The sequence below is a fragment of the Ovis canadensis genome, chromosome 15 (genome assembly GCF_042477335.2).
Source record: "Ovis canadensis isolate MfBH-ARS-UI-01 breed Bighorn chromosome 15, ARS-UI_OviCan_v2, whole genome shotgun sequence".
Classification (NCBI taxonomy): Eukaryota; Metazoa; Chordata; class Mammalia; order Artiodactyla; family Bovidae; genus Ovis; species Ovis canadensis.
The window spans coordinates 60886704-60958792 of NC_091259.1; the positions used below are offsets into that span (position 1 = coordinate 60886704).

Below are 72089 nucleotides of genomic sequence, written 5' to 3' on the forward strand. Positions count from 1 at the left end.
GTCCTCCACTGAGAACAACTCATGGGAGTCTGTGCTAGTCTCAGCGCAGACCTGGATGCTGGACTCTAAAGAGTACCATCTGGGTACCATCTGCCTTTGGTCTATGACACTCCCCTAGTTGGAGGACTGCAAGGCACCTTTTCATGGCTGCAAAACAAGCTCTTCTCTCTGCCTCCATTGCCTCCTTCCCAGCATTTTCTTTTTGGCCAACTCCTCCTGATCTTTTAAAAGAGATCTCAACTCTTCTTTATAAAGTCTTCCTTGAAATCCCAGTCACAACGCTCTCATAGCGTCTTCCATCCAGCAGTTTCCTAGCAACCATCCCACTCTTCACAACTGTCTGTTTCGATTCCTCTCTCCTCTCCAGATAGGATTCCTCTAAATTGCAAATCATTTTTGTATCTCCAGCTCTGATTCAAAAAGTGTTAGGGAGGAGTGAGTGAGTGAGTGTGTAGATGGGACAGATGGGTGCAAGGGTTTATCCTGAAGGTCATCAGGGTCCTTCTCTCTATTAAACAGCTCATTTTTCTTTTGAGACTGAGACTCAGCACAGCACTCAGGATCTTTTAGTTTTGGCAAGTGGGATCTAGTTCTCTGACCACTCAGGCCCCCTGCATTGGGAGCACAGAGTCTTAGCTTCTGGACCACTAGGGAAGTCCCCCCTGAGGCAGTTCTGCAAAGATAAGGTAAACTAAATTTTTCCTTACCCATTATCTCATATCTAAGGCTTCTCTGGTGACTCAGATGGTAAAGAATCTCCCTGCAATGTAGGAGACCTGTGTTCAATCCCTGGGTTGGAAAGATCCCCTGGAGAAGGGAATGGCTACCTACTCCTGTACTCTTGCCTGGAGAATCCCATGGACAGAATGGTACCTGGAAGGCTACATTCCATGGGGTCACAAAGAGTCAGACACAACTGCGTGACTGACACATATCTCACACCCATTTCTGTCCCTCTCATGGCCACTGCCACCACCCTGGGCTAGATCATCTTCTGCCATCTAACGTTGAGATCATGGCAGTGGCATCTGACCTCTTTGCCCATTCTCTCCTCCCGTTCACCTTCTGCACAGCGTCAAAACAAAGTTTTGAAAACAAAATACCCTTCAGCAGTTCTTTGTTGAAAGGAGGGAATACCAAACTGTTTGGTCTGATCTGGTCCCAGTGATTTCTCCACTTGCTCTTGCTGTGCCCTGAGTCACCCCACACTTCCAGCCCAGCGTTGTTCCTGGTTCCCCCCTGTGCTTAGGTGCACAAGGCCCCTATATCCTCCCTTCCACCTAGCAAGGCATCAACCTACCTCTTAAGATTTTCCTCGAGGTCATCTCTGTGAAGGCTCTCTAACCTTCTCCCCAAGGAGAGCTGACCAGTCACTCCTGTGAGCCCCTCTTTCACTCCTTGTACTTTTAGCCTGTGACCCATAACACTCCATCTTTTCCTCCTGCTCACAGTGATCACCTTGAGGTCCAGGTCAGTGTTTTATTTGTTTCTGATTCCATGAGGCTTAGCATGGAGCTAACAAAGAGTTTTTAGGTTCTTAATAAATTCTCACAGTGATTGCAAGCACACACGACTGAATGAGCATTCTGGAGTATTAGAATTGTTTATTTGGCTGCGCCCTGCAGCATGCGGAATCTTAGTTTCCCTGCCAAAGATCGAACCCAAGTACCCTGCAGTGGAAGCAAGGACTCTCAGCTGCTGAACTGCCAGGGAAGTCCCTTGGAATATTTGCATTTTAACTGGGGTGGCTTCAAGGGAACAGTTACCCACTCCAGTATTCTGGCCTGGAGAATTCCATGGTCTGCATAGTCCATGGGGTCACAAAGAGTTGGACACGACTGAGTGACTTTCACTTTCACATCTATCTCCCAGGTGGCATCAGTAGCAAAGAACCCTCTTGCCGATGCAGGAGATGAAAGAGACACAGGTTTGACCCCTGGGTTGGGAAGATCCCCTGGAGAAGGGCATGGCAACCCACTCCAATATTTTTACCTGGAGAATCCCACGGACAGAGGTACCTGGAGGGCTACGGTCCATAGGGTCACAAAGAGTCTGACACAACTTAAGCAACTTAGCAAGCATACATATGTACAGAGGCCAGGATGTTCGTTTTTGTTTGTTGTTTGGTTGGTTTGCTCATTTGCCCAACATTGAAACCCCTTTCTTGTGTTTGGAGAATTGTCTACCATATGAATCTTGGATGGGGCAGACCTTATCTTCTTTACAGAAGTGATGAAGGCCAGATATTTGCTTTCCCAGTCCTTTCTTACAGCTAGAGTATGTATGCACATATGATTCAGACTCAGTCAATCAGGTACATTCTCCCAGAACTTAGAATAAGACATTTTTATTCCAAGTAAGCAGGGACAATGGAGAATTCATTTTGGTAGTGGTGGGGCAGTAGTTGTAACATCTAGGTTTGGGGGCAGCAAGATCAACAGTTGATAGTGGCCTCTGGGTCCAATATTCAGAGCAAGGGTAAGGGTGGCAGAGGTGTTCTTATTGAATTGCATCTGTAGCATGATCTGGGCTGAGGCTGTACCTGCCTTGGCTCCCTTTGTTTCTGCCAGTGTTTTAACAGCTTTGTTGTTGTTGTTCAATTGCCCAGTTGTGTCTGACTCTTCACCACCCCATGGACTACAGCACGCCAGACCTCCCTGCCCCTCATCATCTCCCAGAGTTTGCCCATGTTCATGTTCATTGCACCAGTGATGCCAGCCAGCAGTTTCATCCTCTGTTGCCCTCCGCTCCTTCTGCTTTCAATCTTTGCCAGCATCAGAGTCTTTTCCAATTCACTCATTTACATTATACAGTTCACATGTTAGTATATGCATGTGTGCGTGCTTGGTCACTTTAGTTGCGTCAGACTCTTTGTGACCACAGGGACTGTAGCCACCAGGCTCCTCTGTCCATGGAATTTTCCAGGCAAGAATACTGGGGTGGACTGCCATTCCCTTTTCCAGGGGACCTTCCTGACCCAGGGATCCAGCATTGTCTCCTGCAACTCCTGCACTGCAGGCGGATTCTTTACCACTGAGCCACCTGGGAAGCCCTAGTATATGCATAGGTATGTGCAATCATTGTCACAGTCAATTTTAGAATATTTCTATCTTCTCAAAAAGAAAAACTCTATACCCTTTAACTATCATTCCCCTTTCCCTTGTCCCTTCCCAGGGCACAGCAAATCCCTAATCAACTTTCTGTCTCCAGGTTTCCTTACTCTGGGCTTTCATACAAATCATATGGTATCTGGTCATCTGTAACTGGCTTACTTCGTTTAGCACAATGTTTTCAAGGTTCATCTGTGCTGTAGCATGTACCAGTACTTCATTCCATTTTACGGCTGAATATTATTCCAGCTGTATATATAACAGCTGAATATATAACAGCTTTTGTTATCCATTTAGTTGTTAATGGACATTTGGGTCTGTTCAAAATAAATAAGCCCAAAATGGAGTCACTTCTGCTAAACCTCACTAAGTGTTAATACCTAACCTGAATGCAGTTTCAGCCACTCCCAGGAGTGGAACTGTAAACTTGTCAGTCTGGAATTTCCCGTCAACACTAGTGAGGTAATAAGTGTGATAAGACTCCCCCTGTGCTGCTCACCTAGGGAAGGTAAGCTAGCCTGAAACAATTCTTTCTTTTCTTTTGCAAATAACTTCCTTGTCCTGTCTCTTTTTTAAAAAAAATTTTTCTACCTAAAAAGACCTTCCATTTTGTACAACTCCTTCGAGTACATCCTATCTAGTAAATACGCTATTTGCTGCTGGATTCATGAATCACTGCATGCATGCTCAATCGCTCAGTTGTGTCTGACTCTGACCCCATGAATTGTGGCTCACCAGGCTTCTCTGTCCATGGGATTCTCCAGGCAAGAATATTGAAGTGGGTTGCCATGCCCTCCTCCAGGGGATCTTCTCAACTGGGGTATCAAACCCCTCTCTGTTATGTCTCCTGCATTGGCAGAACAATTGAATAAAGCCAATTAGATCTTCAAGTTTACTCTGTTGATTTTTGTTTTTTTAAAGGTCTTTTCCATATTTTTGCCATTATGAATAATGCTGCTATAGATATTTGCTTTTTCTATGATCCAACAGATGTTGGCAATTTGATCTCTGTTTCCTCTGCCTTTTCTAAAACCAGCTTGAACATCCGGAAATTCCTGGTTCACGTACTATTGAAGCCTCCCTTGGAGAACTTTGAGCATTATTTCGCTAGCATATGAAATGAGTGCAATTGTGCGGTAGTTTGAACATTCTTTGGCATTGCCTTTCTTTGGGATTGGAATGAAAACTGACCTTTTCCAGTCCTATAGCCACAGCTGAGTTTTCCAAATTTGCTGGCATATTGAGTGCAGCACTTTCACAACATCATCTTTTAGGATTTAAAATAGCTCAACTGGAATTCCATCGCCTCCACCAGCTTTGTTCATAGTGATGCTTCCTAAGGCCCACTTGACTTCACATTGCAGGATGTCTGGCTCTAGGTGAGAGATCACACCATCATGGTTATCTGGGTCATGAAGATCTTTTTTGTATAGTTCTTCTGTGTATTCTTGCCACCTCTTAATGCCTTCTGCTTCTGTTAGGTCCATACTGTTTCTGTCCTTTATTGTGCCCATCTTTGCTATGTTTTTCTAGTAGTCATGTGTGGATGTGAGAGTTGGACTGTAAAGAAGATGAAGAATTGATGCTTTTGAAGTGTGGTGTTGGAGAAGACTCTTGAGAGTCCCTTGGCCTGCAAGGAGATCCAACCAGTCCATCCTAAAGGAAATCAGTCTTGAATATTCATTGAAAGGACTGATGCTGAAGCTGAAACTCCAATATTTTGGCCACCTGATGCTAAGAGCTGACTCATTTGAAAAGACCCTGATGCTGGGAAAGATTGAGGGCAGGAGGAGAAGGGGACGACAAGGGATGAGATGGTTGGATAGCATCACCAAGTCAATGGACATGGATTTGGGTGGACTCTGGGAGTTGGTGATGGACAGGTAGGCCTGGCGTGCTGTGGTTCATGGGGTCGCAAAGAGTTGGACAGGACTGAGCGACTGAACTAAACTTGCATGAAATATCCCCTTGGTATCTCTGATTTTCTTGAAGAAAACTTTAGTCTTTCCCATTCTATTGTTTTCCTCTATTTCTTTGCACTCATCACTGAGGAAGGCTTTTGTATCTCTCCTTGCTATTCTTTGGAACTCTGTATTCAGATGGGTATATCTTTCTTTTTCTCCTTTGTCTTTCACTTCTCTTCTTTTCTCAGCTATTTGTAAGGCCTCCTCAGACAACCATTTTGCCTTTTTGTGTTTCTTTTTCTTAGGGATGGTCTTGATCACTGCCTCCTGTACAATGTCATGAGAAATATCAATAACCTCAGATACGCAGATGACACCACCCTTATGGCAGAAAGTGAAGAGGAACTAAAAAACCTCTTGATGAAAGTGAAAAAGGAGAGTGAAAAAGCTGGCTTAAAACTCAACATTCAAAAAACAAAGATCATGGCATCCAGTCCCATCACTTCATGGCAAATAGATGCAGAAACAATGGAAACAGTGACAGGCTTTATTTTCTTGGGCTCCAAAATCACTGCAGATGGTGCTTGCAGCCATGAAATCAAAAGCCACTTGCTCCTTGGAAGAAAAGCTATGACCAACCTAGATGGCATATTAAAAAGCAGAGACATTACTTTGACAACAAAGGTCCATCTAGTCAAAGCTATGGTTTTTCCAGTAGTCATGTATGGATGTGAGAGTTGGACCATAAAGAAAGCTGAGAACCAAAGAATTGATGCTTTTGAACTGTGGTGTTGGAAAAGACCCGAGAGTCCCTTGGACAGCAAGAAGATCAAACCAGTCACTCTTAAAGGAAATGAGTCCTGAATATTCACTGGAAAGACTGAAGCTCCAATACTTTGACCACCTGATGTGAAGAACTGACTCACTGGAAAAGACCCTGATGCTAGGAAAGCTAAAAGGCAGGAGGGAAGGGGACGACAGAGGATGTGATGGTTGGATGGCATCACTGACTCAATGGACATGAGTTTGAGCAGGCTCCAGGAGCTGATGATGCACAGGGAAGCCTGGCGTGCTGCAGTCCATAGAGTCACAAATAGGCAGATAAGACCGAGCGACTAGACTAAACTGAACAGGAGAGCACAGGCTGGACAAAAGATGGCAGGTGGATGTTTGAGTTAATAAATAAAGCCTGAAACCCTATTTTTATATGAAATCCCTTTTTCTTTCAATTCAGGCAACTAAATCAGTTAAAGTTTGACCACAGAGTGTTTTCTGATTGATTGTTAAGGTCCTATCTTCCTTCTTATTTTTCCTGTGAAAAGGAGCACCAGCAGCTCCTGCTGGGAGATGACAAAGGAAGTGCTGACACTGCCATCTGCTGCTCAGTGATGGTACGTACCTGCCAGTCTTTGTCAGGCTTTGGATACTGCCTGCAGAACTGGTCGGATCCTTGTAGGCCCTTGGTTTTCTGAATGAGATGTCTTGAGGTCTTTCATTTCTTATCTGGAAGACATCTAGCCAGCTGCTGGGTAAAACCCACATGCAGAATCTGTCCTGTGGTGAGCATCAGTGACGTACTAGCACAGAGTCCAAAGTGTAGAAGTTTCAGGCAGAAGAGAAAGGATTGGAACAGGCCACACCATAGGAAGTTAAGCTTCAGAAAGGGGCACAGGTTAAGGTAAGAAAATGGAAAGAAAAGAGTGGATTTGAGAAACAGTGCAAACAAAAAACAGACCCGGATAGACATGGAGTTCAGAGAATGAAGATATGGGACCATCAATGCCTGCCAGTGATTTGTACTTTGTGTTACCAAACTAATCTTCATAAAACTTCAGTTTGGTCGTTCATTAACTTTGGCCTATTTTGGCTTTCACACTGAGACCAGCATGAAATCTGTCATCAGGTGAACAATGAATGATCCTCCCAACCACCAGTCAATCTCCACCACTGTCTATCATGAATCCTGGACTTGGTGGAGGTCACAAAGTCCTAGTGTCAGCCCTAGGTTCAGTCATTTTCTGGCCGTGTGATCTTGAAGAAAGTCACTAAACATCTGGGAGTTTAGTTTTCTAATCTTTAGTGACTCATCTGAACAATAGGTCCCTCTTAGGGAATTATGCTGAGCCCAGTAGCACATGAGGGAATGCCTGACGTCTATCATCTTATTGAATCTTTGCAACCTCAGGGGATGGGCATTACCATTACCCTCTTTATTCAGATGAGGACACTGAAGCTTGGAAAGATGGAGTAGCTTTCCCATGGCCACGCTGCTAGTAGATGGCAGAGCTAGAATTCAAACCCAGACTGCTTAGCTTCAAAGCTTTATTGTACTGAATATCTGTATCAGTTAGCATTGACATAAAATGACTCAACCTGAAACATCGTGTCTTAAATCTATGATCACTTTATTTAGCTCAGATGCTAAATAAATAAATAAATGGTGTTGGTTAGCTCAACGGATCTGTGCTAGGCTCCTCCTTGGATCTATAGTCCACTGGCGAATTGGATAGTCGCCTCACTCACATATATGGGGTACCTTCATTCTCCTCCAGCGTGGCCTCTTGTCCTCTAGCAGCCTAACCTAGGCTCATCCACATGGTGATCTCTGGACTCCTCATGAAATAAGAGAAGGGAAACCCCTATACTCAAGCATGTTTCTAGTCAAAGTGAATCACAAAAGCAAACCAGAGTCAGGGTGGGAGGATGCTTTCGAAAGGTATAGATAGAGAGAAGGGAGTAATTTCTGGCCCTTTTTACAGTCTGCTGATAGCTTAGTTGGTAAAGAATCCACCTGCAATGCAGGAGACCCCAGTTCGATTCCTGGGTCAGGAAGACCCACTGGAGAAGGGATAGGCTACCCATTCCAGTATTCTTGGGCTTCCCTTGTGGCTCAGCTGGTAAAGAATCTGCCTGCAAAGAGGGAGACCTGGGTTTGATCCCTGGGTTGGGAAGATCTCCTGGAGAAGGGAAAGGCTACCCACTCCAGTATTCTGGCCTGGAGAATTCCATGGACTGTATAGTCCATGGGCTCGCAGAGTTGGACACAGTTGAGCGACTTTCACTATCTTTCACAGTCATAGCTGCTAACCTATAATCTGTGACTATTGGAGAAAGTTGATCAAAGGAGATAAACGATGTAAATAAGCTTTGAAAACTTGTGTAAAGCACTGTCTAGATGAGCTGCTAAGACACTTCAGTCGTGTCCGACTCTGTGCGACCCCACAGACGGCAGCCCACCAGGCTCCCCTGTTCCTGGGATTCTCCAGGCAAGAACGCTGGAGTGGGTTGCCATTTCCTTCTCCAATGCATGAAAGTGGAAAGTGAAAACTGAAAGTGAAGTCGCTCAGTCGTGTCCGACTCTTAGCGACCCCATGGACTGTAGGCTACCAGGCTCCTCCATCCATGGGAGTTTCCAGGCAAGAGAGGTACTGTTAATTAGATTTTATTCCACTAGTATCTCAAACTCAATATGTCTGATTATTATCTCCATTTTACCACGAGGAAACAAAAGCCCAGAGAGGGTATCATGGATGTAAAGACTTACAGGTGAGAAATAGAATAGTATATGCAAGGACTTATGAGTAATCTATGGTGCTGAAGTAAAGGTAAGAAGCAATGAAGGATGAGAGGTGAGGTTGAAGAAGTAATAAACTTAAACTTGATCTTGAAAGCTCTTGGATCTACCCAAGAGAAATGAAAACATATGTTCATGTGAAGACCTGTATGCAAATTTTTTAGCAGGAGTTTTAGTACCACAACTGGAAGTAATTCAAATGTCCATCAACTGGTGAATACATAAACAAAATATGGTACATCCACTGGATACTACCGAGCACAAAAAGTAAAGAACGACTAATATTTACACTATTTTAAAAGAAGCTCAAACACGTTGTGCTACATGAAAGAAGCTATATTAGTTTGCTAGGGCTGCCATAAAAAAGTACCAGGCTGGGAGGGTTAAAAAATAGAAATTTATTTGTTCACAGTTCTGGAGGCTAGAAGTCCAAGATCGTGATGTCATCAGGGTTGACCTCTGAGGGCTCTCTTCTTTGCTTATAGATGGTCATCTTCTTCTTGGGTCTTCACATGGTCTTCTGTGTGCAGTGGATTGCCTGTCTTAGGTTCCTCTTCTAATATGGACACCAGGGATTAGGACCCACCCTAATGACCTCATTTTAACTTAATTATCTCTTTAAAGACCCTGTTGCCAGTTATAATGTGAGCTACTGAAGGCTAGGACTTTAACATATGAATTTATGGGGGGGACACACCTCAGTCCATAATAGAAACCCTACCCAGAAAACTACATATTTATGGTTCCATTTATATGAAATTTCTAGAAGAGAAAAAATTATAGAGATAGAAAGCAGACCCTTTGTTGCCTGATATTGGGGGTGAGAATAGGGACTGTTTGCGTAAGCAGGGAATGAGGGCACAAGAGCACTTCTGGGGGGCAATGGAAGTGTTCTAAAATTGGATTGTGGTTTTTTAAGCCGGGAACAACATCATCCGTTCTGTGTTTTAGAAATGTCATCCTGAAACTGGTGTTAAAGAGGGACCCAGATTGGGGTTGGGGGAAGGTTGAAACAGAGATCAGGCTAGAGAAGATGTGGATGAGCATGCATTTCCATTATACGATGAAAAACAACTTAAAAACAGAAGACTGATGATAAGGAAGGTCTGAAATAGGGCAGGTCCAGGGAGATCAGAAGGATGGAGGCATTTCCTCATGGGATAGGGAACAGGGAGATGAGGAGAGTCAGTTTGGGGAGAGTCTACCATCTGATTTTGTCTCTTACTCTATGAAGTCTTGGAAGAAATACTGAAAGGTAGAGTACATCATGAGAAACGCCAGGCTGGAAGAGGCACAAGCTGGAATCAAGATTGCCAGGAGAATTATCAATAACCTCAGATATGCAGATGACACCATCCTTATGGCAGAAAGTGAAGAGGAACTAAAAAGGCTCTTGAAGAAAGTGAAAGTGGAGAGTGAAAAATTTGGCTTAAAGCTCAACATTCAGAAAACGAAGATCATGGCATCTGGTCCCATCACTTCATGGAAAATAGATGGGGAAACAGTAGAAACAGTGTCAGACTTTATTTTTGGGGGCTCCAAAATCACTGCAGATGGTGATTGCAGCCATGAAATTAAAAGACACTTACTCCTTGGAAGAAAAGTTATGACCAACCTAGATAGTATATTCAAAAGCAGAAAAAGCAAGAGAGTTCCAGGAAAACATCTATTTCTGCTTTATTGACTATGCCAAAGCCTTTGACTGTGTGGATCACGATAAACTGTGGAAAATTCTGAAAGAGATGGGAATACCAGACCACCTAACCTGCCTCTTGAGAAATCTGTATGCAGGTCAGGAAGCAACAGTTAGAACTGGACATGGACCAACAGACTGGTTCCAAATAGGAAAAGGAGTACGTCAAGGCTGTATATTGTCACCCTGCTTATTTAACTTCTATGCAGAGTACATCATGAGAAACGCTGGACTGGAAGAAGCGCAAGCTGGAATCAAGATTGCTGGGAGAAATATCAATAACCTCAGATACGCAGATGACACCACCCTTATGGCAGAAAGTGAAGAGGAACTAAAAAGCCTCTTGATGAAAGTGAAAGAGGAGAGTGAAAAAGTTGGCTTAAAGCTCAACATTCAGAAAACGAAGATCATGGCATCTGGTCCCATCACTACATGGGAAATAGATGGGGAAACAGTAGAAACAGTGTCAGACTTTATTTTTTGGGGCTCCAAAATCACTGCAGATGGTGACTGCAGCCATGAAATTAAAAGATGCATACTCCTTGGAAGGAAAGTTATGACCAACCTAGATAGTATATTCAAAAGCAGAGACATTACTTTGCCAACTAAGGTCCTTCTAGTCAAGGCTATGGTTTTTCCTGTGGTCATGTATGGATGTGAGAGTTGGACTGTGAAGAAGGCTGAGCACCGAAGAATTGATGCTTTTGAACTGTGGTCTTGGAGGAGACTCTTGAGAGTCTCTTGGACTGCAGGGAGATCCAACCAGTCCATTCTGAAGGAGAGCAACCCTGGGATTTCTTTGGAAGGAATGATGCTAAAGCTGAAGCTCCAGTACTTTGGCCACCTCATGTGAAGAGTTGACTCATTGGAAAAGACTCTGATGCTGGGGGGGATGGGGGCAGGAGGAGAAGGTGACGACCGAGGATGAGATGGCTGGATGGCATCACCGATTCGATGGATGTAAGTTTGAGTGAACTCTGGGAGATGGTGATGGACAGGGAGGCCTGGCGTGCTGTGATTCATGGGGTTGCAGAGTCAGACATGACTGAGAAACTGAACTGAACTGAACTGAACTAAAGACACTTCAAATTAGTCAACTCAAAGTATATGGAGTGTTTACTAGATAAAATCCTGTCTATAAAGATTGTACATGTAGGAATGCATGGCGCCTCCCTTTGGAGTCTCCAGCAGCAGTGTTCTTTGCAAGTCTCAAGCCTGTTTAGGATATGGACTTGGTCCTGACTTTTGTCCACAAAAGGTCACCCCTTGTCCCCTCTTTCTGATCACTGGGACTTTGAAGGCAGCTGAATCTCCCCAGTTAATTTATCAATAATGCTCCCGCTGATAATAGACTATGTAACCATTTCAGAGGTGGATGGAAAGGAAAGACAAAACCTTCCACAATGTTCTGAAAATCAACAAGAGGGATTATAGACCAGAACAATGTTTAATTCAATTCCATTCATCCATCCATCTACTCATTCTGCCATTTAGTTATCAGTCAACAAATATTTGTTAAGGGCCTACGCTCTGCCAGCGATGGCCATGCTGGCTGCTGGGAATCCAGGGGGAAAAAGGCCTTTGGAAAAATTTCCATTCAATGGGAATTGAGGGTGTGTCACAAGCTCTCCTCCTGCAGATTCAGGCCTGCAGTTTCTGAGGCAAGCCTGCATGAGGATCTTCTACATAGAAAAGACTCCAGAAGGCCTATCTTACTTCCTTCCCAGACAAACACCCACCACCATCTCCCACCCCTGTTGCTCAGGCAGACTTGTTGTGAAAGTCATGATCCTCACCCCACTCTCCTCTCTGTTTCACGGAGTTAATTAGCCAGAGTTGTCTCTATGCTCTATCTTCAGTTCTTTTTCTCATTCTTCCTCACTTCTTGAATCACTGAAATCTGGCGCTTGTGCCTCTTTCACTCCTCTGCTCAATGTCACCAGGGAGTGTGTTAGTCGCCCAGTTGTGTCCAATTCTTTGTGACCCCATGACTGTAGCCTTCCAAGCTCCTCTGTCCATGGGATTTCCCAGATAAGAATACTGGAATGAGTTGCCATTTCCTTCTCCAGGGGATCTTCCTGACACAGGGATTGAACCTGGGTCTCTCTCACTGCAGGCAGATTCTTTACCATCTGAGCCACCAGCAAAGCCAGTGTCACCAGTCTAAGTGTGTGTGTTAGTTGCTCAGTTGTGTCTGACTCTTTGTGACCCCATGGACTGCCCAACAGGCTCTTCTGACCACGGAATTCTCCAGGCAAGAATACTAGAGTGGGTAGCCAATTCCATTCTCCAGGGGATCTTCCTGACCCAGGTCTCCCACATTGAAGGTGGATTCTTTACCATCTGAGCCACCAGGGAAGCCCATCAATCCCAAGTACAGATACTAACTGTTGATTTCATCATGTGCAGGCATGGCACAAGGGTTATGTATATATTATCTGGTTTATATTCTGGCCAAATAAAATTCTTTAATTTTCTCATTTGCACTTTCTCTCAGTCTTCATATCTCACAGTCAAATATATCACTATTAACATATAGATTTAGGTTCCAAGTCTAGGCAATTTTTATTACCATCTTTCTCATTCTCCACTCATCTAATTAATTAGTGGGTTTTCCTGACTCAAAAGGAAACCAAGTTTACTGGGTTCTCAATTTCTAGTACACTAGAAACTAATTTTTAAGCTGCTATGATCCCTCACTCAAAAATCTCCAAGAAAATGTAAGCTACATTTGGACAGGCTCCCTATGTTATTGATCACAGCTGTATCTGCAGAACAATGCCAGGCCCCTACTAGGCTTTTGCTGACCATATCCTGAATGAATGCATGTTGCAACAAACATTTGAAGTGGGTGCTATTACTGCTGCTACTGCTGCAAAGTCGTTTCAGCCATGTCCGACTCTGTGCGATCCCATAGATGGAAGCCAACCAGGCTCCCCGGTCCCTGGGATTCTCCAGGCAAGATTACTGGAGTGGGTTGCCATTTCCTTCTCCAATGCATGAAAGTGAAAGTGAAAGTGAAGTCGCTCAGTCGTGTCCGACTCTTAGTGACCCCATGGACTGCAGCCTACCAGGCTCTGCCGCCCATGGGATTTTCCAGGCAAGAGTACTGGAGTGGGGTGCCATCGCCTTCTCTGGCTATTACTATATCCATCTTACAGATGGGGAAACAAGCTTGCAGTGGTTAAGCAATTTACCTAAGTTCACACAACAAATATCAAAACCCCAACTCTAGTGCCAGCTCCATTATTCACTGTGCTGCCGTTCTGAAATACACAGCTTATACGGAAGGATTTTTTTTTAGCTGATGTTAGGAGAAATTTTATTTGAAATTCCCCAATTCTTGAGAATAGAGTTCACGTGCCCTTTAACGCAAACCTTGTAGGCACAGCATAGTTTGGCTTCTTCCTTCGTCTCATCTCTCCTCGTGTCCTTTTCTCCCAACATTTCAGCTATAATGAAAACTATTCTCTTCCCAGCAAACACCCCCTCTCTCATTCATTCTGGAAAACTTTCCCTAATCTCTCAATTCTGAGAGATTGTAACAGGCAGTACTTTATCCCAGCTGGCAGGACTTTTAATATTTATTTCTGTCTTTATTGTTCACTGCTGTGTCCTAGTGCCTAGGAAGTGGCTGGAAACAGGCTAGGTACCTAATTAATATTCATTGACTCAATGTGTGACAGGGCAAGATTATTTCATCAGTTTACAGGTGGGAAGACCGCGACTCCTAGAGAGGTGAGGTGTCTTGCAGTGTGTCAGCCACGAACTGGCAGAGCCTGGATTGACACTAAGGTTCTACAGTCAGCCGTTCCAGACCACGCCTGAGCCCCTTGTTCCTCCCTTCCGTCAGCTCCTGTTAGCTCCACCTACTTCAGCCTGCGCCGCCTCCGAGACTAGTTTGACCCTCGAGCGGCCGCCGTAGCGCGTCGCCTTCGTTGCCGTGGGAAACGACCCGGGACCTGGGAGGGAGAAAAGACGTTTCCCGCCGGCGGGAGCTGCGGTTGTGGCGGCTAGGGGAGCTCAGCTGCGGCGGAGCAGAACGCCGCGGCACCATGGCGGACCAGTTTTATCTGGAAAATATAGACGAGTTCGTCACGGACCAGAACAAGATCGTGAGGAGCTAGGACTGGGGAATGCGGGCGTGCGACGGGGGGTTCGGGCCCAGCGAGGGCGGCAGGGGCCTTGATCCCTCTGCGTGTTCCCGCATGGGGCTGGTCCAGTGGAGACTGTCCCCACTCCTGATGCCCCAGGCAGGGCGGGGACTCGCCGGGGAGGACTTCTGCCCCGCCGGCAGATCCAGGTTCCTCGGGTGGGCGTGCTGGGCTCTGCGCAGACCGAGGGCCACGGAGGTCGGGCGGGGAGGGAGGAGCCTTAGTTGATGTTGTTTCTAAGGTGTCTCTACACGTTTCTGGCAAGGTGGTTGGCGTTTGAAGTCTCAAGTTTACAGTTGAGGAAATTGTGTTTTGACCGGGTTAAGTAACAGGTTGTTTAATCCGACCGTCAGTTGGTTTCGTTTTCCTCGAAGTTTGTTATTGATTCAGGCTTGACCTGCCTTACAGGGTTGAAGTAAAGATCAAGTGAGACGATGGATGTGAGAGGGTTTCTCAAATCGTGATGATTGAGTGCCTACTGTGAGCTTTGGATATACATTATTGCGTTTACTTTTCTACAGTGACCCATAGAGGTCGGTGGGAGTAGCCTTAGAAAAGGTAGTTGAAGCAGAGGGGCCAAATAACTTGTGATTGAAGGAAGGTGAAGTCCCTCAGTCGTGTCCGACTCTGCGACCCCGTGGACTGTAGCCTACCAGGCTTCTCCGTCCATGGGATTCTCCAGGCAAGAATACTGGAGTGGGTTACCATTTCCTTCTCCAGGGGATCTTCCGGACCCAGGGATCGAACCTGGGCCTCCCGCATTGGAGGCAGACGCTTTAACCTCTGCGCCACCAGGGAAGATTAACTTGTGGTTAGTAAGGGATAATCCACGCAGGAGATGTAGGTTTGATCCTTGGGTTGGGAAGATCTCCTGGGAGAAGGGAATGGCAACCACTCCAGTATTTTTGCCTGGAGAATTCCATGGACAGAGGAGCCTACTGGGCTATAGTCCATGAGAGTCACAAAGAGTAGGATACGACTGGGAGACTAACACACACACACACACACACACACACACGGGATAATCAATTTTCCAGTCTATGTCTGTTCTGCTGTTGCTTTCCTCTACATCACACTGTCTTTGCCCAACCTGTGCTAAGTCTTCTAATTACTGGAAACTCAGCATTTCGAATCGGAAGGCTTTGAGGGGAGGGTGACAGGTTACAAGGAAGTGGCAAATGATAGTTCAAGGAAGAATGGAAGGAAGAGCAAAGCTTGAGGCCAGTAATTCCCAATCTAACCTCTGATAGAGTATTCATCCACGTCACTCATTCCCTGACCCCTGCACCACCTGTGCCCTTTAATATTTATGTGGCTGCAACTTTCTTCAGAAGTTTCTGAGTTGTACACTCCAAAGTAACTTAAGTTTCTGAGTGAGTTTGAGAATAGTTTTTGGTGGTGGCCCCATAAAAGGACAGAAATGTGAAAAGAAGGACCAGGGTGAAACAGGGAGTGTAAGGAAATTGAGAGCTTTTTCTTTGTATATTCAGCCTTTTTAGATTCTTGTATTAATCTGTGATGCAGACTTCTTTCTAAAATAAATGTCTGAGTCCTACCTGCCCAGATGGATGGTTCTTGGCAAAACTGGGGTGGCATTTAATGTAATTTATAAGGTGTAATCTCCTCAGAATCTTTAGGAGCCCTTTGGGCTGACCTACACTCTGCAGTCATCTAATAAAATTTTTTTTTAAAACTCCTTCTTGCAGGTAACATACAAATGGCTGAGCTATACACTAGGGGTTCATGTTAATCAGGCCAAACAGTAAGTACAATTTATCACTAACTTTAATCAGATTGGAACTTTTTGTTTTGTTTGTTTGTTTTCTTTTACTTTGTTGTTAGCTTTACAGAGAGTCTCTTGATTAGAACTCCACTCCCCACCCCCTCTTCCCCTACCCAGGGAAATGGGAACGCATAGTGTTTCTATTGCCTTTTGCTGCTTTTGTCTGTTAGTTAAGAGATGGGTGGACTTGTATACAAATGTGTGGTGATATGTTTATTGGATTTATTTGTAGCCTTGCCTTCTGGTTAATCACTTTGTTATTTCAAAAAACTTATTAAATGGGCTAGCCAGTTCTGTTTACATCTCATATTTCTATGTCTGTTATCTCAAACATCTTCTTTGCACTTTCACATGTGCTTCTTAGGCCCGTCTCTGGGTGTTATTGAACTACTTCCATAATGAGGTCAACAGGTGTTTGACGCAGGCTATATAACAGTATAAGACAGGGGAGAACACTTAAGAGAAACTAAAAAGGGAGAGTTTAGGATGACACAGATTATCACCCTTCTTGAATTTTGCCCTATCACCTTCCTTGCTGAAACTGGTAGTCCAGCTTGGAACCAAAATGGAAAAGGCAGGCTTTTGGATTAACTTCAAAATTTCTTCACCTGCAAATGTCCAGTGGGTAGGAATTGGTGAATAGACTGAGAGCACATATACTGAGTTAAATACTTATTTCATTTGCTTTATTCCTGATGGTGGTCTTATTTTTCCCTATTCCTTGAATCATAGGAACATTCTGTGAGTCTTAGAAAAATCCTTGATCTCTAGAATGGGTTGATTTGGCTTGCTTGTTTGACAGATTTAGGAGTTTATGGTAGATCACAGGTTTTTTTTATTCTTAATGACAGAAGCAAGGAGAAAAATCTCACATTCATAATAAAAATTACAACTAGAAATTCAGTCTTTATTTGTAATTGAAAGCCCCAGCCTCGTGTCCCTGTCTGGTGTACATACACGTGTCCACCCGCTCTCAGGTGCTTGCGCTTAGGCCACACCGGAACACCCGCTTCAGGGGGCTCCTGGGCCAGCTCTCCTGCCCAGGAAACTGAGGTAAACTAGCTGAGAGTTTGAAGCTGAGAGGAGGGTCTACTTTACATAAGGTATAGGTAGAAACTTGATTTCTAGACCCATGCCCTACTCCCCCACTCCAGTCCCAGCAGGTATTTGAGGTTCACGTCCCTCCTCAGCTCCTCAACACAACAGTTAAGTGTTTACAGAGCTTCTAGGAGTTTTATTTATTTTTGGCTGCGTTGGGTCCTCATTGCTGGCGCGTGGGCTTTCTCAGGTGGGAGCTACTCTCCCGTTGCAGTGCACAGGCTTCTCACTGCTGTGGCTTCTCTTGTTGTGGAGCCAGGGCTCTAGAGCATGAGGGCTTCGGTAGCTGTGACATACAGGCTAAATTGCTCCATAGCATGTGGGGTCTTCTCAAACCAGAGATCAAACCTGCCGGGGTCCAGCCCCGGTGGATCCAGGGTGATTCGAAGGTGGGGACGGAGTCGGCGTCTTTGGAAAAATACATATTTAATCACAGATATAGAGAGATTAGAAATGGATAGTGTAGTAGGAAGATTAGTGGAGAAAAGGAGGCTGAATAACTTGGATTACGTGGAATAGCATCCATGCTCCAGATGGGAATTCAGCCAGAAAAACGGGAGCAAGAAAGAAGCGACATGGGGGAATCAGTCTTTCCGGAAACTGATCCGATTTCTTTATTTTTGGGTTTGCTTATATACCTTTTGTTACACATAGGGATGAATACAGAGTCACGTGGGGGTCAGCAGTCCTGACCTTTGTCAAAATCAGGTGCTTCACATAAATGTATAAAAAAAAGGTCTTAGGGATATTACATCATCTTCTGGCCATGAGTGAGACCTGCTGACATTTTATGATCCTTTCTTTCTGATAACCAAAAAACTTATTTCTTCCAAGGGTGTTTTTTCTTAAACCAGGCACCATCCTCCAAATAAAGTTACATTCCTATAGGGTGAGGGTGTAGTGAGTTACAATCAAGAAAGGAATTTATTCAACCCAAGGTTATTAACATGATTAGTCTTAAAGGTTAATACTTATTTCTCCTATATGCTTAAAGGTTAATACTTATTTCTTCCTATATGCTAGTTATATTCATTATAAGGGTAGGGAACATGGAGATTTAGCAGCAAACATCAACCCAACAAATGAAAATCCTTTCACCAATGCTCCCCTTAAGATCTATTTAGTCTTAAGATATGATAAAGTTACATTTTTAGATAGCAAGGACACAGTGATTTATAACAAAGTACAGTGATCTATTACAAAAGAGAAAATTCATTAACTCAAAAAGTCTAGTATTACTAACATCAAACAACTATATTTCCTTTGCTATATTCCAAATACATTGATTAATATATTCTCAAGTGCCTAAGGATATGGAGGCCTGGCTGCAGTCATTGACTCAACAAGAAGAAAAAGTCCTATGCTAATTAAGACTCTCAAAATACTCCAAAACTCTCTGTGCTGTTTATGGTTAAGAGGTAGTAAACAATCATGTGCCTAGTGGCAGCAGTATGGATAATCCTGTTACACAAGCTAGTCTGTCAGCAGAGAGGTTTGACCTGAGACATTCTTGTCCCACCCAGAGCAGGGAATTAGCAGCAATTATTGACACAACAAATGAAGAACCCTTCACCAATATAATTCCCCACCAACACACTATACTAATAATTTCCAACTCCCCAAAAGATTTTGCCTTTAGTAAGTCTAAAACATCTCGTGCCTCTCAGGTTGGGAGGCTGTAAACAATCACATGTGGCCGGACAAACCTATACAGGTGGGCTAGATAACCTTCAGAGGAGTCCGTAAGCTGAAACACTCTTGTCATGCCCAAGAACCTTTATTGCCTTGGAGCTGCACGTTTACTCCTTCTCAGAGAGAAACGGTTATGGGGGAGAGCCCCCCGTAAAGTCAGAGGTGTAGGTGAGAGCATAAAACAGACTCTGGTTTTGGGGTTAGATGCTCGGGAACAGGGGGTTTCCTGAGGCTTGATCACGCCTTTGCATATGCCAAGCCTCCTTCCTCATGACCTTTGCCATGGGCGGAATTCCTCACGCTGGCCCCCGGCACACACCTGTGCCCCCTGCATTGGCAGATGGATTCTTAATCGCTAGACCACCAAGGAAGTCCCGTAGTTTTGACTGAGATGTTTATGCCTTCAAGACTTAAAACTCTTGGCTCAGGGCTAGGTTTATACTGATTTTGACTGTTTGAGATTACTCTTGCTAAGACTAGTCCAGGCCCAAACCTAGCAGGTTCAGGTAACTTTAGGACTGGATACCCGTGAGAATAATTGTTACAGTTATGAATGTTTAAATATGAAATGAGGTAACTATTACTACTAATATATAAGCCTATTGAGATTAAAGGTGCATATTGAGGACTGGAGATGATATAAATTGCCTGGAATTTTACTGTCAGTTCAGTTCAGTTGCTCAGTTGTGTCCGACTCTTTGCGACCCCATGAACCGCAGCACGCCAGGCCTCCCTGTCCATCACCAACTCTTGGAGTTCACCCAGACTGATGTGCATCGAGTCCGTGATGCCATCCAGCCATCTCATCCTCTGTCATCCCCTTCTCCTCCTGCCCCCACTCCTGCCCAGCATCAGGGTCTTTTCCAGTGAGTCAACTCTTCTCAGGAGGTGGAATTTTACTGTAGCTACCCTTATTTCCTATAATTTTTATGGAATTAATGCACACGTTCTAGCCCTTGCCTGTGTACCAACTTTATCCCATAACACTTTCTACCTCACTTATATTCTAGCCATATTTACCTTTCTGTTCCTTAGATATGCCAAGCCTGTTCTCACCCAAGGAAATTTGTGCCATTCTCTCTAGCTGGAATGCTCTTCTCACAGCTGTCCTCATGGTACACAGTTCAGCTCAAATTTCACACATTACTTCATGTAAGAGCTCTTTCCTAATCCTCTGTTCCTCTCTCTCTCTGTTAATTTTTTTTTCATAATTATTTTTGAAAAGCTTTCTTTAGATATATTTCATATATCGGATGGTTCACCTATTTAGACTGTACAACTCACTGGTTTTTAATGTATTTACAGAGTTGTGCAGTCAGCACTATAGTTAATTTGAAAAGGTTTTCATCACCCCAGAAAAGAAATGCTGTATCCATAGCAGTCCTTCATCATTCCTGCCCCCCAACCCCCCAGCATCAGGCAGCCACTAACACACTTTCTCTCTATAGATTTGCCTATCCTGGACATTTCATATAAATGGGATCATATAATAAGCAATCTTATGCGTCTGATTCCGTCCACTTAGCTTATCTCCAAGGTTGGTCTATGTTAAAGCATGTGTCAGTACTTCATTCCTTTTTGTGGTTGAATAATATCCCACTATATGGTGTAAGTCCTCTAGGGCTGCCATAACAGAATACTAACAAATGGACGGCTTGAAACAACAGAAATTTATTGTCTCAGTTCTGGAGGCTTAAAGTCCAAAATTAAGATGTTGGCCAGGCCATGCACCTTCTGAAACTTGTACGGAAAAATCCTTCCTTGCTTCGTCCTAGCTTCTGGTGGTTTGCATTCCTTGGTTTGTAGCTGTGTAATCCCACTGTCTGCCTTCATAGTCGCTTGGCATTCTTCCTGTGTGTCTGTCTCTTCACATAGCCATCTTATAAGGATACAGTTGTAGATGAGGAGCCCACCCTATTCCAGTATGATCTGTCTTAACTAATTACATCTGCAAAGGCCCTGTTTCCAAATCGGGTCATATGCTGAGGTACTGGTGGTTAGGACGTCAACATATCTCTTTTGGGGGACACAAATCAACCCATAACATATGGATATACAACACTTTATTTGTCCATTAATCAACAGATGGACATTTGGGTTGTTTCCACATTTGGGGCTTTAATGAATAATGCTACCGTGAACATTTGTGTACAAGTTTTTGTGTAGACATATGTTTTCAGTTCTCTTAGTATACACCTAAGATTGGAATTTCTGGGTCATATGTAACATTTTGAGGAGCTAAGGTGATTAACTGTTTTTCAGAGTGACTACACTGTTTTATAGTCCCACCAACAAGGTATGAGGTTCTACTTTCTCAACATTCTTATCAACTCTTTCTACCATCTGTCTTTTAATTTTAGCCATCCTAGTGAGTATGAAGTTTTATCATTATGTTTTTGATTTGCATTTCTGTTATGGCTAATGTTTTAGCTAATGGCACATGTTTTCCTGTGCTCATGGACCATACGTGTCATTGGAGAAATACATGTTCAGATCCTTTGCCCATTTTTTTCCACGGGTTTTTCTTTTGTCTTTACTATTATGGAATTGTGAGAGTTCTTTATGTAGTCAAGTCTGGATTTGTTTATTTATTTGACTGTGCTGAGTCTTAGTTGTAGCGTGAGGGATCCTTTTTGGTTGTGTCATGTGGAATGTTTTTAGTTGCAGCATGCGATCTCCTAGTTGTGGTATGCAAACTCTTAGTTGCTGCGTATGAGATTGAACTGTGGCCTCCTGCATTGGGAGTGCTGAGTCTTAGGCACTGGACTACCAGGGACGTCCCTCTACATATTCTAGAAACACTGTCCTCATCAGATAATGATTTCATCCATTCTGTGGGTTGTCTTTGCACTTCCTTGATGGTGTCCTGTGAAGCACAGAAGTTCTTATTATTGATAGTGTCTAATTTTTTTTCTTCTCTTGCTTGTGCTTCTTATATTGTATCTAAGGCATAGTCTAACCCAAGTAAATCATGAAGATTTAATTTTGTGTTTTCTTGTGAGAGTTCTGTGCCTTAGCTCTTAAATCAGTAATTATCACTTTAACATTTCTACATATTTTGTTCTTATTATACTTCCTCACAGTTAGAGTACACTGTAGTTTTCAAATTAGATGTTGGGTCAAGGTAACTTATAAATGAAGCCCTAAAATGTGTATAGGCATACCTTATATTATTGTACTCCTCCTTATTGCATTTTGCAGATACTACATTTCTTTCTTTCTTTCTTTTTTTTACACATTGAAGGTTTGTGGTAACCCTGAGTTGAGCAAATCTATGAGTGCCATTTTTCCAGTAGCGTTTGCCTATTTCTTGTCTCTGTGTCACATTTTGGTAATTCTCATCATGTTTCAAACCCTCCATCAGTGAGAAGATTATGACTTGCTAAAGGCTCAGAGGATGGCTAGCATTTTTAGCAACAAATTAAAAAAAAAATTAGTTACTTGGCCTCATTGGGTCCTAACCTGTGGCATATGGGCTCTTTCATTGTGGCGCTTGGACTCTCCAGTTGTGATGCGCAGGCTTAGTTACCCTGCAGCATGTGGAATCTTACTTACCTTACAAGGGATCGAGCATGTGCCTGTTGCATTGCAAGGCAGATTCTTAACCACTGGACCACCAGGGAAGTCCACAATAAATTATTTTTTAATTAAGGTGTATACATTGTTTTGTAGACATAATGGTGTTACACCCTTAATAGACTACAGTATAGTGTAAACATAGCTATTATATTCACTGGGAAACCAAAAATTTATTTGCTTTGCTTTATTTTGATATTCAGTTTATTGCAGTGGTCTGGAAGTGAACCTACAATATCTCTGGGGTATGCCTATAAATTATAACTATTTTTTCAGATATCATTTTGCATATAGTATAAGAAAAGGGCCCAACTTCATTCTTTTGCATGTGGATATATAGTATTCCAGCATTTCATAATTCTTATTTCCAGCTGACATTTTCTTACTTATTGTATGCCCTCCTCCCACTAGAATATAGACTCCATGAAGGCAGGGAACATGTTTATCAGGGTCATCACTGTTCCAGTTACTGTTGCTTTGTAACAAATTGCCCCCAGATTTAGCAACTTGAAATAACCGTTTTATTATGTTCATAGATTCTTCTGATTTGGAACTTGGGCAAGGTGCAATGAGAATGGTTGTCTCTGTTCCATAGTGTCTGGTGCCTCAGCTGAGAGGTGTCAGTGACTGAAGCCTGATCATGTGTAGGCATCTTTATTCTCATGTCTGGCAGTTGTTGCTGGCTGTCAGCTGGGACTTCAGCAGGAGCTATTGACCAGTCATTGTGTATGACCTGTTTATATGGCCTGGGCTTCTTAAGAGCATATTTTCAGGTAGTGAGGCTTCTTACCCAGCAATTCATGGCTGTAAAAACCCACGTCCCAGTGCAAGGCAGAAGCTGATTGCCTTTTCTTACTGGCCTCAGAAGTCAAGCAGTGTTGTGTCTGCTTCATTCTTTTGGTTACAATGAATCTCTAGCCTTCCCAGATTCAAGGGGAGAGGATGACTCCACCTGTCTTTGGGAGGATGAAGAAGAGCATGCAGAATGGGAGATGTTGTGGCAGCCGTCTTTGGAAAATACATCTGCCACAGTCATTGTATCTTCACACCTGGCTCATAATATTGTTGTTCAGTCACTAAGTCACGTCCAACTCTTTGCATCCCCATGGACTGCAGCACACCAGGCTCCTCTGTCCTCTACCATCTCCCGGAATTTGCTCAGGTCAGGTCCATTGGGTCAGTGATGCTATCTAACCATCTCATCATCTGCCACACCCTTTTCCTTTTGCCTTCCATCTTTCCCAGCTCATAATAGGTGCCAGTGAATATTTGTTGAGTGAGTTCTGGGCACTATGGTAGATATTTTCACAAATGTTTATTTCATGTAATCTTTATAACAATCTAATATAATGGGTGTTATCAGTCTCGTTTAACACGTGAGAAAACAGAGACTTAGCATGTCCTGGCATCCTTTTTTCTCTTATCTATAGTGAGAGCATTTAAATTATCACTGTTGGCACTGAGGGCAGTGACTGGGCATGGTTGTTACTGTTTTCCTGGATTCAATAAAGAAATATTTTTTTCAGGTTTTACTGTATTTTTAGCGTTATTCTAGGCTCTGTTATAAAACAGCAAACTTAACAGACAAGGTCTTTCCCATCATTGATTTAAGATAATTTCAGGCTCTAAAAATGCTGTGAAGGAATTAGATTAGGGAAGATAATATAGACTATACTCCTTATATATCTTAGGGAAAATTATGTGTGGAACTGATCAGAAGAGGTGAGAAGGTGTATAGTTAATCATGTGGGTAGGAAGTGTATCTTGTAGAAAGTCATATTTGTCATTCATATTTAAGAATATTTTGCATGTTTTGTTGCTGAGATGTTTGACATAATCAAATTAGATGAACATGTTTTAAAGATTCAAAAGACATGCAGAAAATTTTAAAGAGTTTGTGCAGTGTTGACCATCTTGTTAATGTAAAACAGAACTGGTTGATCTGGTGAGATGGGTACACAGAGGACAATGACTGTATTGATGCAAGCAAGACTATGAGTTGTTGATAAAAGACAGTGCATTTCGCCAGCAAGCTAAGAGTATCTTGGTATAGTCCCTGCCTACCGTTTCTTCTGCTAGTATGGTCCTAATTAGCATAAATAAACCAAAATGTTCATGACTCTGTGTTCCTCATCTTTTCTAACATAATTGCTGCATGGAAGGAAATACTAAAGAGAACAGGAGAAAGAAATCAATAAAAATGCTGATTTTTTTTCCCCTCTCAAGGTGTTTATAGTCTAATGGGGATGGCAGATATATAAACAATTAGAATACAGTGTGGTAAGTGCTATAATAACAGATGTGGGACAGTTCCTGTTAGAACCTAGAAGGCAAGGCTGCCCTGCTCGCTTAGCAGTGTTAGGGAAGGCTTCACATAGGAGATAATACCTGAGCTGCTGTCTTGATGAAGAAATTAGGTAGATGAGGTCTGAGCAGAAGGCAGAACGCAGGGCATATAGAAGAGCTAGGAGAACTTCAGAATGTTTCATAAGGCTGAAAATAGTGTGAGTATGGGAGAATGGTGAGAAATACAGGGGCCAGAAGAAGAAAAGTCGTACACGTCACTGATGGACCTGTGGCTCCTTAGGGGATAGGGCACTTTTGAAAACTTTTGAACAAAGAGTAATACTTCAGATAAGAATAACCAGCTACCTTTTCAACAGCACTTAATGGCTAATGGGCATCTCAGATTTAACATGCCCCAAAACATGGGAAGGACTGATGTTGAAGCTGAAACTCCAATACTTTGGCCACCTGATGCGAAGAGCTGACTCATTTGAAAAGACCCTGATGCTGGGAAAGATTGAGGGCAGGGGGAGAAGGGGACGACAGAGGATGAGATGGTTGTATGGCATCACCGACTCGATGGACGTGGGTTTGGGTGGATTCTGGGAGTTGGTGATACACAGGGAGGCCTGACGTGCTGCAATTCATGAAGTCACAAAGAGTCGAACACGACTGAGCGACTGAACTGAACTGAACTGGACTGAAAACTTAATTTCTAATTATTTTCCACCCACCCCCACTATCACCTCCTCCTGCTTTTCTCCATCTGAGTGAATGACAACTTCATTCTTTGAGTTGCTTAGTCCAGTCATCCTTGATTTCTGTTTCTCTCATACCTCACAATCAGTCCATCAGCAAATCCTGTTGTTTCTTCCTTTAAGATGTACCCAGAATTCATCCACTAATTACTACCACCCTAGTCTGAGCCACTGTCATCTCTAGCCTGAATTACTGCAGTAGCTTTGTAACTGGTCTTCCTGCTTCCCTTCCTTGTTCCTAAATAGTATATTCTCCACACAGCAGTCAGAAATCCTAAAAAGTGAGATCATGTTATTTGTGCTCTAAACCTTGTAATGACTTCCTTCCTAATGGGCCACAAAGCCCTACATGTCTTGCGCTTGGCTCTCTTCTTTCCTTCTTCCTTATTCAGCACACTCACCTTTTCTATTCCTTGCACCTTGCTTACATTCTTGCCTCAGAACCTTTGAATTTGTTGCTTTTTCTGCCTAGAACATTCTTCGCTGAGATATCCACATTGGTGGCTCTGTAACTTCCCACAGGGCTCTGTTCATGAGGCCTTCCCTAATCTTATATAAATAGCAAAACTTCTTAGACACTCTATTCTTCTAGTTTTTTTTTTCTCCCTGTAGATTTACTATCATCTAACTTCTTGTTTGCTTATTATTTGTCTCTCTTTTCTGCAGTACAAACTCTAAATGGGTAAGAACTTTGACTGCTTTGTTCACTATTCTGTCCCCAAGGCATAGAGCATGAAGTAGTCACCCAGTTAAGTTTTGTTGACAGGTGACTTGATTTGCATTTCTGAAACTTCACCTTGGCCGCTTTGTGGATAGTGAAGGGGAAGGGGGTGTGAGGAAGGCATTGACACTTGGAATTGAAATAGTCCAGTCAAGAGATTTGGAGGGCAGGGAGTCAAGGATTACTTGGGAGGTAAAACTGACAAGATTTGGCACCTCACCATACTGGGAGAAGTGAGGGATAATGACTCCCAGATTTCTGGCTTGGATGGTTTGAGCAGATGATGTTGTTGTTGGGAATAAATGAAGCCAGGGGGATGAATGAAATGGGTCAAGGAGAGTATGTCGTAAGGTGACCAGTCATCCTTGGTGTGCCCTGTTGGTTTTAGCACTAAAAGTCCATGTTAGGAAAGACCTCAGATCCAGGCAAACCAAGATGATTGGCCACTCTAATAGAGAGTGAAAAGGTAGCTGAAGACAACCCCAGCAGTACAGAGGAGGAGGAGAAGGTCAAGTCTGTGCAGGAAGTAGAGCAGAGCCAATTCAAGAGTGGCAGGAGGTGACTGAGGCATTGGATCAAGGAAGCTAAGAGAGTAGTCCACAGTGTAGGTTGAGTTTCTCTTGGAACTTTTGTTTCTCGCCATCCTTGGCAGAAGTATGACATATTCGAGAGGTTTGGTAAATGTTTCTTGAAATAAACAACACAAATGATGTCTCTTTCCTTGATGTTAAACTGTAAGTTATTGAGGGGAGTCAACTTCTGATGCTAATCAGATCGCAAGGATAAAAACAAATTTAGGGAATGTTACTAAAAGCAACATTATTTCTGTAGTGAATGTTTGACAGTCTTAGGTTAATGATTACTGGGCAGTGTGAGTAAACTGTTACTTTGTGGTTTTGAAACATTGATTCTGAATGATCCTAAAATTGGAATTTCAGAGCAGGACCCTTGTGATCATCTACAAGATGGTTCTTAATGTTTTGGCATTAATCCTTCTGCAAATCTGTTGAAAACCTTGAACTATCTCCACCCTCTCCCTGCCTCCTTCCCCTTGCAAAACACACATTTTGCTTAAAATATTGAGGGGTGAAGGATTATGGATCCCACGGTAAAAGAATTGCCAATCTCATACAGCCCTCTGTAATTATACCTCAAGATAAAAACAGGCCTAGAAAAACTATTTTGTCTAGGGTCACATGGCTAGATAGTGACTGAACTTATTCTTGATTGATTATTCTAGCCATTTTATGTCTTTACTTCTTTTAATGCAGGCTCAGTCTCACTTGACCGATTATTAGATATCTTTTATTTCAGTTGTTTGGTCACTGTGCTGGCTGTATACAAGTTGACCCCACCCTCTATGTTCCATTCATCTTTTTTTAATTCTTTGTCCATGAACAGAGCAAAAATATTCTGTATAATGTTTGATGGACTGTCAGATTTACTGTACCTGACTTTTAAGTCATGAATTAAGAGTGGGTGAGATAAACTTTTACTAATGACTTACTTGTGTATTTTGTTTGTAACAGGATGCTCTATGATTACGTTGAAAGGAAGCGAAAGGAAAATTCAGGAGCCCAACTGCATGTCACCTATTTAGTGTCTGGCAGTCTCATTCAGAATGGACATTCTGTAAGTTCTCAGAATCTTATAGTGAGTTTAAATGTGTTTGAGCTATTAATAGTGTTATGTAACATAACACAGGGCAAAAACAGCAAGATCCAGTATTATGGAAATTTTAAAAAGCTACTTGAAGACAGTGGTTATTTTGAATTTTTAGACTAAACCTAAAACTCTCAAGAAGTTTGGGTAATATCAAAACAGAGACTATTATCATCATTGTACAATTTCCTTAGGCAACAAGACATTCCAGACTGTTTCTGTTCCTCTTTCTTCCTTTTGAAGCTGTATTGAGGACAGTGGTGGTTAATTTCCAGCCTGTTGAGATGTCAAGCCACACAGGTGTTCAGCAAGTATAATTATTTTTTAAATGAACTTGATTTTAATTTGAGCTTTTACCCCAGAAGCTCTGCTGAAATAACTCCATTCCTTCTCCTGTACTGGACTGATTCTTGGGAACTTAATCCCTTCTTTCTTGCTTCCTCCCCAAACTGAGGAACACCTCTTCGGTTCTCACTTCCTAAACCTCACCTGAAGGTTCTTTTGCTCCCATACCACTAGCCCTAGAGAATTTAGCCCAAGGATCAAGATCCTCAGAGAATCACGGATGCATGTTTTCCTCTTCTCTTTTGACTTTCCCTGTGACTCGTAAGTTCAGAAGCCATATTTATCAAAATACTTACTGGATTTGTCTTGTATCAATAGAGTCTTAAGAATGTGAGATTCCAGACTGGAATGGCAATTTAGTGATTTACAAGGAGAAACAGAACTATGATCAATGCAAAGAAATAGAGGAAAACAACAGAATGGGAAAGACTAGAGATCTCTTCAAGATAATTAGAGATACCAAGGGAAATCTCATGCAAAGTTGGGCTCAATAACGGACAGAAATGTTACGGACCTGACAGAAGCAGAAGATATTAAGAAGAGGTGGCAAGAATACACAGAAGAACTGTACAAAAAAGATCTTCAAGACCAAGATAATCACGATGGTGTGATCACTCACCTAGAGCCAGACATCCTGGAATGTGAAGTCAAGTGGGCCTTAGGAAGCATCACTACAAACAAAGTAAGTAGAGGTGATGGAATCCCAGTTGAGCTATTTCAAATCCTAAAAGATAATGCTGTGAAAGTGCTGTACTCAATATGTCAGCAAATTTGGAAAACTCAGCAGTGGCCACAGGACTGGAAAAGGTCAGTTTTCATTCCAATCCCAAAGAAAGGCAATGCCAAAGAATGCTCAGACTACGGCACAATTGCACTCAACTCACATGCTAGTAAAGTAATGCTCAAAATTCTCCAAGCCAGGCTTCAGCAATACGTGAATGAACCATGAATTTCCATATGTTCAAGCTTGTTTTAGAAAAGGCAGAGGAACCAGAGATCAAATTGCCAACATCCGCTGGATCATGGAAAAAGCAAGAGAGTTCCAGGAAAACATCTATTTCTGCTTTATTGACTATGCCAAAGCCTATGACTATGTGGATCACAGTAAACTGTGGAACATTCTGAAAGAGATAGGAGTACCAGACCACCTGACCTGCCTCTTGAGAAACCTGTATGCAGGTCAGGAAGCAACAGTTAGAACTGGGCATGGAACAACAGACTGGTTCCAAACAGGAAAAGGAGTGCATCAAGGCTGTATATTGTCACCCTGCTTATTTAACTTCTATGCAGAGTACATCATGAGAAACGCTGGGGTGGATGAAGCACAAGCTGGAATCAAGATTGCCGGGAGAAATATCCATAACCTCAGATATGCAGATGATACCACCCTTATGGCAGAAAGTGAAGAAGAACTAAAGAGCCTCTTGATGCAAGCAAAAGAAAGAATGTGAAGTCGCTCAGTTGTGTCCGACTCTTTGCGACCCCATGGACCCCTACCAGGCTCCTCAGTCCATGGAATTTTCCAGGCAAAAATACTGGAGTGGGTTGCCATTTCCTTCTCCAGGGGATCTTCCCAACCCAGGGATCGAACCCAGGTCTCCTGCACTGCAGGCAGATGCTTTACCGAGGAGAGTGAAAAAGTTGGCTTAAAGCTCAGCATTCAGAAAACTAAGATCATGGCATCTGGTCCCATCACTTCATGGCAAATAGATGGGGAAATAGTGGAAACAGTGAGAGACTTTATTTTGGAGGGCTCCACAATCACTGCAGATGGTGATTGCAGCCATGAAATTATATGCTTACTCCTTGGAGGGAAAGTTATGACCAACCTAGACAGTATATTAAAAAGCAGAGACATTACTTTGCCAACAAAGGTCCATCTAGTCAAGGCTATGGTTTTTCCAGTAGTCATGTATGGATGTGAGAGTTGGACTATAAAGAAGGCTGAGCGCCAAAGAATTGATGCTTTTGAACTGTGGTGTTGGAGAAGACTCTTGAGAGTTCCATGGACTGCAAGGAGATCCAAGCAGTCCATTCTAAAGGAGATCAGTCCTAGGTGTTCTTTGGAAGGAATGATGTTGAAGCTGAAACTCTTAATACTTTGGCCACCTGATACAAAGAGCTGACTCATTTGAAAAGACCCTGATGTTGGGAAAAATTGAAGGCAGGAGGAAAAGGGAACGACGGAGGATGAGATGGTTAGATGGCATCACCGACTCAATGGACAAGAGTTTGAGTAGGCTCTGGGAGTTGGTGATGGACAGGGAGGCCTGGTGTGCTGCAATTCATGGGGTCGCAAAGAGTTGAACATGACTGAGTAACTGAGCTGAACTGAATATCCCCTAAGGCAGCGTTTAGAGATACTAAACTGTCTCAGCTGCCATGTTTTCTCCTGAGGGTACCAATTATTGTTTTTAGGGCTCCTTTTGAGTTTGAGTGATTAGCTCCTAATGCTCTTTTTCTTATAAGCTCTGTAATTTTTATTGTACAATTTTGCAGAACATGACATTTTTAAGAATGCTTTTTTTTTTAAAAAAGAAAATGCATTATGAAGACATAACAATATTCTCAGTTCAAATTTAGTTACATTTTTAAAAAACTTAATTTTATATTACTCTTTTTTTCTTATGTTGTAAACTTTGGTTGTCCTAACATTAAAATGAACATGTATTTGCTTTAGCTAGATACATGAGATTTAGAAAAGCAGAACCAATAATTTTACTGACAATATGATGACTAAAGGCAGTTTAAGGTTTATAAGTGATCCCAAGCATTACTCTGGCAGTTATAGAAATATTTCTTTTTTTTTTAAATGGGCCGACCCCAGAAATATTTCTCATTATTCGTTATAGCCACATGATCCTACGTTGATGGATATACCTTAGTTTATTCAGCAGTCCCTTATTGATAGTTATTTGAGTTATTTACAATCTGATTATTTTCTCTGTTTTAGAAGCTATGTGTTAGCCCTTTGTGATGTAAGTTGTAGATATTTTTCCCACTTGACCATTTGTCTTTTTACTTAAAATCGTTTTTTTGTTATCCAAAAATGATTTGTTAGTTTTTATGGATAATTTCAGTTACTTCTGGGTTTTGAATTGCAGTCAAGAAACTTTTCTTTATTCTCAGGTTATATTAGTTTGTAGAAGAATTCACCCATATTTTCTTCTTGTGCATATATGGTTTAATTCTTTACTTTTAGATCTCAGATCCATTTAGAATTTTTTTTTGTGTATGGTATGAGACAGATCCAATTTTTAACTGGTTCCATATGATTATACAGTAATTCTCGTTATGTTACTTACTGAAAATTCCTCTTTTCCTTGCAGTTGGCAAAGTGCAAGTTAGAGATGCTGTTTTTTTTTAATTTGGGTTTTTTTGTTTTTGTTATTGATTTACATATACTCTCTCACTTTCCTTAACCTGATTGAGAAGTTTTAAAGAAAGCAAGTTAAAAATGAGTCTGGAACATACGTTTTCAGAAGAACCTAATGTTTCTAATTTTACATCCCAATGCAATTGAATTATTGGTAAGGAAACTTTAAAACTGCAAGTTGCACTATTAATACTTTAAATACTAATGAAGTGTTGTTTCCTTACAGTGCCACAAGGTTGCAGTAGTGAGAGAAGATAAATTGGAAGGTAAGTATTTTAGCGATTTAGCAAGTTTTTCCTCTTAGGGCATCAGTGTCATTAACATTGCATATATATTTAGCTGTTTTACTGGAGAGCCATGTATTCTTTTATTAGTAGTTTCTGAAACATGTTAAAATATGATACTCCACTAACTTACCATTTTTAAGGCCAGTAGCTGCTAACATTTATAAAGCACTTTTATCACAGAATTTCAAAACTCATGATAGACGTGTAAAACACTTATGAATACCATATGGAACACCTCATTAACTATAAAAAGACAATGATCTCTAAATATTGTGTTGTATTCCATAGCAATTTTTTAGGAAGAAAATTAAAGAGTGATTTTATGAAGTCAGAAAGGCATAGTATAACTTCTAAGTTAAATTTGTCTACCCACTTCAAGACTGTTAATGCTACTGTTCTATTTTTTTAATACCCAAGTCAAACGAATTTTGTAACAGCCATGTGATCTTGGATGTCTCAAGACAAAATCCACTGTCATACTTTGTATATAAAGATGCTTACCACTGGAGTGTTTTCTTATAAATTAACTGAATTATTCAATATAGTGAAAATGTCCGATATTTTCTTTCTGAATTCCCACAGTGGTAGATTTATTCATTCAATAGATACATAGTAAGTATCTACTCTATGTCAAGCTCTATGCTAGGCACTAGGGACTTGGAACAAGTGAGGCATGGTCCCTTCCGTTATGGAGCCTAAAATTTTTTCTTGTGATTTTCCTCTGAAAACTTACCTGATTATTAGTAGTATTGTTTTAGAGTTTCTTTTTATAAACTAAAATCGAAGACTTCTCAGGTAGAAATTACTTACTCCTCAGCTGCTATGTATATATGCTAGAGTATAAGATTCTACCCTGACTGGATAAAAAAACAACAACATCATACTATCATCAGTTATTCATTAATATTTACTGAATATCCCCTGGATGAGTGATACCCTCACAGTACTGTACTTAGAACTGACTCATCATCACCTACCCATCATAATGTCCTTGTCACAGACAGAAGAGTTGATACTATACTGTATATATGACTGTTTGGCCTTTTAGAGCTTTTTTGGACCACCACCGATTACAAATGGTGTTAATGCAGAAGGGTTTCTTGTTAAAGTCCCCACATGCTATGAAGTTTGTGTATTAACAGACTGCTTTTCCTGTTGACTTGTAGCAGTGAAGTCCAAGCTAGCGGTGACTGCCAGCGTACATGTGTACAGCATCCAGAAAGCCATGCTGAAGGACAGTGGGCCTCTGTTCAATACCGACTATGACATCCTTAAAAGCAACTTGCAGAACTGCAGCAAGTGAGCTCCTTAATGTTCCTTGTGGGCTTCTTTACGAATTGATTTTGTAAGATGTTTACACAGTGGCTGCCTCTTAAGAGTGAACGCCAAGTCTAGTAAAACCTCATTTATCTTGCAGTAAGACACATGCCTGGTTTTATTAGTACATCATAAGGTGAAAAATAGCCACAACCCATATTGCAAACCCCACTAGACTCCCCATAAATCTACTTCTCATGTATTTATCCTGTCACTGCCACCAGAAATGTTGTTTGTTGTGCCCCCTCATTACTCCTTTACCCCAGTCTCTGCTTGTCTAATTCCTGTCCACCCTTCAAGAACCAGTTGACATGTTGTCCTTCAAAAAACTATTCCTAATTTGACATCCCTCTACCTCCCATCCAAAATCAGTTGATCTTCCACAGCCAGTATCAGATCTTATTCATCTTTTGTATCCTTCACAGCACGGGGAGGAGGTGGACTATAATGTACGTGGTTTTGGAAATTAATGGTCATGGGCTGGAGTTTTTACTTCATTGCTAATGGCCCAGTGGCTTTGGACAAGTTACTTAAACTCTTTTGGGCTTTCGTTTCATCATTTTTAAGTTGGATATAATAATGCCTACTTTGTGAGGTGGTATGGAGGGTTCAGAGCAGATTCTCAGACATATATTGAACACCTACTGCTTTGACATGCACTAAGCAAGATAATTTGAATTAATTCAGCAAAGGTCTGATGAGTACGTGTGACATGCCACATACTGTAGAGTGACTGTAGCCTGATGCCTGCTTGGGGAACTGATGGTCTTATGGGAGGCAGTTATGGTATAGTGTGACAGTGCTACAATAGGGATAAGTGTGTAGGAGGATCCCCGCCTTTTCTGTTGGGGTGGAGTGAAGACTGAAGACAGAGATGGCTTGTAGAAGAGCATGGCATCTAAGTTGAAGCTTAAAGGCCTAGTAGAAGTAGCCAATCCGAAGTGGGAGAGGAAGGACAGGGCTGAGAGGAAACACGATGCTTATGCAGAACCACAGTAGTTTTCTATACCTGAAAACTAGAGTGAGGGGCAGGAAATAATGATGCAAGGAGTCAGACACTATGCTTTGACTACTAGGATAAGTTTAGGCTTTATTGCACAGGGAAGCCACTGAAGATTTTGAAGCAGATGATTGAAGTGATCAGAATTGTATTACAGAAGGATCACTCTGGCTGTGATGGTGAAAGTGGATCTGAAGGAAATAATCTGTACATGGGCCAGTATGAAGGAGAAATGTTGCAGTGATTCAGGGTAGAGATGATAGTCTCTGAAGTATAGAGTTGGTATTGGGAGTGGAGAAGTATCTAGGTTAAAGAATCATACCATCAAAACCTGGATGGTTTGGTAGTGTTAAGGGACCAAGAGAGTGTGTTATGGTGGAGATGGGGGGTGCTTCATGTCATTAAGGATGATGGCCATGTTTCTGGTTTGAATTGCTGGATAGGTGATGATTCTCTCACTAAGAATGGGAATATATGAGGAGGAGCAAGCTTTGGGAGAAGGGAAAAATAATGAATTGGGTTTGGATATGTTGAGTTTGAGTACCGGATGGGGAGTCCAAGTGGAGATGCCCAGTGCAATAGATACGGGGGTCTAGAGCTAAGGAGAGAAATAGGAGGTAAAGACAGACATTTTGGAATCAGAGAAAATAGGTAATTAGTTGGGCTACAGCAGTAGATACCGTCATGCAGAGAGAATGTATAGGATGAAAGAAGAGCAGAAATTTAAACTGTAGCCACAGTTACTATCTGTGTAACCTTGGGCAAATTATTTAACCTTTCTACTTCATTTTCCTGAAATGAAACTAATAATAGTATCATCCTCAAGGTTGTAGGGGCTTTCCTGGTGGCTCAGACAGGAAATAATCTACCTGCAATGCAGGAGACCTGGGTTTGATCCCTGGGTTGGGAACATCCCCTGGAGAAAGAAATAGCAGTCCTCTTCAGTATTTTTGCCTGGGAAATTCATGGACAGAGGAGCTTGGTGGGCTACAGTCCTGGGGTCACAAAGAGTTGGACACGACTGAATGACTAACAGGGTTGTAGAGGATTAAGTGAATACATACTTGTAAAGCACTTAGAACAGTGCTTAGCACACAGTAAGCACTATTTAAGTAATAGCTATTTTTTAAGGGGTGGGCAGAAAAAGAGGGACCTAAGCGGAAGCAGCCAGAGATAAGAGGAAAATCACGAGTGTATGGAGTTCTAAAAACTTAAGAAGAGAATTTCAAGGAGGAGGGAATAGTTGACAGTATCAAACCTTGTTGAGAAGTGGAATGTAATAGGAACTGAAAAGTGATGGCCTTAGTAAGAGCAGTTTCAGTGGAGCAGCCAGATTCTGGTCACCTGGGTAGATGGGGATATAGGGAAGTGAGATAGCAAATAGGGACAACTTTCTAGGAAATTTGATGGTAAAACAGAGGAAAAAGAGATAACCTGCTACAGAGGAATGGAGACTTGGGGGTGGGGGAAATGTATCCATTTTTAAAGTTGAGAATGCCTTGAACTTGTATTATTAGTAAAGAGCCATAAAAAGAAGAAATGGTTGACAATGCTGGAAGAGGTGGATTAACTGGTACAGTTGGGTCTATATCCAGGTGGATATAGAATTGCCAAAAATAATTTCTGTAAGTTCCATGAGAATAGGGATCGTTTATTTAGTTAACCACTGTATCCCTAAAACAATGCCTGGTAACTATTAAATAAATAATTGTTGAGTGAATTAATGGTAGACATTGACTCTTTTTTTTTCTTCTGCTTAAAACCTTGAATGTAATGGGCATACAAATATTTATTAGATAAATATAATTATACTGCTAAAGAGTAATTTATGTCTGGTGTCTTTTAGAGAAGGATTATAAGAAAACATAAACACCCTGATATGTTTATGTAATTTATTAGATTTCAAAAATAATCTGCATTAAAATCTAGTTTTGGCATGTCAAGCTCTAAAAATCAATTCTATTGTATCTAGCAAGTAAGGAAACTAGAATAAAAGTGACACAGAAGTCCAAAATTAAATTTGCATAGAGACCACTAAAATAAACATGGCACGTAGAAATGTGATAGTAGGAGGCACTTTAATGAAACTTTACTTAAATACTTAAAATATCCTCAGTAGAAATGTGAAGAAAAAATAAAAAAGAAATGTGAAGAACTTACTTCCAATAAAGAAGTTTGTGTTTGGTCCTGAGAATTATGGGTCAACTGAGATCTGACTCATTGTTTCATGTGTTTTAAGAAGTGCTATGACAGGAAGAAAGCTGAAATTTTAGATTGACCAGGTTCTTCTCTCTTCAGACATGGTCCCAGTCTAGCTTGGTCTCTTCCTCATGGCCAGTTTCTGGTCCTGACCCTAAGGTGTGGAAATGTAGACCAAATGGAGAAAGAGTTGTCTTGGGGCCAACTTTAGATGCTGACAGTGAACTAAAACATTGCTCTTTCCTGTACATGGCAGCGTTGCAGGGCCAGAGAGGAAGAATGGTGGTTGAAAGGAAATGACTTCCGTCTGTTCTTAACTCTGATGCACTGAATATTTGTGTTAATGCACAAATTTTGTGAGGTTTTTCTGTATAGACTGTAATAAAGTGGAAGGGTTCTGGAGCTGTGAACTCTAGCTTGGGGGCTGTTGAGCCTTAAAGTTACTTCAAAAACTAAATGATTTTATCCAAGTTTTTTCCCTTGGGCCAGTTAATCTCAAAGTTGTGCCTGGTTGATCTCTAAGGTAATTGCTATCATCACGTAGTTTCTCAACCTGCATCTTCTCCCATCCCGAGTTGAGATGATACACTAAAGAAGGGAGAGAAGCCAGAAGATTCACTTTCACTGTCTTAAATAATCTGTCTTTGAATCTGTGTTTGTATGTGCCAGGTCTTGTACTAGGTACCTGAAATACAAAAGATGAATAATACACTCACCCTCAAGGAGCTCTCACCTATCCTCAGTAAGCAAAAGACTGAGGGAAATAAAATGTTGTTCTTTGTCAGGAAATGTTGGAAAACTTTGCTTTAAGTACAACCATTTGAGAAGGATGGATGAGTTACCCATTCACAACATAGAACACTATATTATGGACTTTTGTGAAACAGGCACATCTACAATGATGACAGAGGAGGAGATGAATGTTCCCTTTAATATGGCATGCAAATTGTGCCAAAGTTTTCACTTGGCTATGGGCATACTTCTCTGGTGCTATTAGTTGAGATTATTATAAATTATTAACAAATGACTATAAAGGACCACAGGTTACAGGAGCTAGTGGCTCTGTTCCCAGGTTATTCCGTGTTCTAAACCATGATCTATTCTGGTCAGGAGAGTTGCCAGGAAATTTGTTAATATTTAAAGCTTTAATTTTGAGTCAGTCAATATTTATGGTATATCTAGCCCTATAAGGTGGAGGGTCTTGAAAAATAAACCATTTGGTTTACCAAAGTTGGTGAAATTACTAATATTTTCTTATTGTTTGGTATATTCTTACTATTTTGAATTAGGATGCTTTTTCATAAAAGCAAAAATACCTGTACAATTTGGTAGAAGACACCTGTTTTCAGTCTTAGTTTTATTACCAACAAGATGTATAATCTAGGACTTCACTCACCTTTCTCAAGTGTGCAAATACTTGTTGCACAAACTTATTTCTAAAATCCATTTTAGTTTTACAATTTCCTAATTTTATAGTATTAGGGTTAGAAAGTATTGTGTAGAAGAGGCAAGAGTTTGAAAATAAGGTTTGATATTGACAGTTAATTAATTTATTTATTTATTTATTTATTTTTTTAATTTTTAGTTTTTTATTTTTTAAATTTTAAAATCTTTAATTCTTACATGCATTCCCAAACATGAACCCCCCTCCCACCTCCCTCCCCAGAACATCTTTCTGGGTCATCCCCATGCACCAGCCCCAAGCATGCTGCAACCTGCGTCAGACATAGACTGGCGATTCAATTCACATGATAGTATACATGTTAGAATGTCATTCTCCCAAATCATCCCACCCTCTCCCTCTCCCTCTGAGTCCAAAAGTCCATTATACACATCTGTGTCTCTTTCCCTGTCTTGCATACAGGGTCATCATTGCCATCTTCCTAAATTCCATATATATGTGTTAGTATACTGTATTGGTGTTTTTCTTTCTGGCTTACTTCACTCTGTATAATCGGCTCCAGTTTCATCCATCTCATCAGAACTGATTCAAATGAATTCTTTTTAATGGCTGAGTAATACTCCATTGTTTGTAACATTTCTGTCCTCAGGTTTAGTGCCATCCAGTGTGCAGCTGCGGTCCCTAGAGCTCCTGCTGAACCCTCATCTTCTGAAAAGTTTGAGCAGTCAGATCCTCCGGTGTCACCTGAGACGCAAGCCGGGAACGAGTTGACCACCAATGGTCATGGCCCACCTGTCCCCAGACAGAGTCCCCAGCAGCCCAGAGGGATCATGGGCATGTTTGCTTCTAAAGCTGCTTCTAAAGCCCAAGATGCCAGTAAGGAAGCCAAAACAGAGGCTAAAGAAGTAACGAATGTAAGCCTTCTATAAAAATGCGTTTACAGCTCAGAATGGGTAACTAGAAAAGCATTTAATAATTCCAGTGGTTGTAGTTTAATTATATAAGGTTCTGATATTTAGTTCTAGTTTTTTCTACTTTGGTGTAAATTGTTTAATTCTTGGGCTGATAGTTTAATCTTTGTTTAAATCCTCATTTTCTGTTCTGTGAGGGAGAAATCATCTTGTTAAGTAATTTGGATGTCGTATTGCTGTTAAGTGGTAGAACCAGAATTCAGTTCCATTTATGATGATTACAAATGTAGTGTTCTGGAGGTTTTTCCTCGTTTTGTACCATACTGCCTCTGATCTGTTTTAATTCTGTCAAAGTAAGTAGTTCTTTTAAATACAATAAAAAAATGTTTAGGCACATTCATGGATAATAATTTTATAAAAACTATGAGAAACTAAGCTTTGGAAATGAATACCAAACACTATGTGGTCTGGCTTTGTTCTTATACCTAGTATCTGTACTCATTTTGGCATGATAATATAGAGGCTCTATGATCATGACAGTGTCTTCCACTATTGACATTTTTGACTGTTTCTTGAAGAGCAGCCTAAACACAGAAAAAAAATCATGTGTGTTTTCTTTTGCTTTGCTTTCAGGCATCTTCAGTAGGCCCCAAGGCACCAGGGAAGGGGAATGTCATAAGCAATTTTTTTGGAAAAGCTGCTATGAGTAAGCATGTTCTTAGGTTCCTTTGACTAATATGTGAATGTTAATATAATAACCTTTTATCTGAGGTGAAGGCCACCTTGTACAGTTTTTACCCACCTAACACACTACTATGTGGTTTTCCTACATCCTGACATAAATTTGCAGTCTATAAACCTGTGTATTGATGAACATAACCAACTGAAACAGTGGATTTTACGGGTGAGCTGGGTTTGGTTGAAATCTGAAGGATAGTTTACTTATTTCTGATTTTACTTCCTGCCTTGGAAAGAGAGTTAAATATTTGTTTCATAGGGTTCTTGAAAATGAGTGATTAAAGTAAAAGGGAAGTTGCTTGGTTAAACAGTGTAGTGTTAATATCTTGGATGCTTTGTCAGTTTGCCTGGTATGACCATTCTGTTTCCTAAGGGGCTACAAAAACAAATTTTTTGCCTTTCTTATTTTTGCAGATTACTTACAGTAATGAACTAGACTTCAGTTTGAATTAGGAGGGCCCAGGTAGTAACGGCCATTTATAAATATTTACATTTTGAGAAAGCAAATCTCCTTTATTTAAAAATATATATTTGGGTGAGAATTCTTTCAAATAAAAAGAACCAATAATCACATATTTCGGTACTTCTCATATCAAATACACATTCCCTGAGGGTATGTGGCCAGAATACCAGGAAGAATGCAGGAGTTGAAGGGTAATTATGGCACACTTCTTGGAGCATAATGCTTTACAAAGATTCTGTGGGAAGCATTTTTGTTACATGCCTATGCAAGCAAAATTAGTCAGAAATCTGCTTTTCTGTGATGGTCAAAATGGTAGTTAGGGGATAGATTGGGGTGATAGTTTTTTTATTTTCTATAAAAGCTATCAGAAAACATTCTTATATTCTAAAAAAAATAATGAAAATTTGCTACTTTCAGGTTACTGGGAAAGCATGATTGTATTATTTCAGGCCCAATGCATAAGGCCAGTGCAGGAGATACAAGAGATGCGGGTTTGATCCCTTTGAGGAGGAAATGGAAACCCATTCCATTATTCTTGCCTGGAAAATCCCATGGACAGAGGAGCATGGTGGGCTACAGTCCATGGGGTTGCACAGAGCTGGACATGACTGAGCACATGTACACACACAGTGCATAAGGAGGGCTTCCTCCTTGTATGAAAACATCATGCTAAGGTCTGTCATCTTGTGAATGGATAACAGTATGTGACAGATGGAATTTTTTCAGCTATAAAAAGCAATGAAGTATTGATACATGCTGCAAAATAGATGAACCTTGAAAATGGCAAAATAGAAGAAGCTGAACACAAAAGGCCACGTGTTACATGATTCCGTTTATACAAAAGGTTCAGAATAGGCAAACCTATAGAGACAGAAAGTCTATTAGTGGTTGTTAAGGGATGGTGTGTGTAGTACAGGATTTCTTTTAGAGGTGATGAAATGTTCTAAAATTGGATAGTGGTGTTGGAATTAAGAAGCACTGAATTGTACAGTTTATGAGGGTAAATTTTATGATATATGAATTCTGTCTTAGTAACAAACACCTTAATGTTTTATATATTTTTAAAAATTGCAGCATTGGTGACAAATTAGAAAGTCGTCATCTGTTATCTTTCTTTGCTTAAAAAGGTGTTTCATATTTTTTTGAGTATAAAAAGGAGATGCTTTTCTGCTGTCATAATTCATAAGCTGCATACTCTTGGGAAACATCTTTAATCTCTCTGACTCTTAATTTCCTCGTCTAACAAATGAGAATGTTGGTACTTCATAAATTTGTATTCATCTTTTTCTAAGTCCTACTTTTACTATCATTTGGCCTGGGGGCTATGATATAATGAGGGATTAGTAGGAGGCAGAAATGAAAACAGTTTCAACTGAGTGGTAGTTGGAAAGGAGAAATGTTCTCTTGACTAGACCATGAGCTCTGTTAGGACGGGGACTGTTTTTCATCCCTTTAGCCCATGTTCCTAATATATTACCTGGCACTTAGTAAACTGTCAAAGGAATGATAAATTAATATTGCACGACGGGGTTATATATCATCTGCTATACTTTATTTATAGATAAACTTAAAGTCAATTTGGATTCAGAACAAGAAGTGAAAGAAGAAAAAAAAGTGGAGCAACCTCCACTGTCTGTCACCGAACCAAAGCTGGCAGCCCCTGTGGGCCTGAAGAAATCTAGCAAAAAAGCAGAGCCTGTTAAGATGCAACAGAAAGAAAAAAAAAGGTAGGAAAATTTTGTTGCTTGTGAGGGAAAAGTGTCTCTGCTGGGGGTGAAAAGGTCTGTTTGGGCTTATTGACAGGCAGGCAGTTTTCAGTTGAGTACTAAATCCTACTTCATGCCTTAGGGATACAGCTGTATAACCAAAATAAAGAGAGACGCTCCATAGCTTATCTAATGAAGCAGAACTTGAATCAACCAGTTTGGATAACGTAGAGCCCAAAGCCAGTGTTTTTGGGCCCCATTGATCTAAATTGATGGTCCGCTCTCCTTTACTTCAGTTTATATTTGTGGACATGGCCTAAGTGTGCCTGAGCATATGTCTCTGTGTCTGCTTTTCACCTTAGAGTGCCAGATGAGGGTTTAAGTGAAATTTAAGAGAAAAAGTTCTTTGTTTTCTTTTTGTATCAATGAGTTTATTTTTCAAGTGGTAAAATGTAATTAGAAAAGAAAATAAAAAGCACACAAGCTGTTAAAAATGAATCCAGGAATTTGAGACACTACCTCATAGTTGGTAGGAACTGGTGTGTTGAAAGAAATCTAAAGGACACTGTCAGCACTGATAGGCCCGGAAATACTTAACTTTTGTGGCAAGGTTGCAGCCACTCTATTAGAAAACATAAACAAAATGCTGAAGTTGCAGAGGGTCAGAGCTCTGTCCAGTGGGCCTCACCTCCTCAGAACGTGTGATAGAGATGGATTAAAATGTCTCCTACCATGAGTACAACACTCACTGATGGTTATTGCCAGGATCACATTCAGTATTTCACCACCAAGTGGGATGTTAACTATATGTTTTTAACACATGGTCTTCCCTTGTGGTTCAGCTGGTAAAGAATCCGCCTGGCAATTGAATCTGCGGGAGACCTGGGTTCAATCCCTGGGCTGGGAAGATCCTTTGGAGAAGGGAAAGGCTACCCACTCCAGTATTCTGGCCTGGAGAATTTCATGGACTATACAATCCATGGGGTTGCAGAGTTGGCATTTTAATACATGAACTTTACCAGATTCAGGAAGCTCTTTTCTGTTCCTAGTTTGATGTTTTATAAAATGAGTGTTGAATTTTGACAGATACTTTTCCTACATTTATTGAGGTAATGTATGGTGTTTCTGTTAATGTGGTGAATTACACCGACTGGTTCTTGAATTTTAAACCAACCTTGCATTCTTGAGATAAACCCCACTTGGTCATGATGTATTATCCTTTTTATATATTGCTAGATTTGATTTGTTAATGTTAAGAATTTTTTTTTTGCATCTACATTTATGGGGGTATAATCAGTTATATTATCTTTGCTGGTAATGTCTTTACCAGATTTCAGGATCACAGTTACGCTCATTTCATGTGATTAGTTAAAAGGAGTTTCTTCTTCCTCTGTTTTCCAAAAGAGTTTATGTAAGATATGTATTGTTTTTTTTCTTAAAAATTTGATAAAATTGACCAGTGGATCTAGGCTTGGAGTTTTCTTTGTGGGAAATTTTTTATTACGAATTTGATTTCTTTAAATACAACTATTCAAGTATATCTTTATTCTTTTGTGGTCAGTTTTGAATGTGTTTTTAAAAGAATTTATTTCATCTAAGTTAAAATTGTTCTTAATATACATAACCTTATTCTTTGAATATCTATAGAATCTGTAGGTATTGCTACAGATTTCTTTCATTCCTGGTACTGGTAATATATACTTTTTATCAATCTGATAAAAGTCTTACTGATTTTATAAGTTTTCTTGAAAAATAACTTTTACCGTTTAAAATTTTCTGTTTCATTGATTTCTGCTCTTTATTATTTCCTTCTACTTTGTGTTTATTCTTTTTCTAGCTTAAGGTAAAAAAAATGTATTGATATTTGTTATATAAGAAATATGATTGAAGGTAAAAACTATGTCTTATCCTTATTTGTATCTGTAACACACAGTAGGCCCTTGATAAATTATTGTTGATTGAATGAATAGTGTGGTGGAGTATCCAGATAGAAGAGCTAAATAATGTCAAGATGAATTTAGGTTTTTTTATTAGGTCATTGTTGCTGTTCAGTTGCTCAGTGGTGTCTGACTCTGCAACCTCATGGACTGCAGCACACCAGGCTTCCCTGTCCTTCACTGTCCCCTGGAGTTTGCTCAGATTCATGTCCATTGAGTTGGTGATGCCATCCAACCATCTCGTTCTCTGTCGCCCCCTTCTCCTCCTGCCCTCAGTCTTTCCCAGTATCAGTCTTTTCCAGTGAGTTGGCTCTTTGCATCAGGTGGCCAAAGTATTGGAGCTTCAGCTTCAGCATCAGTCCTTCCAATGAATATTCAGGGTTGATTTCCTTTAGGTGGACTGGTTGGATCTGTTTGCAGTCCAAGAGACTCTCAAAAGTCCTTCAGCACCACAGTTCAAAAGCATCAATTCTTTGGCACTCAGCCTTCTTTATGGTCCAACTCTCACATCCGTATGTGACTACTGGAAAAAACCATAGCTTTGTATATGGACCTTTATCAGCAAAGTGATGTCTCTGCTTTTTAATATGCTGTGTAGGTTTGTCATAGCTTTTCTTCCAAGGAGCAAGCGTCTTTTAATTTCATGGCTGTAGTCACTATCCACAGTGATTTTAGAGTTAGAATCACCTTAGTGTTTTCTACCTGTGCCTTTGTTCATATTGTTCTTTCTTTTTAAAATTATGTCTCCCTTTTCTATCTGATAAACTGTTTAGATTTTGAAGTTTTAAAATAAGACTTATGTCACTTAACATTTATTTGTTCAGAAAAATTTATCATATTGTATTTTATAGTCAGTGGTATTTGTATCTGTTTTTCCTGCCAGAGCTTCTTGAGAACAATGGTACTTTTTTGATCTTTGCATCTGGTGTTTAACAAAAAGTCTTTATGTAAGTAGTAGCTGCTTATTTAATGCTTGTTGAATGACTGAATCAACAGTCATTCAACTGTTGCATTCATAATGCTTGTTGAATAACTGAATCAAAAGTAGGGGAAGTAAGGAATTTAGAGAAATTTTCAATAATCTGGTAAGTAGCTTACAGTGGTCTTTAGAGAGCTAGAGAAAGTTTTTATTCTGAAGTGACTTAGTTGTATGTGGTCAGTGAGCAGAGTATCCTTTCGGTCTTTTATGACTTCTATTTTCTACCCTCTGGAATTAAGTTCATGAATTATGAAGCAAGGCCCTGAGTAGCATATGAATACTTATATTTTTATTTTGTGTAACATGCTTAAATTATTCCCTAATGGCCACAGGAGGAAGCAAGCGGAGTTATCTGATGATGAGACGAAAGAACCTGAAAACGTGAAGAAAAAGAGGAGGAGAATCAAACTTCCTGAGTCTGATAGCAGTGAAGATGAAGGTGGGCATTGCTAATTTTTTTATTTTAAAGTTTAATTTAAAAATTTAATTTTTGGCTAGTGGGATTGTCTCAGTCAAATTGGGCTGCTATTATAAGAATACCATAGACTGGGAGGCATAAACCACAGGACTTTATTCCTTACAGTTCTGAAGGCTGAGAAGTTCAAAATCAAGGTACAAGCTGATTCAGTTCCTGGGAGAGGCTCTCTTCCTCATTTGTAGAAGAGTACCTCCTTGCTGTGTTCTTCATAGTAGAGCAAGAAATCATCTTCTTTGTGTCTCTAATCTCATTCATTACGATCCTGTCCTCGTTTTATCTCCCAAAGGTCCCCTTCCTGCTACTATTGAGGATTTGGGTTTCAACATATAAATTTTGAGGGAACACAAATATTCGGTCCACAGAAGGGTCAGTTCTTCTTGTGATGACTTTAGTTCAAGAAGCTAAAAAGTTGCTTATTATGGGTTGCAGTGACAATAGTAATCCTAGCACTGAGAGACACAGTGTACCTATTTCTGTTCAAAACCAACTTTTAACCTTTTAACAAGAACCATAATCTTCTGGTAATTTGTGAAAGTAGCAAACACAAAGAGGAGGAGAATAAGGATTATTATTATATTTATTATCAAGGATATTTTATTTTTAAAAAAATAAAATGGAGCTCTTCCTTTGGGTACCTTCATGTGTGTCTTATAAAAAGTGAGATTGTAGGCATCAGGGGTAATGGTACTGTTTTGTACCACATAAGTAAAACCACACCAAGATGAATCTGCACTGTTGTTGTTGAAAAGGAATGACCCTGTGGACCCTCCTAGTTTTAAGTTGTAGACACTGTTGTAAAATAAGTGAATAGAGTAAGGGCAAGAATCTCGCCTGGAAAATTATTGTGCCTTTTAAGAGAATATCAAGTAGTCTAAGAGCCAATTCAAGTATTCATCCCAAATTGTGTAAATGAAAATACATAGAAAAAGGAGCGACTTATCTGATGGTCCAGTGGTTAAGACTGCATTCCCAGTGCATGGGGCCCAGGTTCAATTCCTGGTCAGGGAACTAGATCCTACATGCAACTAAGATTCTTCATGCACGTGGCAATGAAGATCCCTTAGTGCTGCAACTAAGACCCAGAACAGCCAAGTCAATTTTTTTTTTTTAAAGCCCAAAGAGAAAGATTCCTGGGTTGGACTGATATGCCATATGACTTCAACTCTGAAAAGCCTGCTCTGAGAACTGGTGGTGAAAAGCTTGAGGTGCTATGATTGATTCTCCATGAATTCATGGCATATAAAGCATTTTAGGAAATGGCCAGAGCTCTCATCCAAAGGGATTCAGCATCATACAAAGGTAGACGAAAGCAAACAAACTGAGAGATTCTTTAAGAGATTAAAGAGAAATGAATGCAAAAAAAGAAACCTGCTATGCTGTTGAAGGGCAAAGCTAAACTTCTTAAACTCCAGTGTTACCAGAACCTACTGTAAGAAGCACTAAAAGTGGTAACAGGCAACCCAAACTGAGGGGGTATTAACTCGAGTGAGTTGAAAAACAAATTATAGATGACAGTCACACAAAAAAAATGAACAGACCTAAGAAACTGTACAAGCAGGTTGACTGTGTCTATGGCAGAGCTGTACCTTTGACTCCTCCCTGGACTCAGGGTTTTCGTTGACTGTGAAACATAGGAATATGGTATTGTAAGCATCCCAGTGGGATGCTGAGTCCTCATTCCATGCCATTTATCAAAATGCTTTAACCAAGACCACAGCAGGAAGACTTAGAAGTGTGTAGATGAAACAGCCATCAAGAAACATTTGGATTGGTTGAGTTGAAGAAATAGAGGCAACTCTGCAGATACACAGGAAAATAACTTAGGAGGTAACTTAGGAAGGTGTGCTAACTAGAACAGTCATCCCTAATTCCAACCAGGAAAAGAACTTGAGGAAGATTCTGGATAAGTCTTTGAAATCATTAGCCTTAATATACATTAAAAAATAAACTAGATACTAGTTTACTTAAAACTAATACTAGTTTAAAAATAAATACTAATACTAGTTTAAAAATAAACTAGTATTAGTGAAGAAGTCAGCTGTAATACTGTGATTGATTGAACACTCTTTACATACTTCTGAAATACTCTCTGTAGTTCTGATCCTTAGCTCACAAAAATGATACTCTTAAGTGACTAGAAATAAGAGTAGGGTTATTTAGTCTGGAAGGGAGAAGAAATGTGAAAGAGGTGGACAGCCTATAATAACATGATATAGAGCAGAGGCTCTCAGATTTTTTTATCTGGGAAAGATAATTTTTGGCATCTGACTAAATTTATAAACTATTGCCATTTTATTCCTAAATTTCTTCTTTGTCTCAGAGCCAATGGGATTTTACTTTAAACCTTCATACAGTCTCTAACCTACTATTGCTTTATTCCTGCTATGCTGAGTATGTGCTGTCAGTTCAGTAGGCTATCTTCAGCTAGAAGTTAGCGACAGAAGTGGAGCAAATGGCAGAGACTTTGGAGTCAGACAGACCTGGGTTTAAAATCTTACCTCCACTAGTGACTGACTTTAGGCAGGTTACTTCTTCAGTTCCTTGTTTTCTCTTCTCTAAGATAGGATGTTATCACATAAGATAGGCCTTTTATGAACATCAAACAAAATGCTGTTTGAAAAGTGCCAGGGCAATGCTTAACATATAATCAGTTTTCTTAATATTCACCCCACTTTTCCTGTTGAAATTCAGTAAGCATTTAATGGTAATAATATACTTGAAAGTACCTTGTCTCAGAAAACTCCCTTCAACTTCATATTCTTAACTATATACCCAAGAAAGTATTCTTTCTCTTTCTCCCTGGCAGAATCATAAGCACCGTTAGCAGTTCTGTATACTCTCTTTCTAAAGTAAAGAAAGGCCAGACCCAGAAAGAAATAACATGAAGAGTAATATCTGTATTGCTAGGAAAAAGTAGTTTTAACTGGTATGTTTCAGTCTTGGCTACCGTTTTCAGTCCTTGCAAATTGTTTATAGAGAATGGTAAGCAAATGACCCACCCCCAGCCCTTTTTTGAAGGTTAAGATAAGTAGTTTAAAAAATTTCCTAGGAAGCTATGAATGGTTTCCAGGAATTCTAATTACCCATCTCTTCCAGAAAACTGGTAAACAGTGGTTACATTGCTAGATCCCTGCAATTATCTTTACCACAGTTCTTATTCTGCCCCAGTGAAGGGTGCTTTCCTGGGATAAGTGATATTTCACTACTTGAGTACCTTTCATCTGAAGAGCTGCAAAATCAGTTACAAATATATTTAAAACACACCAATGCATCCATCATTCCATAGCTTATGTCACTAAAAATATGTTGAAGGAGTATGGTCATCTTGGTAATAAAGACTAAGGCAGACTGACATGGATTCTAACATATGAAAGTGGGCAAGTTTTTTTTTTTTTAACCTCTTTGAACCTTGGTTGTATAAAACAAATAGTAATAGTGATTTTTGTGGGGTTATTATAAAAATGAATGATTAATATTTGTAAGCCCAGAAAATTCTAGTTGTTTTCCCTATCCTTTCTTAAAATATTGTAATTTTTTTTAAAAATTTAAACTAAGTAATACATATATACAATTTCAAAAATCAGTTAAAGTACAAGTTTTATATATTAGTAACCTCTCCTATCAGGCTCACCTAATTGACTGATGCTTCTCTTGTCAACTTTTTCCCATCTGCCTTCCATCTTCCAAGGGTTTGTTGAAATTTCTTATTCCTTAAGAGTTCTTGGCTCCTGTGATGTTCTCTTCCCTATTATGAGGGGGTTACATTTCTTTCCTTTATTATTGTTAGGTTTCTCAGTGAGGTTGTGTGGAAGGGAGAGGGAAGCATATGCTGCATCTTCCTTGACTTAGAAGCTCCTCATCCCAATTATAGTTCAGAAAATGATTCTTTTATTAAAAATGTTACTGTATATTCAGCGCTAGGGAAATGGTGGTGCCTCTGCCTGTATGGAGCCTAGAGTCTGAAGGGGGACTCTAAACAGCTCCATACGTGCAGTGAGAGGGGTCTTAGAGGGTGCCACTGGGATTATGTGTTTTCCTTGGTTAAGTCAAGTGGTTGCAGAACTGGAAACAGAATGAGAGCTCATAAATTTATGACTGAGTACTCAAAATTCCTTTTCTTTGGCGTCCTCACTGCATAAACTTCTCTCCTACCACTGTAACTCATTGCTTCACAGCTTTCTTAATAGCTATACCTTCAGGAGGATGGGTGCTTGGTTCTGGTGGTTTGTCTGGACTTTTTCTTTCTCAGGCTCCTGTCATGTTCTAGCCTCCCAGTGCTGGTTAGTAGCTGGACCACTTTGCTTTTATGTTTCTGTTTCCTACAGTTTATAAAGTTTGGGGGCCCATTTCATACTTGAAGTGTGTAATTTATTGTTTCTTTCTGGCTGTTGTTCTGCTTCACCTCTTTAGGTCATTTGGCCTTGAACTCTCCACTGTCATAATTTTTAACACTGACCTAATGAGTTGGGAGAATTTCAGATCCAAGACTTGTGCTAAGAATTTGAATACAGCCAGGAGATTCAGGGAGCAGGTGAGGCTAAGCAGCTCCCCAGTCTCTTGACCAGCAGTTTCTTTGCGGTGATTAAGCAATGGGTCAGCTGAGGATTTTCACTTCCCTTCTCATGGGCCTTAAACTAAGACTACAGTTTCTGGAACTGTTCAAAACTGATGGGATCCCTCTGGTGGTGCTCTCTTTCAGGTGGTACCACTTCCATAGTGCTATTTCTCTCCTTAAAATATTCTTTTCCTGCTGATCATATTAATGAGTAAGTCTTCGTTGTTAGAGCTATAATTGTGATCATTGTTTCAAAGATAATTCCACAACCCCATGGTTTATGCTATTCAATGTCAGCTGGAAAATTTAAGTCTTACAGACATTTCAGGTGATTGCAAATAATCCTTAAATCACAGTCACAAAATCATTGTTACTATTATTTATTGCATACAACAGAAATTCAAAGAGATTTTTAAAAAACTTCCCCACATTCATATGCTAGGATCCATATTGGTCTGCCTTAACTTATTATTAACTTATTATTAACCCAAGTGTTCTCCTTCAGTATGCTTTTAGTGACATAAGCATAAGGAATGATAAATGCTTTGGTGTGTTTCAAATGTAGCTGTAATGGAGTTGTAGCTCTTCAGTTGAAAGGTGCTCACACTTGGTATAATCTGAGGACTCTCTCCACTTCATCTTAAGAAAATGTCTGTCCCTGAGTGGTAGGCAGCATGGGATAGTTGAAATAGTCAGGCTGTGGAATCAGACTGACTGGGGAGTTTAAAACCTCCTGCCCCAGTTGCAAGCTCTGTGCTCCTGGCAAGCTAATCAACCTCTCACAACCTCTGTTTACCCAACTCTAATGTATGAATGATAGTATTTGTCTCTTAGTTTTGTTGTGAGGAGAAAGTGAAGTAATGTCAGTGAAATAGATGACACATGGTAGATAACCAGTGGATATTTTTAAAACAACTGCATACCCTGACTTATCTATAAAGTTAGAAGCTAGCTAAGATGATCTCTAAGGTACATTCCAGCTCTAATAATTTTTTTAATTGGATTATAATTGCTTTACAATGTCAGCTCTAAAAATTTTTGATTCTTTGATTCTCTTTGTATGAAAATTGATAAAATGCGTATTTTAAAGATATCTGTCTAGTTATCTATATATTAATAAATAGATATATAACTGTAGAATCCTTCATTGTCATGAATTACTGCTTGCAAAATACCCTTTGCTGGACATGGGAGTGTAGAGAGCCAGTGGAGAGGGCGTTGTACCAGACGCTGCCGTAGTTCTCTTATCTAAGCTTGTTCCCTTATTTCAGTCATACCAGACTCTCCTGGAGCTTATGAAGCTGAGTCACCATCCCCACCTCCTCCTTCTCCTTCTCCTGAACCAGTGCTGAAGACTGAGCCGGAGCCTCCTCCTGTCAAGGTAAAACTTTACTGGGATGTGTCCTTTATCGCCCAAAGATGAAGCCACTCTGCTGCATTAGTTCTCTCCTCTGCGCTTCACATGTGGCAGTAGCTGGCTCGTGTCTCATCCTGCTCTCCTGTAGGTGGTACAGGATGGGCATTCCCTCTCTTCTCACAGGTGGGGCAAGTTTAGCCATAGGGCACCATCTCAGGAATGTAGCCGAGGTCAATCCTGGGGGCTCTTTAGTGTTTCATGACTTCCAGTTTCAGAGCAGCTGTGCTGTCCAGCTTCTGTTGGCGTTGTGCACAGTTAAGTGTAGCAGAGTTTGTGAAAGAGTAGAACAAACAACTTATGCGTGTTTGTTGCTCTTCTAGGAAAGGGCTGCAGATGGGGGAATACAGTTTTCAGTAATCTTCAGCTGGGTCTTGTCTGCATCTTTGAGTATAAATAATGTTTATGATTATTCAGTTCAGTTCAGTCGCTCAGTCGTGTCCGACTCATTGCGACCCCATGAATTGCAGCACGCCAGGCCTCCCTGTCCATCACCAACTCCCAGAGTTCACTCAGACTCACATCCATCGAGTCAGTGATGCCATCCAGCCATCTCATCCTCTGTCGTCCCCTTCTCCTCCTGCCCCCAATCCCTCTCAGCATCAGAATCTTTTCCGATGAGTCACCTCATCGCATGAGGTGGCCAAAGTACTGGAGTTTCAGCTTTAGCATCATTCCTTCCAAAGAACACCCAGGACTGATCTCCTATAGAATGGACTGGTTGGATCTCCTTGCAGTCCATGGGACTCTCAAGAGTCTTCTTCAACACCACAGTTCAAAAGCATCAATTCTTCGGCGCTCAGCTTTCTTCACAGTCCAACTCTCACATCCATACATGACTATTGGAAAAACCATAGTCTTGACTAGATGGACCTTTGTCAGCAAAGTAATGTCTCTGCTTTTTAATATGCTGTCTAGGTTGGTCATAACTTTCCTTCCAAGCAGTAAGCGTCTTTTAATTTCATGGCTGCAGTCACCATCTGCAGTGATTTTGGAACCCAAAAAAATAAAGTCTGACACTGTTTCCACTGTTTCCCTATCTATTTCCCATGAAGTGATGGGACCGGATGCCATGATCTTCGTTTTCTGAATGTTGAGCTTTAGGCCATCTTTTTCACTCTCCTCTTTCACTTTCATCAAGAGGCTTTTGAGTTCCTCTTCACTTTCTGCCATAAGGGTGGTTATTAGTTTTCCTTAATTCATTGACTGTCATTTAAATTTTGCACTAAATTCCTCATTAGCTTAAAAGAAAACGGAGTGAAAGACCAGTGGAGAGAAAAAGAAGTTGGTATAAGTAAAATCTTTTTGATACTAAGTTAGACAGTTGTAATGCTGCAGTGTCGAGGCTGAACTAGCAGGTATCCACAGCAAGGGTGGATGCCTTGGAGACCTGCAGTCTAGAGGGCTTCTCTGGGCGCTTCTAGTATCTGCTGTGGCCTTCCATTAAAGCCCTTATCACAGTGGTCTGTTTTCCTTGTCTCTCTCCTCCAACTAAGGCCATTGTCCTATTGGTCTTTTTAACCATGGTGCCTACTCTCCAACAAAAGTTTGTTGACTGAATGAACACAATTCTTTGCTCAACATGCTGCTTCTCTTCTCACAATGAGGTATCAATAAGCATAACTTGTCTGTGGTTGAGCTGGTCCCCTAAAGGGAAATTTGTAGATGCCTTGTGTAACTTGTTATCCTCATAAAATATTGGAGGGTGATTGTTAAAAGATAAAAAAGTTTTTGTTATTCTTCTCTACAGCTTGACTGGTTAGTTTAACGTTGTATTCTCTGATCTTCCTGTGACCCTTTAGGGCTCCGATGGAGAAAACAAAAGAAAACGAAAACGTGTGCTGAAATCTAAAACCTTTACAGATGAGGAGGGCTGCATGGGTAAGAAAAAATTTTGGCTCCAGGGATAGAGTTATGACCGTAGAGAGCACCTTAATCCCTCACAGAGCAGGGCGCCTCATGCCCATGTGATGCTGGCTGCTTGGTTGTGGCCCACACTGAGTGGCTGAGTACGGGGAACGCTGCAACTACAGAGTACCTGCTTCCTGTTTGGTTGGTACACTCAAGATCTCGGATAAAAGTATTATCAAAGACACTGAGAAACAGGTGGGGTTGTTTAGAACGTTTATTTTATACATTTGAACTGTGGAAAAGAGGCTCCTGCAGATGACACCCTGAAGAGAGTGTCAGGAGTCCTCTTCGTATTTTGTCCCATTTGTTCTTTAGAGGGGTATGACTTTCATATCACTTCCTGTGTGTTTCCTGTTTTGTAAGTCATGTTAGATAAAAGCATGTACCTTTTACAGAGATCTAGAGGGAAAATAGTATTCGGGCTTTGAGTCATCACTTGAGTCCCGATGAAATGTTCAAATCCTGGTACTACCTTTTGTGTTTGTGAAGACTTGTGGGTTTAGGCTCTTCAACCTGTTGTTAGTGAGATGGCCCTTAAGTGTCATTTCTTTTTTCCTGTGGCACCTGCCACACCTCAGCTCTTGTAGAGAAGTATTTTTTCCGTTTCTTGATTTTCCTTTTCTGGTTCACATTTTTGTCTTAAAAAGGTTTAATTGACTATGAAGAATCAACTTTTCCAAACAGTGTGGTTGTTAAAACTAGTGAAGACATCTCATCAATCTTGAGCCTCTCGGGTTCCCTACCTCACTCATCTGAAAAGGCCTCTGCGATTTTCGCTGTGCATATGCTTGGGGAGTAAAATTCCTTACACAGGAGATTTTTGTCTTTGCAGTGCCAACTTTCTCGTGAGCCTGTGAATTCTGGACTTTAGTCTTGTTTTATTTGTTTTTGCTTTCAGTCTTCTAGTCATGAATTTCAGGTCTCTTGGTTTGACTGTTAGTGGTAATTTATGTATTTACTATTGAATTTTTAAATTCATTTTCATTTTAAATTTGAGGACAGAAGCATCAGTGCTAGTTTTCTCCTCCTGCTACCCCAAAAGAAAAGCATCAAAAATACCTTTATGAGAGTTCATTGGGAATTTGTGGCTAAATACATATTGCTTTGTTCAAAACCCAGTTCTCAAGTTTTGGCCAGGTATGGGATGTGAACTTTTTTGTACTCCTGTCTCCAGACAGGACTATTAAGAGCCTTGGATGCAACAATGAAAACTGTGCTCACATAGCACATTTTTTTTTGAAAAGTTTTTATTCCAAGCTCAGCTTAATGAATCTTGGCTCCTGTAACCAACAAAAGAGTTCTGCTTTCCTCTCTGTGCTCAGACTGTTCCAAACGTACCAACTCAGGGGGCTTGTCCTGTCCTGTGCTGGATAGCAGTTATTCTGTAGATTTAAAAAGCTGATCTTTCCCTTTCTGTAAGTTCACTGCAGGGACTGGGGAGTTGGGCCCCTGAGATATGTGTGGGGTAGACTTCTGGACAGGGTAGATTTATAAGAGCAAAACAGTTGAGTGGAAAAGAATTCTGTTACCCCCACAAACTGGGCCTTTTTTTTTTTATGGCAGCCCAGAAAAGTGGCATGTTGTTCAGCTAAAATAAAAGTCCTGTATTTTTAAGTTGAAATCTCCTTTGTTCTGTAGTTTGAAGTAGCTACAGCTTTGAATATAGAAATGCTCCTTTTAGCTGTTAAGGGCTATACCAAGTGTTCTGCTTAAGAAATTCTGTTGATGCTGCCCTGACTGATTTTTAACTCCTTTAAGCAATGGATTGGATAGAATTGGCAATGAGACAGCCAGTGGTTAGTCATGAAATAATGAGCTAATTGATGCTGAAGTTTAATATTATAGACATGCCACCAGTTTAATACAGAATATAGCTTATGGAGGAGCAAGTTTTGTAGTAATTCTTGTCTTTTCTGTATGGCTCTTCAGACTTGCCTGATTTGAGATACTGAGTAAATAACAGCTCATAATTTTGTTCCAAAATCCAGTTATATAGTACTTTGGCATCAGAATGGGGATGATGTTCTGCAATCATAGTTGTTGCACTATAGGTCTACCATGGACGTTTTCTAAATAATCTGAGAGCAACATTTCTTACATTTTGCTGAGTATATACATTACTTGAAGATCTTGCCACATTTCAAATTCTGATTCAGTAGGCCCTGGGGGTAGGACTTGAGATTCTGAATTTCTGATAAGCTCATGGGAGATGCTAATGCCTCTGGTCTGGGAAGCCTTAAGGCCTCCAAGAATGCTCAGTATATATTTTAAACTTTCTAGTGTTTATTTAGCCTCCAAGTTGGCAGGAGTCAGCCAAAGTGAATTCTAGGCTCTTGAAAGTAATGATAAATCCTAGGAACTCTTGCGGGGTGGGGGTGGGAGGACAACCATTAATTATGCAGCCTTAATAAGAGTAGATGGATAAGGTGAAGGAATACTCCAACCTTGAGCCAGTTGATCTGCAGCATGGCCAATTGTGAGGGGAAATACAGCATTAAAGAGAGCTTGCCAGAGATTACTGGATGTATTTGTACTTTCTCTGAGGCAGCAGATGACCTTTTACAGGGAAGAAACGAACAGTGATTCTCAAGGTGTGGTCCCCAGACCAGCGGCATATCAGCATCACCTGGGAACATGTTAGAAAGCAAATTCTCAGGTCTGCCCCAGACCTACTGAATCTAAAAACTCTGGAAATAAAGCCCAGCCATCCATGCTTAAACAAAACTTCAAGTAATTCTGATACACGTTAAAATTTGAGGTTAGGTAAGTGACAGACTAGGTATTAGAACACAGGTGTATTTGATGCCAAAGCCTATCCCTGGAGAACAGTTTGACTGACATATTTTATTTGAAAGAAATGATCAATAATTGAGAGCTTGAAACTATCACTGTTCCTTAATGGGAAAAAAATACCTTTCAGTTTGCTCATTTGAATATTTATTATGCATATTAGGTTACTCTCTTCCGCTAAGAAAAGGTGTTCTCCATTTCTCGTCATTTGCTGAGAAAGGGCTTAGATGATGTTGGTTGTGGAGCTGCTGATCTCTCTGAAGTCACAGGAGGGTGGCATTGTGCTGTTCCTTGTGGTAGCCGTGTACACTGCAGTAGCACTGAAGAACCTCGTGGGTTCCAGAACATCATTGTTGGAAGCCATTGTCTGTGCCTGTGCCCTGTGGGGCTTCCTTATAGTGACGCCTCACTCATGTAAATTTTTTTCAAGTTTCCTGTGGGAAGAATTCAGTGAATATTTTGGTAGGAGAAAAGGCAAACTATGCCCTTGGCCTATGAGGAGGAAAAGCACTGTTAACTTTCTCATTTTATCATCGTCTTTCCTTAAAACTATCAGGTTTGCCATCTGAGTTTGCCTGAGATAGTATCTTCACGATGCAGGCCACTTCTAACTCTTGGGTCACTGAGAACCAAGAACTGAACAAGGGAGGGACTAACTAATCTCCAGTTCTCTGTACTTAGGACATGCGGACCCTCGGTGACACCAGGGCAGGGCTAGCCAGGAGGTACCATGGCAGTGAGCCTAGCTAGGCAGGACGGGGACTAGCGGGTGGAACGAGATTAAGAGCAGGAAAACCAGAGGTGGCGATGGCAGCACTGTGGGTCAGGAGGTGAGATTAAGAAGTCAGTGAGAGCGTGGAGGTAGAAGCAAGTGTTTGAGACCGGAAGCAGACGGTTCTGATGCAGAGTTCAGCCAGTTAGCTGGCACAGACCAAGGCCCAAATGCAGGATTTGGGCAGCCAAATGATATGGGCCCACTCAAAGTCATGGGACACAGCAGTGACAGAATAGGGGTAATGATGATTTTGAGCCACAGCTCGAGGCTGTGAGCTCAAGATACTGCCTCCTACCTGAGGTGGGATCTGATCTCCCAGCAGTATTAAGCTGTGGTGATCGGTGAGCACACCTCCCTCGGTCAGTGGGGCTGAGGGGATCAGGGTGAACCAGACAGCTTAGTCTCTCGCGAGAGCAGTGTTCTAAATGACCTAACCCACGCATATCCTGTTTTTCCCCTCGTTCCACCAGTGACTGAGAAAGTCTACGAGAGTGAATCCTGCACAGATAGTGAAGAAGAGCTTAAGATGAAGACTTCCTCTGTCCATAGGCCTCCTGCCATGGCTGTGAAAAAGGAACCCAAAGAGGAACGAAAGGGCCCAAAGAAGGGAACTGCTGCTATGGGCAAAGCCAACAGACAAGCGGCCATTACTGGCTTCTTCCAGAGAAAGTGAACTGCCATCTCTGTTAGGTCGGAGATGTGGTGTGGTCAAGGGACAAGCCCAGGACGCACAGACTCTCACTTACTGTGTAAGTTCATCCAGCGCCTCGCCTCGCCTGTGTCAAAAGACTGTTCTTCCACCCTGTAAGGTTTATATGGCTTCTGGTTTTCAACAAAAAAGAAATCACCTGGACGCAAGAGGCAAAAGAATATTTGAAAAGCTGTTACCTTCTAATGACATATTTTTAAGCACAATTTTGACCTGTCCAGGAGAAGATTTCACTGCAGAAATATATTGGAACAGGTTTCTGAATTATCACTGAAGCCACTAGTGGCTAATCCACTGTGGCCTACCCATCCTTCGCCCTTACCCATCCATATATGGCTCAGGAAGTGATCCTCCTTGTTCTTTTGTATTCCGCGGACTTGTGCAGGTATTCTTTTATCCCTGAATTTTACTGGGTGTGTCTGTCATTCCCCCACCCTCCCTTCCCCACTACCACCCTTCTGTGTGAAGTATTTTCTGTAAGTCTTTTAAATCTTGGACTAAGGCTGAAACAAAAATCTGCCTGTACTCCTCTTTTCCTCCATTATAAAGTACACTGACACACCTGGCCACAGACCTGCATGTTACTTGTGTTCTAGCCCTTTCACAAAAGCTCTTACTCTTAGACCTTTACTCGCAATTAGTGGTTAGGGAAAAGCCTGAGGCAGAGCACAAATGGAAAGTAATGATGTATTCAACCCCACCAGGACTTACGTAGAGTCAGCACTGATGATATTAGAGGACTTGTCATGTTGCTGACTTAGGGTGTGCTGTTTATTGCTCTTTGTGATTTCTGTCTCCTCTCCACTCTCCCTTTCCCACTCTCAAGACCTAGAGAGGGAAGCCCACACAGTGAAACGAAGGCTAAAAAGAGAAGTCCCTTCTTACACACAGTGTGCAACAGTAAGTACAATTTCTCCTTTTCAGGCAACCTGAATGTTAGAAACAGCAGCTTTCCAGAAAGGTAATGAGGAAGAAGCAAAGCACCTTGGCTGCCAGTGTCGCTCCTCTGTGATGTTAACTCCCCACGTGCTTAAAAGTAGAGCTTCCCCAAGGAGAGCTGGAGAGAGCCAAGTCATTGGTACCTCTAAACATTTTCATTTTTTATTCGTGGAAAATAATTTATTCTGGTGAAAACTTGGAAGCACCTTCCTGTATGGCTGGACAGTGAGCTTGGGGGATGAGGTGGTGTGGTTGACCTTGCGCAGTGAGCTCCGAGGAGAGGAAAGGAACACAGGCTCAGCTGCTGGCCTGACTCATGACTAACAGAGGAGGGATGTCTGACTTGCCTCTTGCTCCATCCACCTTCGCCTGGTGTATGTCGTAAGTGATGCAGTCAGCCATCTACCGTTTAAGGTTAGGTTTGTGACTGACCTTGAATTAATAGGAGCTTCTTTAAGCAGCTGTCACCCAGGCCCCTCCAGCCAGGCACCCCATGGACTTGATTAAAACCAGAGGTTTGGGAGATGAGTCCTGGCGATATGTCTACAACTTGAGAAGACAGAGGCTTTGTGAGCAAGCTGAGTAAAGGTTGATGTATTCCAAACCCCTTTCTTTTTAAAACGTAAAAGGACAGAGAGAAGGCTGGAAAGGCTGAACTTAAACCTTTACAAAAAAATATCTGGAGAGAAATCCCTTTTAAATGGTTATTTTTGTCATTGCCTCTAGTCATTTTTCTAACTAGAAATGGAAAATTAAAAAAGCAACAATCTAATCGTTTTTTAAAAAATTACATTGGGATCTCTAATAAAATCACATTTCGAATTGGAAAACTCTGGTGCTGGTGGAGTTCTGTCTTTGCAAGGATAATGCAAATCCTGTGATCACTGTGCCCAGTACGCTGCCTACACTCTGAGCCGTCTGTAAGGCTTGGTAAGTAGTAAGTACTGGCTGTTTTTTTCTTTTTGTAAAAAAAAAAAAAAAAACCTACCATGTTATTCACATGAGTTAAATAAATTTGAGAAGTTGTTTTAAAACAGTGCTTCAAACTGAATGTCTGATGAGTCTGTTATTTGACAGGACAGCAAGAGTGTATGCAATTATTCAAACTCTGAACAGGAAGAAGGCTGGTTTTCAGTTTATATTGTTAAAATAGCATACCCATAGTCTGAGATGGACAAGTTATTTGCTGTCTTCATCACTTTTCAGCCCTGTGGGAAATCTTAGTTTCAGCCAACTTCATTTTTTAGTTCCTTCAGAAGGAAATCTTGTCCTGATCCTGCACATTGTAGTCTGGCTTCACCACTTGCTGGCTGTATGACCATGGGCAGATTTCTAAACCTCAGGTTCTTTATCAAACTAGAGCTCAGACAAGTTACCATGGATTGTCAAGAGTGAAGTAATTTATACACGGAATAAATTCAGAACACGTAGGTGCTTTGCAAACGATGGCTTCCTTCCTGATGTCATAAATGATGCAATTAGCCACCAGCTTCCTGAAATGTTATCGAGGATATGACCCAGATGTTACACTCTTTCAAAATCATCATTCCGGCTGTAGATGTAGTCAAAGAGGGAAGGAAGATTGTTATAGTGTTTTATGCAAGGTTTTAGAAGGGTGTATTTTCCTACTGAGAGAAAGTAAGATTCACAAATGACTATCTTTACTATTCATGAAAACATTGTGCATCATGTCAGGCGTCTGTCGTGACCACTGGAATATAGAATCCTAGAAATTCTATAGAAATCCTAGTTTCTTCTACTAGTTGTCCTCAGGAACTAGTAGAAGAAACGAGGAAGCAAAATGAAATTGTAGCATCACATGGTGTGTGCAATCGTAAATGAGCACAGGGTCTTCTGAGAGCCCATGGGAGGGTGGGTGTTGGGGAAGTCTTCCCAAAAGAGAGAAAACTAAGCAGTTTTTCTGAAGGATGAGTAGGAGTCTACCGAGCAAAGATGAAAGGATTTTTCCAGGCAGAGGAACATGACTTTTAGGGGGAAAGGAACTGTTAGAACTTGGGTAGGGAGGAAAATACACCAAGAAGTGAAGTCGGGGTCTTGCTAAGGAATTTGGATTTTATTTGAAAACTGTGGGGGCCACCTGAAGAATTTTAAGAAGAAGAGGAACATTAGAAGTTGATTTTTATTTAAGCATGACAGCTGGCATTTTCTTTGATTTTGTGTGCCATATAGGGAGTGTTTCTGCTCGTGCTCACACATTGTATCTTAGTTCTAGTGGTATTTAAAGTTCTAATGGAATTAAAAATGTCCTGGTTAAAGTAAGACTGCTTAATTCTGGCAGTCAGGATAGGCAGTTGCAGTATTTTCCCTTGTCTTCCTGCATCAACACAGCTTTCTCTAGCAGAAGTGATTTCAAGTTTTCAAAAAGTGATTTTAAAAAACTGGTAGTTCTCCTCTGACGTCTCAGTGATATGTGCCTCTGCTCATTTCCCTGAAAAACACAGAGGACGAGTGGAACAGTTCTATTCCTTTTCTTTGTTTCTCTAAGAAGACATTAGTTATTATACAGGAGAGAGCTGAAGAGAAGGGCCATATAAGGAAAGGAAATAGTTGCTCCAGGACCTGAGTAGGGTGAGTGCATAATAACATATTTGCCAGAAACGTCCTCTGTGTCAAGACTCGTTTTGGTAAACTTGTCTCCTTTCATTGGTTCTGGGACCTCAGTATGCTGTCATGCAGCTTTTTACCACCATGAAACATTCTGGGGCTGCCTCGTTTTGTTGGGAAAAGGCAGTATTGCTTTCTGAATTATTACCCTGGCGGCTCTGTAAATCAGCCCATGTTGTCACCATGCCCTCTCTGAAGGGCACATTGTACCCAAATGACTGCATTTAGGATTGACTCTTGCCACTCCCTGCTGCTTGACACTTCTCACCACTTGTATCTGTGTCCAGTTTTTTTTCGTGTGTTCTTAAGTGTGGGCCACCCACAGATTGCCACCCAGGCTCTTGAGCCTGAGAAACTTGGGAAGGCTTCTGATCCAAACCCACCTTAACTCTAGAATTCCCCTTCATTTCAACCCCTAACTATCGTCTGGCTCCTCCACCACCTCTGCCCTTCTTTTTTCTCATTTGCTTTTTGCCAGACTTCTTGTTTTTTGAGACTTCACTTTGGCTCCCCCCGCCTTTTTTTTTAACACTAAAAGTTCTTCACAGCTAGTCTTTTTTTCAGTCCTTTAGGCTTGCTTCCTCAAGGTTCTTATGTCTTCTACTGAACTGCTCTTGAAGAATGGGAAAAAATCACATTGTTCAGCATCTACCGTGGGTCATTCAAATCCAAAGGGTCAAGGAGTTGTTGAATACTAGTTATATTTAGTCCTAGATAAGGTACTTGAGGGATTGCAAGAGCTCAGAGGTTAGCATTTTGGAGTGGAGCACACGCACACTAAATAGCATTGTATAGCAGCTGAGATGGTGCTTAGGTGAGGGGCAAGAGGGACTTAATTCAGAAGAGAACCGGGATAATCATAATGGGCAAAATTTATAGTCCCATGTAAAGAATAACAAAGGATTTAAGACAAGAAACAGGCTAAGGGAGGTTCACCATTTTAGTGGATTTTTATCTAGCTATTTGAACATGACTATTTACATAATCACAGTGTAAGTAAACCATGATAAAGTGAATCCTTACTGGGGTTATTTCTGCCCTACCTTAAAAATGAGAATATTGACAAGATAGCAAACATGTGCCCAGGGTTATTCCAAAAGGCAGGATCTACATATATTGGATCAGTGTAAATTCAACTCAGTTTTGCACACACAATTTTGACATACTGGGGAAGCAGAGAGCTGTGATGGAAGAAACACAAGTTGGGAGGCAGTGGGCTCTGGATTCAAACCCTGTGCCAGGCACTGACATCAAGTGAGGTACTCTTCTTCCAAGAACTTGTTTCTTCATCTTTATTTATTTTTTTGTTTGTTTCTTCATCTTTAGAATGAGCTATACCATCTACCCTAAAGGGCTGTTTTCAGGCTCTAATGAAATGATGCATGGGCAGTTAGTCCCTAGTATTTTGACATGCATGCTATGCTGTCGCTTCAGTTGTGTCAGATTCTTTCCAAGGCTACGGAGTGTAGCCCGCCAGGCTCCTCTGTCCATGGGATTCTCCAGGCAAGAATACTGGATTGGGTTGCCATTTCCTTCTCTAGGGGACCTTCCTGACCCAGGAATCAAACCAGCGTCTCTTAGGTCTCCTGCATTGGCAGGCAGGTTCTTTACCACTGGCACCACCTGGGAAGCCCTGTTTTGACATATATTTAGCTAACACAAGGGCTTCCCTAGTGGCTCAGCTGGTAAAGAGTCTGCAATGAAAACCTGGGTTTGATCCCTGGGTTGGGAAGATCCCCTAGAGAAGGGAATGGCTCCCACTCCAGTATTCTGGAGAATTCTATGGACTGTATAATCCATGGGGTCGCAAAAAGTCGGACATGACTGAGCAACTTTCACTTCCACTTTAGCTAACACAAAACAGGATACCTACTGTGTGGCAGGTACTGTTCCAAGAATGTTGAATGTATTAGGTTTTTTTTTAAATTGAGGTATAGTTGATATATAATATTAAGTATACAATATAGTAATTCACAATTTTAAAAAGTTATAGTTATTATAAAATATTTGCTATATTCCCTGTGTTGTAAATCCTTTCGGCTTATTTATTTTATCTTAGTAGTCTGTACCTTTTAATCGCCTATTCCTATCTTGCCTCTTCCTCCCAGATATATTAATTCTTAATCCTTACAGCAACCCTAAGAGACAAGTACTTTTTTTTTTTCTTTCTTTTCTTCCCATTTTACACATGAGAAACTGAAACGGAAATAACACAACTTGTTCGAAATCACAGAGTCAGCAAGTGACAGGCAGGCTGCCGGTTGTGACAGTCTGGCTTCAGTGCCTGCAGCCTTAACCCTATGCTGTACCGCTGTTGGCTCTATATTAGCTCACACTTCCATACTGCCTGATTATGAGTCATGTGCATTTTTACAAATGACAATACAGCTAGGTTGTTCAGATCCCAGGCTGTCAGATTTGAAGGCGATCTTACTGTTTATCCAACTCAACCACCCATCTTCTGCCTGAGTCCTCTCTACAGCATTCCTGCCAAGTGGTCTTGAATCCATAAACAAAGATTCAATTATGTTCAGTATACCATACTTACTAAATTAGATAGTTAGACAAGTAAACTAATAACTGTTGGGAAGAATTTAAAGAGAAGCTAGAATAAAATTTTATGATTAATTTTTAGATCATCAGGAAATTCTTCTAAATAGAACATAGTTTGCTAAGTAATCCATTTAGTTGCTTTTAGTCTAAATCAAGAACACTGTTTTTCCTTGGAAAAGATTGTCCAATTCTTGGCCTTGCCTTTAACTTAACCTCTGTAAGAAAATCAAGAAATTTGGCAATTTTTTGCCCTATTGAAGCCATATTGAGTTCACAGATAGTAAAGTGGCTTCAGGACACTTGTTAGCCTCTGATGGCTCTGGATTAGACCAAGGGAGTCTTCCCCAAACCAGGTTTTCCTAAAAGATATGTGATGATTACATAAACAGCATAATCTGGTATTGTGGGTTTTTTTTTTTTCCTTCTTTTTTTAGCCTCTCCTGGTATAGGAGGTACAAGAAGCAGAACCATTTTCCTGAAACCATGAAGCCTGATAGGAGAGTTTCCCTTGTCCCTGTTAGTTATATTCCACCTTTTTGTGTTGCTTCACTTGACCTTATTTCAACCCTTGTGATAAACCTCAAGATTTTTCTCTCCCCTGTTTTGCAGAAAACAAGCCCAGGTCATTTATCAAGTATGCTTAACCCCCTCCCAGTAAGGAGGTGGACTAAGGCTAGAACCAAGGTCTTCATACTTCACATCATGTAACTTTTCCATTGTAGAGCAACTGCTAAGAAGAATGTGTTGGTCTTCTCATGAATGTGCCTTGAATGAATGCTTACCGATTTGCCCAGCAGTCACGGTGGCTGCTATGAAAGACAAAAGCACATGACAAGTTCTCTGCTTCCTGGAACTGAAAGTCATTGTAAAGGCCAAACGTATGTTTTGTGCATCTCACAGACTTCTGTCAAAAGTTTACTATGTGCTAGATGCTGGGGATACAAAGATGAATTTCCTACCCTTGAGGAATTAGTGGAGGGAGAGACATAGACAAATAGTTAAAATGTGCTGTAATGATAAAACACTAGTGCTTGCTGTCAGAGATGGCAATGGTACCCCACTCCAGTACTCTTGACTGGAAAATCCCATGGATGGAGGAGCCTGGTGGGCTGCAGTCCATGGGGTCGCTAAGAGTCGGACACGACTGGGCGACCTCACTTTCACTTTTCATTTTCATGCATTGGAGAAGGAAATGGCAACCCACTCCAGTATTCTTGCCTGGAGAATCCCAGGGACAGGGGAGCCTAGTGGGCTGCCATCCATGGGGTCGCACAGAGTCGGACACGACTGAAGCGACTTAGCAGCAGCAGCAGTGCTTACTGTGGGCCAGAATTTGTGCTACATCTATTTTCTTTAATCCTCACCACACTTTTCATCAACAAATAATACAGAGGCTCAGAGTTTAAATGATTTGGCCAGTAAGTGGCAGAGGTGAGATGCATTTGTTTTCAATAATAAATTTAAAATGAAAAATTGGAGGAACTAGAATACTTGAGTGACTGCGATTAGCAGACCTGTATAGGAAGCTGACCCTGTCAGATGGATGTGTGGGCCAATGTGGAGGCTGGGACAAAAGGAGTAAAATGAATTACAACTTCCGAATTGTCAGATACAGATGACCTTACTGGTGGTTCAGGTCACTAAATCTTTTGGCTACAGTCCCTGCATCTGTCTTTATGTCAGGGGAACCACATGAGTGGACCATGCATTAGGCTGGAAGGCTACATCTCTCCAGCTGGCCCGGAGGAGGGCCGGAGTTTAAATTCTAGGCTTTCTGACTTGAAACCTATTTTCTTTCCATTGTGTCATGTCCTCCCTCCGCTGCGTAAAGGAAGGATGTGCCCACAGTCGGTGTGGGCCCAGAGAAGGGTTGCCTGTGACTGCCTTAGGGATTAAGGGTTCATGGGATGAAGTTCTTAAACTAAGAATAAAAGTTTGTCAACTGGGAAAGTGAAGGGCACCGCAGGTGAAAGGAACAGGACATATTACATAAGAGGCATAGACGTGAGAGAGCACAGAGCGTTAATGGAGCCGCAAAGGGCCAGATGTGGCTGAGAACACAGACACACGTGGTTCAGCGAGGGAAGGAATAGGGGGCTTTGAGACAAGTAGGCAGGGGCCACATCACAGAGGCTTGCTAAGTGGTCTAGACTTTACAGGCAGTAGAAAGCCATTGATAAATTGTAACATCTGAGATTCGTACATTAAAAAAAATCGCCTTTTGTAGCCTGAAGAGAGAATCACCAATCTGAAATAGGTCACAAATCAAAGCCAAACTGCACCTGTATCTTGAGATAGAACAACCAGATGAACATAATATGAAATTGGATTTAGTTCAGTTTTAGGCAAATTTCTGTGATCCCCTTGGAAACTCAGGACAGGAGAGGATTGGGGTGACTTCAAATGTGGCCTGGGTAGCCTTTTGCTGGGTCATCTCATGCTTGGAAATCCTCTGGCTTTTGCCTGAGCCATGGTCCTCGTTAAACCATGGAGATGGGATTGGTTCCACGGTTCCACTAAGGAACCATGTAGGCCATTCTCTGACGCACGAACACACACTCTGATTTAGACCTGGAACTGACTGTATCTCCCTGGAATTTTCTGGGCCAAAATGACCCACAGTCCCAGACTGGTCAACTAAACTCATCTCCTATGAATAATGAATAAATATGACAAGGTTGTATTTATTGTACACCTATTACACACCAGGTGCTTTCATATACTTTATCATTTACTCATAATTTTGTGAAGTGGAGATATCAGCCCAATTTTATGAATTAAGAAATGAAGAGAGGCTACCTGACTAGCCTTGGCAGAGCTGGGGTTTGAGGGGCAGACTGAGGGTCCCATCACCATCCTCTCCTGACATGAGTTCTTTCCCAGTGGCGTGGAACACAGTAAGCCATCTTTCATATTGTAATGAGGGTTCTCATCAGGTGCTCCCTGAACAGCCATTACACTTGGGACTGGACAGTGATAGGCTTCTACTCTAGCAGTGGGGACTTTTGGCTGCAAACTCCTAGGTTTACCCTAAAATAAGGGACCAGCTATCCTGAAGCCTTTGCGTGAAGCCTCCACCCTTACTTAGAATTGTGTGTAACTCACAGCTTGAGTTGCATAACTTCTTAGCCAATGACACATTAGAAGCAGCCGAGCAGCTAGAAAGCGTCACTTTTTGCTTTCAAGCAAGTGGATGTCACTTCTTGGTTTTGTATTAATAGAAAGTACTTGGATTTTAGAGTTGAGACAGACTGGAGCTGAATGCCCATTCACTACCAGTGTGAATTTTCAGAAGTCACTGAACTTCCCTGAGCCTTGATTTGCTCATCTGTAAGATGAAGATAATATCAGTATCTATGAGCAGATGAGTATGAGGATGAGAGACCAGGAAGTGTCCAGTTCATAGTGTTTGGTCAGTAAATAATTATCATTATTTTCAAAGCAGTGCTTTGGACTTTAATCTTACCTGTGTGAGTAAAGTGAGTTGTCATCCTTCATTTGTTTCTTTTTCAACTAACCTTTGTTATAGACAACACATTGGCCTATCACATCTGATGCTCTGCCGAAGTGAGGAGGGAGTGTTTGAGTGGTCAGCCTTGCGATTCTGCTCACCTGTCCAATCCTTGAGCCACCAGCACCTGTCCCTCTCAGTGGGCTGACACATCCTTCTGCATATGTTCTGAACTCTTGTTTCAACCCCACTTCTACTTGCAACAGTTTAGAGGAAAGCCAGGGGTCTGAGTACACATTCTATTTCTCCAAAAACAGGCATCAGAGGGCTCTTTTATAAGTGAAAAGTAAACAGATCTTCGGCAGCAAAGAGGCCTCCTCCTGCCTCCCCCAGTGATGGGGGCTGGGGTGCTCATAGTCACGCCTGCAGTTTGAGCCCATCTGTTTTTTCTGTCCACCTCCTGAGTACTGTCCCCTTGTGGTTTGCATCATTCCCAGAGATGAGCCAACTCCAACCTCCTCAATCCACTTGGTCAATAACTGTCTTATTTAAACACACTCCCTCTCTCTTTGGGCGCCAGATGTGAAGTTTCAAGGCAGGAGAGGCCAGGCTGGCTAATGCCGGGACACCTGCTTTAGCAGGCAAGCCAGTCAGCTGCTGCTTCTGATGATGTTGGCCCTTTTTCATGGACTTCATGAGGGTTTCACCCCACCAAGCACACACACAGGCAGCTGAAGGAGCCTCATAAATTATGGTTTTGTTTGTTTACTTAGAGCAGGCAGCGTGGTGTAGTGGAAAGAGCCTGCACTTGGAAGCAGAAAACATGGGTTTGAGTCCTTGCTGCTTATGGGATTTTGTCTTCAGAGCACCTCTTTCCTCACAGATATATAACACCTGAAATGATGATAAGTGCTATTTGTTTTTCTGCTTATCTCCTCCACCACAGTGTAGTCAGTCCTAGGAGGTCAGGGCCTACTTTGGCCATAGTTCCATCTCCAGCACCTAGGACAGTGCCTGGAACATAGTAGGGTCTTAGAGAAGATTTCTTGAATGAATGAATTTAAAACTACCTCTTCTACTCACTGGCCATGAGATCTGGGAAAAATCATTTTCTCTTCCTTGGGCCTTCATTCTGTCAGCTGTAAAATGAAGCCATTAGATCTCTATCCCTGATGCTCTAAGATAAGAGTTCATTCATTTAAAAAAGTTACTTTGGCATTTCCCTGGTGGTCCAGTTGCTAAGACTCCACCCTCCCAAAGCATGGGGCCTGGGTTCCATCCCTGGTCAGGGAACTGGATCCCACATGCCAAAACTAAGAGTTTGCATATGCTGCAGCTAAAGGTCCTACATGCTGTAACTAAAGAACCCAAACACGCCACAATGAAGACAGAAGATCCCATGTACTGCTACTAAGACTGGGTGCAGCCAAATATATATGTATATTTGAAGTTACCTTGTGTGTCTGGGATGGGCACTCTGCCAATCCCTGAAAATATACAGTCACAAATGAGTCAGAAACAGAACCTGCCCTCATAGAGTTTTGAAAGGGAGAGGCAACCAAATAAATTATGGCATGCACAGGTATTTAAGGACTGCTGTGATAAGCCCCGCAAAGGATCTGCAGAAGCCGCTGTGACAAGATATAACGGGCCTAACTATATTGGGGATCATCCAGGGTGCTATCCCAGCAAGAATGACATTTAAGCTCAGACTTTACAGATAAGTAAGAGTTGGCCAGGGAAAGCGGCTAAAGGATTTCAGTCACACGTGAAGGCCCTGGTGGGGGAATGTGGCTGGGGTGCAGTGATCGACAGGAAGATTGTACCCAAGCTGAGGCCAGAGAGGTAGGCTGAGCCAGACTGTTGAGAAGCCTGTGACTGTGGAAAGGACTGTGTCACTCTAAAGGCAAAGGGAAACCATGGAAGACAAGACCTGCCATTACAGAGAGAGCCCAAGTACAGTCAAAAGGGAAATCTGTACCCCTTCCTTACATCCTAGGATAGGTGGGCAGATAGCACCCCATTTTGCAGATAAGGAACCAGGCCTAGGGAGGCCAGGTGACTTATCAAGACCACTGGGCATGTCAGTGGCAGAACTTCATCTTTGACCTTTCAGTCCACTCCTCTCTCCATAGCTATAGGGACAGGAAACAGGAACAGCTATAGGAAGCACGCAACTCCCCAAGGCCTAGGAGGAAGCTGAAAGGTACCTCACATGGGGTCTGGTCATTCACTGACAGGGAGTACTCAGATGTGTGGCTGCTGTGTCTTAGAATGCGGTGTGGTTCCTGGAGATATAAGCGGGGGGTCTGTGAAGCTGATAGAACCCTGTGGACTGAGGGCAAAAAAAAGTACTAAGAAGGGACTCCCCTGGTGGTCCAGCAGTTAAGAATCTTCCTGCCAATGCAGGGCACACGAGTTTGATCCCTGGTCAGGGAAGATCCCATATGCCGTGGAGCAACTAAGCCTGTACTCCATAACTACTGAATCCGCATTCTAGAGCCCTTAAGTTGCAACTGCTGAGCCCACATGGTCCAACTCTGAAGCCTCCACACCTACAGCCCATGCTCTGCAACAAGAGAAGTCACTGTAGTGAAAAGACCTTGCACCACTAGGGAAAGCCCACAAGCAGCAATGAAGACCCAGCACAGTCATAAAGAAAGTACTGGGAAGGAGGAAAACTAGTAGAAGCTGAGTCTGTGGGGAGATCAGCATGAGTGACCACTGCCAGCAGACTTGAGAGAGTATCATCATGGGCTTGTTAGCTTCCCGTGTGGGGTTATGGGCCCAAGAGTCAGAGATCTTGGTGCTCACTACCCGCACTTGGCTGGTGGGAGAGGCCTGTGCTTTTGTCTCCTACAGGGCCCTGCACAGACTATGCTCTGGGTATGTTTCAGAGCCAAACTGACTTTTCAGCAATTTACTGTTGATTGAACAAATGTTTAATGTGGTGCTAGGGAGGGGAAATATTAAAGATCAGGATGACGTGGTTCATGCCTCCACAGAGTTTACAATCTAGTGAGGGTTGACTGTTGGTAAGAAGTATAATAATTACAATATTTAAGAGAAGGGCTATGAGAGAGAAGTACAGGACACCATGAAACTTCTCGATTAGAAGGGGCCTCAAGTCGAGATTTGGTGCATATGGTAAGGAGGCAGGGTAAATTTCATGAGGACAAGGACTATGTACACCCTTCTCACTGCTAGATCATAGCACCTGTTACATTATGCTCCACTTTGCTTAGCCACTCAGTCAGGTCCGACTCTTTGCAACCCTATGGACTCTAGCCTGTCAGGCTCCTCTTGTCCATGGGATTCTCCAGGCAAGAATACTGGAGTGGGTTGCCATGCCCTCCTCCAGAGGGGCTACACGATGGGCCTCCATAAATGCTTGATGAGTGAATACACAAGAGGAGGAGTGAATAAAGTGATGCCGATTTCTAAATCGGTAAGCCAAGTTGAGGAATAAAGTTCCATAGTGGCTGTATCAATTTACATTCCCACTAACAGTGCAAGTGTGTCCCTTTTTCTCCACACCCTCTCCAGCATTTATTGTTCATAGACTTTTTGATGATGACCATTCTGACCGGTATAAGGTGATATCTCATTGTGATTTTGATTTGCTTTTCTCTAATAATGAGCGATGTTGAGAATATTTTCATGTGTTTGTTAGCCATCTGAATGTCTTTGGAGAAATATCTGTTTGGGTCTTTTTCCCACTTTTTGATTGGGTTGTTTGTTTTTCTGGTATTGAGTTGTATGAGCTGCTTGTATATTTTGAAAATTAATCCTTTGTCAGTTGTTTCATTTGTTATTATTTTCTCCCATTCTAAGGGTTGTCTTTTCACCTTGCTTATAGTTTCCTTTGCTGTGCAACAGCTTTTAAGTTTAATCAGGTCCCATTTGTTTACTTTTGTTTTTATTTCCATTATTCAAGGAGGTGAGTCATAGAGGATCCTGCTTTGATTTATGTCATCGAGTGTTCTGCCTATGTTTTCCTCTAAGAGTTTTATAGTATGGAGATTACTTAAAAAACTAGGAATCAAACCACCATATGACCCAGCAATCCCACTCCTAGGCATATACCCTGAGGAAACCAAAGCTGAAAAAGACACATGTATCCCATTGTTCATTGCAGCACTATTTACAATAGCTAGAACATGGAAGCAACCTAGATGCCCATCAACAAATGAATGGATAAAAAAGTGGTGGTACATATACACAATGGAATATTACTCAGCCATAAGAAGGAACACATTTGAGTCTGTTCTGATAAATTAAAAAAATTAATTTGAGTCAGTTTTAATAAATTAAAAAAAGAATAATACAGTTTCATACAGAGAAGAAGGCAGTGTAAAGGCCTGGATAGATTAAGAAAATAGTCGAATATGGCTGAAGCAAGTCAAGAAAGCTCAGATTCAAGGTTGAAGAGGTTTAAAAGGTCAGATCATGCAGAGGAAGAAACAAAACAAAAACTAAGAAACACACTAGTGGCTGATCACACACACACAAACAGGGAAAGCCAACAACTCAGGTGGCCTGAGTTTGCAGTGTTGGTTGGGGCAAGCAAAGGACCAGAAATTTAATAGGGATATACCACAAATGAGCCAATATACTGGGCCTTGATAAACTCCCAAACAGCTCCACCAAAACACATGAAAGACCAAAGAGTGTACACAGGAGAGATCTGTGTACAAAAGTGTACACTGTACATGGAAAGACCAAAGAGTGTGCACAGGAGAGATCTGTGTACAAAAGTGCACACGGTACATGGAGAGACCAAAGAGTGTACACAGGAGAGATCTGTGTACAAAAGTGCACACTGTACACGGAGAGACCAAAGAGTGTGCACAGGAGAGATCTGTGTACAAAAGTGCACACTGTACACGGAGAGACCAAAGAGTGTGCACAGGAGAGATCTGTGTTCAAAAGTGCACACGGTACATGGAGAGACCAAAGAGTGTACACAGAGATCTGTGTACAAAAGTGCACACTGTACACGGAGAGACCAAAGAGTGCCCTGGCTGTCCACATAGTCCTGGTAGAACTTAAGGCCATATAAACAGGCAGAGGGGACAGGAGTGCACTCAACAGAAAGTAAGAGCTGGGGCAGATTTATAAACTGCTACGATTTTGAATGTACTTTCTAACCCACACATTAGATTCATCATAGAACCAGTGAAGAAAACAAAAATCTTATGGGCTTAGAGTGTTTGAA

General features: G+C 41.3%; 1 protein-coding gene across 3 annotated transcripts; it reads left to right on the plus strand.

The window, feature by feature from the left end:
• Positions 1-14173: 14173 nt before the first annotated feature.
• POLD3 (DNA polymerase delta 3, accessory subunit) lies at positions 14174-59288 on the plus strand. Of its 3 annotated transcripts, none has more exons than XR_011249170.1 (13): positions 14174-14396; positions 16142-16197; positions 27879-27981; positions 31959-31998; positions 33186-33318; positions 38587-38851; positions 39482-39554; positions 41611-41776; positions 45004-45110; positions 50976-51085; positions 52921-52999; positions 57065-57688; positions 58228-59288. XR_011249170.1 is itself a non-coding variant. In XM_069553060.1 (12 exons), exons 1-12 carry the CDS (start codon positions 14337-14339, stop codon positions 57265-57267), a joined length of 1395 nt encoding a protein of 464 aa, XP_069409161.1. In that variant the 5' UTR covers positions 14174-14336; the 3' UTR covers positions 57268-59288. The 3 variants fall into 3 exon arrangements, 1 of the variants encoding a protein (XP_069409161.1); XR_011249171.1 differs by having other exon boundaries at positions 57065-57343; XM_069553060.1 differs by having other exon boundaries at positions 57065-59288.
• Positions 59289-72089: the final 12801 nt, after the last annotated feature.

Excerpts from the sequence above, each read along its gene's own strand:
- POLD3 (XM_069553060.1), top strand. The coding sequence starts at position 14,337 with ATGGCGGACCAGTTTTATCTGGAAAATATAGACGAGTTCGTCACGGAC. Across the intron at positions 51,086-52,920 it reads CGGAGCCTCCTCCTGTCAAG|GGCTCCGATGGAGAAAACAA; the intron begins GTAAAACTTTAC and ends GTGACCCTTTAG. Across the intron at positions 53,000-57,064 it reads AGATGAGGAGGGCTGCATGG|TGACTGAGAAAGTCTACGAG; the intron begins GTAAGAAAAAAT and ends TCGTTCCACCAG.